This window comes from Phoenix dactylifera, chromosome 16 (assembly GCF_051530095.1).
Source record: "Phoenix dactylifera cultivar Ajwa chromosome 16, Ajwa_hap1_PhDact_Kaust_v1.1, whole genome shotgun sequence".
Classification (NCBI taxonomy): domain Eukaryota; kingdom Viridiplantae; phylum Streptophyta; class Magnoliopsida; order Arecales; family Arecaceae; genus Phoenix; species Phoenix dactylifera.
Window position 1 is genome coordinate 8,084,385 of NC_143205.1, and position 62,766 is coordinate 8,147,150.

At 43.0% G+C, this 62,766-nt stretch overlaps 1 protein-coding gene across 2 annotated transcripts; it reads right to left on the minus strand.

Moving 5' to 3' along the window:
- Nucleotides 1–539: 539 nt before the first annotated feature.
- LOC103721341 (uncharacterized) lies at nucleotides 540–39,187 on the minus strand. Of its 2 annotated transcripts, XR_016398764.1 has the most exons (10): nucleotides 38,888–39,187; nucleotides 38,506–38,650; nucleotides 19,923–20,091; nucleotides 19,588–19,843; nucleotides 9,319–9,407; nucleotides 2,053–2,235; nucleotides 1,871–1,956; nucleotides 1,708–1,792; nucleotides 1,375–1,590; nucleotides 540–566 (listed from the first exon to the last, which is right to left on the minus strand). XR_016398764.1 is itself a non-coding variant. In XM_008811509.5 (9 exons), exons 1-9 carry the CDS (start codon nucleotides 39,105–39,107, stop codon nucleotides 1,456–1,458), a joined length of 1,368 nt encoding a protein of 455 aa, XP_008809731.2. In that variant the 5' UTR covers nucleotides 39,108–39,187; the 3' UTR covers nucleotides 1,002–1,455. The 2 variants fall into 2 exon arrangements, 1 of the variants encoding a protein (XP_008809731.2); XM_008811509.5 differs by lacking the exon at nucleotides 540–566 and having other exon boundaries at nucleotides 1,002–1,590.
- Nucleotides 39,188–62,766: the final 23,579 nt, after the last annotated feature.

The window sequence follows — 62,766 nt, forward strand, 5'->3', positions numbered from 1 at the left end:
TATTATTTTATATCTTTATTATTGTATTATACTATAAATATAATATATATTACATTATATCATAATATATTAATATATTATATTAAATAATTTAATATTATGTTATATTATGAAAAATTAATTTACTCTAATAATTATATTACTATTATGCTAGCTATGCAATATCATATTACTCTATTATAATAATATTATTTTACATTACAGTAATATTATACTATATCGTGTATTATGTATCAATATATGTTATGTTTTATCATGCTCTATTGTATAATACTATGCAATGTCCTTTATGGTAATTTTGTCATACAAAAGTACTTTCTCAGTTTATTTACCAAACACATGTTAAAGTGCCACAGCATTTTAGAATTGTAGTTACCAAACAGCAAACAGCTTTTCATAAAAGCTCTACTTCAGACAGCTCTACTTCCAACAGCTCTACTGCCAACAGCTCCCCCAAACAGGGCCTTAAATGTTTAGGAAGGGTTCAGAATCATATCAAGACAAAAACCTGAACCACTTGCCCAAGTTCCTTCTTTTCCTTTCTTTTTTGTTTCCCCTCTCCAGTCCTGTGAAAAAATTGCATAATATACTCGCACATTAGGAATCAAACTGGAAATATCCCACACAGACGAGGTCCTACAACTAAGATATGTTCATGATATGACTATCATAGTTGCCCCAGTCACCATTGTAATTTCTATGAATGAAACAAAGCCACCATTGTGATTCAAGTTTCCATCAATTTAAAGAATAAAAAGAGAGATTTTACTATGTTAGAAGATTAAGATAAATCAATATCTAATAATTGATAAAATTCTTTCTACTAAAAGAACTACTTTTATAACAAAAGTATTGCTTCAGCCTTCACGTCCCCCTCATGCAGGTTATAGAAAACTACTGGGGGCAACTGCATCATAATTTGGCTTGTAATACTTGAAAAAATGCATGTTAACACTACTAGTTGAAAATTTGAAGGCATGTGGGAAAGCAATAGCAGACACTTAAAAAGTTATTTTTGTGTTTAAGGTAAATTATTTTAACCTTGCTATCATGGTCAACCAGACGTTACATGCCATTCTATACAAAACTAGATGCAGACATCCACCTGATCTGCCACTGTGAAACAAGGATAGGTGCACAGCCTGTGAAAGCCGGAGCTCATCTCATGAGTGCTCTTTCAGGTAGAGGTTTCCATCATCTTGCAACAGCCACCTAATCACCTCATTTGCAGGGCATGTTTCTTTCTGTTAGCTAGTTAGTGTTAGTTTCGGCAAGTTTAGAAACAGTTCAATATTACAATCTTAGCGATACTCTGAAGCTCATAAGGTGCCCCATGAAAGCTCAATGCTGCGAAAACCACTTAACTGAACATACCTTGCTTGGACTTCTAACAATGTGATGGGTAGTGCAGACCATCTACCTTTCCTCGTCTAATCTAATTATGTGATTATGTACTCAAGATTTATGCCAATTTGGGCACGGTTGCTTTCTCCACCATCTCAGTACATGAATGCAACCAGCAGCAGCTAACAGCCCAAGAGCAGCAAGTGCCATAATTGTGGAATCTTCAAGTTTCCAGCGATAACCACCCTACAAATAACAGAATAACTTGCCTTATCAGATCTATGAAATTTTCAATCAAGATATAATGATAATTCCACTATCTAACCCAAGGTTCCTGAAGAGGCAAGGGATAAAGGAACAAACTTGTAGCAGAACTAAAAATATTGCTGCATTTGCTGGTGCCAACGAGAAGCTTATCATGCCTCCACGCAGTTCATTTGGGACATACCTGCTCAAGTGGCAGAATGAGAATTACAAATGGATCCTTTAAAAGGAAACAAAATTAAGTACATAACCGTTGGCTCACATTGTCCTCAGTCTTGCAAGTGAAGGTAAAATGAAACCAACACAAGCATGGTAGATGCAGAACAGTATTACCAGAGCACCAACCTCCTGCTGACAGAAAATACTAAAAAAAATAAGCCTATATAGCATTAGACAGAACTTTGAACTCGGTTATATATTGGTTCCAGATTCAACTTGCAGTACCTGATAATCATAAGATACAATTAACAAAGACAAACCAGCAACAACATATGCAGTTATCAGATATTCTTCGTTACGAAGTGATGATACACCACCAAAGAACCAAGGAAAAATAGTGCTCCCAAGCATTCTGGAGCCAATGAAACATGGGTACAATCGAGACAGATGAACCTCCCTCCCATCTCCCTGAAATAAAATAGGAACTGAGTTCAATGCATAAAATCAAACCTATATGCATATGAACAGGCTAATAATTCTTCAAACGATTTCTGTTGATGCAATCTTTTTTGTTGGCCATTCCAATATTAAGCAATGAAACAACATGTCAAGCAGGCTGCAAGACAATATCATGTCACGGAAGAGATGAATTTCAACAAAATGTACAAGTGGGATGTATTTTGGTTACTCATCTTCCTATATGACTTGTTCAATTGCATGGACTTTTGGAATGTAGTTACAGTGCCTAACTTCTAAAATGGATTTTTAAAGAACACTTTGTATAGATCTGTATCACCAGATATTTTAATCCTACAAAAGTTAGCACTTGGAATGATTTAGTTATACAATCAATAATATGTTATATTCTGGGAAAAATCCTAGTGTGGGCATTTTGTTTCGGTTACTTCTGATAAATACCTTGAAGGAAGAAGTGTTAGATCTAAGTGATGCATCTTAACACTAAGTCGAGATTTCAAGAAAAAATATAGTGAAATTTAAGTATGAGCAGCCACTGGTATCGTTGCTAGCGAACATGGCTCTAGACAATTGACAGTTCTGGACAACTTCAAGTAGTTACCCATTACTTTACAAACTAGGAGTTATATCAAAACAGGCATACTTGCATCATTTCCTTCTTGAACATGTAGCACAACAAATCTGACCATGGCTCGCTAGTAAGAGTTTCTACTTAACAGAAACCAAAAGATTCAAGCAAACTTTTGAGCATGGTATGCCGCACCAGTCCGAATTGGACAATATGGAGCGTACCGTACCATACCGGTTCAGCACCGGTACCCAATACAGGTGGCATACCGATATTCGGTATGCTAAAAAAATTTCGTACCATACCGTACCAACACTTTGCTAGTATGGAACCAGTACGGGCTAACCTTGCTCTCAAGAAATGTTGGGATGCTCTCCCATAGAAGGTTTCATTTAAATTGCTATTTGTCAAGATAAAAAAGATGTCAGATACTCTTTACAGTGTGAGAATAATTTTTTGCAGCAGAAATAAAAGGTGTTAGAATGTCATCTGTTTGTTGATGCCTATCCTTTCGTACCATTTACATTTTGTCAATTAAGACCTAGATTAAGATCCAGTTGTCCGGATTTGATATCGAATCTGGTTAGGTGAAATCAAAAGACAAGGGTTTGAGTCCTAGACTCAGGCTTTCTCGCATCCAAGTTTTCTAAACTCATACATGAGTTGACTACACATTTTGCATTAAATCTTTGACCAAAGATTTAATGATCTCAAAATCAGTAAAGAGTTATTCTAATTGAAGATTCACACTATTCAAGATGTCTCCATTACAAAAAATTTATGTATTTTCTGGCCTCTAATCTATGCATCAAATGGGTAGAAAAGTAAGCAGTATTTATTGCACTAATGTGCCGAAATGCATGATGGGGTATCTGAATTGATAACCCACCTCATAGATCATGATCTACACAACTTGTAACATGGTAAATTTAAATTCATTTGGTTTGATGTTTAGATCATAATAAAACATAGTATCATAATATTAAAATCCATTTCTTTTTACACCCACTTGATGCTTAGGTTAGAGACCACTGAAATACATGAAATTTTTGTTTCTATGTATTTTTTGTAATCTGGATCATCTTCAACAGTTTGTATTTTCAATTTGGATGGTCCATTATTTATTTTGAATCACTAAAGCTTTTTCCACATACATACTGGCTTGAACTTCTAAAACAGTGATAAAATATTAAAATTTTTCATACTTTGTCTATATAAGAAGAGCGTTATACTTAACAGCAGATTCAATAGATGTAAACAGGAACATAATATTATGATCACAATTGGTTTGTGTCCAAAAGAATATGCTTGTTTCATTTCCATCTTTTGTCAAAATTAAAGATCCTGCAGGTGTAAGGCAAAATCAGAAAATGCGAATATCTGATGCACTATCTTTCATCTATGTAAAGACATTGTTATAGTTTTCCAGCATCATTTGAAGTTTTAGCCAAGAAGTTTTCATTTTGGCTATAACATCTTAAATTTTGTCCTATAATCCTTAAGTGCCTCAACTGATGTATCTAAGGTGTGTTTTTATCCAAGACAATACGATATTGTTTATCTAGGACAGACTATGAAAGTTCCAGTGGCTTGGACAAAACATATATATGTTACATTCTACTACGAGAAATCAGGTCAAGTTATATGTACCGGCAAGAAAGCAATTAAATCATGTATGTCTCAAATTGCTCCAAGAGAGGCAAGGAGATGCTTCTAGGATTGGGATGAACCAATTCCAAGAAAATGAATTAAGAAATCACATCAAATAGTTCAAGCTCCTATTCTGCTTTGAGGGACAAAGCTCACCACTGAATCAAACTAAATACCCAATATAACTTTCATATTTTGGATGTCTTTGGCTGGTGATGAATTTGTCAAGATTTTGTCTTCATAATGCTTAAAATGTTTTTACAATTATCAATTTTCTAATGGGGAGTTATATCGATAGCTTCCTACTTTAAGGAATGCAAACCAAACTAGAATTGTCTTTCGCTACAATTACCATAGTAAGTTTTATAAAGAGGCCCAACATGAATGGAACTGTCTCGAACCACCTGGTTCAGAGCATACCAAACCATACTAGCGGCGAACCGGGACAGTTCTGGCCTCCGGATTGAGAAATCGGCAGAAGGGGAGAAGGAGAAAGAGAGAGGGGGAAAGGGAGGGAAAGTGGCTAGCAGCGGTCCGAATAGGGGCGAGGGAGGGGGGAGAGAGCACTTTCGAACCTCTCCTCCGTGCATCGAAACAGGGGCGGAGCCCTTATTTCGAAAAGAAATAGGGGCTTCCGCCCCTTTTTCTATTTTTTTTGTACTTTTTAAGGGAAGTCAGTAGCTAGTGCTGACTTGACTTATTATTTTCTTCATAATAATAAGTGACTGTGTGCACAACTTAATAAGTAAAGTCGACAATGGCTACCGACTTCACTTAAAAAAAATCAAAAAAAGTATATAAAAATGGATAGAAAACCCTATTTCATTTGGAAACAGGGACCCCACTCCTGTCCGATGCACAAAAGAGAGATCTTCGAAAGCCCTCTCTCCCCTTCCCTCACCCCTATTCATGCCGCTACCCCCTCTCTCTCTCTCTCTTTTCCTACCTATCCCTCTCCCCCTCCCTTCCAATTTTTCCTGTCAGTTTATGCCGGAACAGCATGGCACAGGGGCATACCATACCGTCTTGCCAGCCAACCGACACGAATGCAGGTTCTAGTATTGCCTTGGTATATCTTATTAAAAAAATAAAATTATCTTTCTAAATGATGACAAGTATTGTTTAGTATTTCTCACAATTTTATTACACAAATATTAAGCCACATCGAGAGTAATAAGAAAAAACAAAGCTTCAATATAAATTCAGATTATGGTGGTTGGTTGATAGATAATGATAAACTTAGATCTGCAAGTCGGCACAACATCCTTTCACGAAAGAAGAAATTGAAGAAAGGTCAACAGATAGGAATATTCTTTTGCTAGAAAGGATCCATGCATAATTACTTGTTAACAAGTTCACATCCCAAAGCAATGTCACATAGGTAGGCTTTCTTATTTTCATTGAGGAAGTGGTGACCATGGTCAAAAACAACACAAAAGTGAACAAAGAATTTAAAGTTTAATTATAGCCCAGTCCTAGAGTTTATCTTGGTCACATTTTGCATGAACTTTGAAAGTGAAGAAAAGTTAGCAAGCCCAAATCATTTGTATTTAGCAAATTTGAGGCATGGAGTGGCACCTGAAGAAGTGGTAAGACATGCACCTAGTTCAATATCTTTGAAGCTGTAATACATGCTTCAGCCTTACTAAACGATGCTAGCTTCGCCAATTAATCAAACAAAAATGAGGAAACATGGTGAGTTTAACATATAACAGTTAATTGCTACCACTGGAGGTCTGGATTCACATATACTGATCTTCAAGCTAATCCATCACTGATTTTTATAACGATCTTAAAAATTCTAGTACAAAATCATATGGGTTATTTTGAGTAAATTGGGCGCTTCACTATTAGTTGCATGACAGTCTATAACATTCTGAGGCATAAGTAACTATCATCTAAGGTATATTTGGAAATATCACTGCAAAAATCCTCTTTTTTTCAATTGGAAAGCCGAGTGAATAAATTATAGTGAAAAGTAAGATACATGAATTGCGAACTTATTTATGCTCTAAATATTCCTGTTGTGAGCACATATACGGAAATGCCTCCTAACACATGAATCACAAGCTGGTCAATGATATTTGGAGTTTCTATCGTTAGCTTGGTACTTCATATTGTTAACTCCATGGTTCAAGTCAGCCTTTAGAAAGAGTATTTAGTAGTTGTCTGTTAGAACTAAATTCCAGTGTGTTTAAAATTAGCTTTGGAGATTATGCCTCTAGATAAGTTGATCAGAAATAAATCTACAAAGTTGTGGATGAAAAGAGTGGGAAGCACAAAACTAGGAGATGGCTGAAAGACGATATTAATAGCATGTAATTTCCAAGGAAGACAATGTTGAGAAATACAAATGTCTTTAAAATGTTATGAGAATTGTATATTACAAAGTTATAAAATAATTCACTAAACAACAACTCAAATCATCAAACTAGACTATGCGAAATCAATGTGGTTGATCGAAATCCTGCTGACGATGACTGATGATGATGATGGAGCTTTGGAGCTCTCATATAAATTAATAGCTCAGTAGTTCTAACCAAACACTCCAAATTTTGGGTTTTTGACATGTCGGACACTTAGATATTTGGGACACTTTACATGACCCTCCTTGACTCTTTCTATCATCAAGTCATAATATCACCACCATTACATACCTACTTTTGGCAATTCTACATGAAAGTTATTAAATCTAACATATTAATTAGCAAACCTTTTATCAAATTTGTGAACTAAAAGAGCAAAAGGTCCAACTAGTAATGTAGACATGGGCATAATACATAAGCACAAACATATGCAATAAATAGAAGAATCGCCATGTTTGATTCTTAAAAAGGTTCACATGTTGGAAACTTCTGGACACTTGACCTCCAAATCTGTGTCCAACTAACATTGCATCTCATTGATTTCTACAATGCAAATTTTAGGGCAATTGACCTCAATGTTCATGTTAGCGGGTCCAAAAATTATGATCAATGTCTATTGCAACCAAGGTTCACCGTCTCAGTGCTAAACCCCGTACCAGCAAGGATTCACAAGTCCTGGCAGAATGTCCGGTGGGACACCGGGATGGGGTACCATCAAGGTCCGCCATACCGGTACCGGTCGGCGTACCGGTGGCGGCCCGGACCGGTACGAAACTGGTGGCGTACCGGTCCGAACCGGTGGCGTACCGGTCCGAACCGGTCCCGTACCGGTTTTTCAACAGTAAACTACCGGTACCGGATTGCACGCTGATCTGGTACCGGTCCCAGGCCGGACCGGTACGTACCGGCCCGTACCGGCCGGTACGTACCGGACCATGGGTACCATCCTATATGTCAAGACCGGATTAGCACGTCTTGGACATCAACTGTCCCAAGTATCGAGATGGGGCGAAACAATAGCATGTCCTGTTCTATGGAAATAAAACCGAGACCTCGTCCCACGAGATTTAAAACCTTATTGGCATCATTTTATTACAGTGTTGTTACATGGTCTGGTACGAAACGGCGAGGCACACCAAGTGTCGATAAGGTACAAAATTGAATGCCAGTTCGGTACAATATAGTATGCCTGGTACGGTATAGTACCAACCAGTATAGTGAGCCTTGGTTGCAACCTCAGTTTTCAAATTTTATACCTTCCACTTGAAACACTCCTATTTTAGAATCTCTATCATAACTCAAGCACACAATCAAGTCTGCACTAGAATAGGCCATAACTTATTATTTTTCGCTCTTCAATACAGACAAGGAATTTGTTAAGATGGATATTCAATTAGTATAAATCAATGTCCCAACAACAAATTGTTAATAGGTTTAAAACTAGCCACCCAGCTAAAACTTGAGGCTCATGTAAGTATCTTCCATACTTTCAGTTTGAGTCCCCACTTTCCTATGTCACTAGGTATCGAGTACTTAAGAAATAAATATGAGATTTTTAGATCAAGCGACTCAAATCCTTGCAACAAATTTAAAAGAGACTAAATCCTTGACTTTCATTTGAGTTGCTAAGTTTACAAAGATTGTTGCCAGTTATAATAATTGCTGACTCTGATGGGCCTTTGCATATTTCCAAGCTATATTAAAGTCGTACACAATATGCATGAAGTCCTAAAATATAGCTCATCAACCAGAGGTGTAGGATAGCTACCTACCGTAAAGCCCTTTTGATTTTCACATTACTTTGCAACAAGGTTCGCCGTCTTAATACTGAACCCCGTACCAGTGCCACACTAGCACAATGTCGGTACGGTGTGGTATGAAATTTTTTTGAAGTACTGAGTGTCCGTACGCCACCCGTACCGGATACCAATACCGAACCGGTACGGTACGATAAGCCCTATATTGAGTAGTTTGGGCCGGTACGGCATACCTTGCTTTGCAAAATCATGATAGAATGCTGCTTGGTTGGAAGATAAACATCTTAACATATTTTAACATGCTTTAGAAATCAATGAGCTACCATCTCATGGTAACCTTACAAAGCTAAGAAGTAAGAACTTTATTTTTTTTATGTGAAAGATGTTAAAAGAACCTTATTAACTATAAGAAGAAAAAAGGCACTACATTTTAATATCTACAAAGTTCACATTGTTATTAGAAACAAAGGAAACAACTAAGGAAATAAGAGTGTCCGTTACACAAATGACATGGTCTAAGCTGATATTTTAGTAAGTTGAAATAATAAAACATTTTAAAGTGATGCTTGGTTTCACCCCAATAGTACGACATTCCAAAAAAATTGTATATTTCAGATCACTAGTCTCAAGAACGCAGCATATACCTTGTACAAAATATAAAATGAAAACCAAAGCATAGCATGAAATTTCTATATAACGTGGTAAACAGTTCTTAATAATCAAAAAGACATACCACTATGGTTGGTGCCCAAAGAATCCAAAAAACTGACATGGAAAAATGGATGCTTGATTGAGCCCATGATAGCATCCAAATCCTTTTGTCTGGGAAGCCAAAAAAAAGCAACCAGCAGCTTATAATAGAGAACAAAAGGAGATGTGAAAAGTCTTGCAATGCTTTAAAGTTTCAAGATACAGCATTTGATTGAACTTGTTGAATATTTAATCAACAGGTCAGGATATATTCTAAAAGCATGTGCATCTATTTTGGCTTACATAACCAAAACTAGGAAAATACAACCGATTAAACTTAAAAAGGTAGTAGCCCCTGGCCAAGAAAGGATGAGAGCGAGCAAGCAATGATATTCCAAGTTGCACAAAAATATAATTTTATAGCCTCAGCCAGCCACCTTTTCTTATATCACTGGGACTCCTAAACTAGAAATATTAAAAAAGAAAAAGGAAATAGTGATGAAGCCCACCCAACAAATTCTAGTTGGATCCCTCATGTTGAACTCTTTTAGGACTCCTAAATCAGAACGAAATAGACCAAATACTTTTAATTTTAAGAGCTCTTCTTGGCAATTAAAGTTTCCCAATGTTTGAATGCTAAATTGACACCAATTGGCCAGCTAATTGCAGCCCAAATTGATGCTAGAAAACTTCCAAAAACCTATGACTATATGAAAATCCTATAGCTAAAGAAAACAAAAATTGACTAACTAATGGTCTGAAAAAGGAAGAACAAAACTGTTTATATTGCTGATATTTTTTAACCAGCAAGGATCCAACAAGGAGATTGCATGGCTGCTCCTTGCAGTCCTTCAACCGTACCATCTTGCCTTGACAACAATGGTGGTGAATGGTGACAACTTTGTCATATGGAAGCCCACGGAGGGACCAAAAGTGGGTGCCATTCTTACAGTCCCTCTACTAAGTAGTAGGGTTACCACACAAACCTTGACTCTATGCCACTGAACTGAGGCAGAGGTTGGATTTGTTAAACAAGAGTTGGTGAGAAAATATTGTGCCCAATGCGGAGAACAAGTACTTTTAGGGAAAAAAACTTTACCATAGTCGTTTAGGTCATTCTCTATGACAGATCTCCCTGCCCTGTTCTAGCAAGCATATGCCATGTTGCTCTAATAGTTTATTTGTCGCCAACCAGTATTAATTTGGTGTGGCATTGCAAAGACCCTTTTGCCTGTCAAGGGTCTTGATGGCCTAAGCTATTGCAAAAAGTTGTTGGAAAAAGTGTATCTGTGTGTGTGTGTGTGTGTGTGTGATCAAAGGTAACATGATGCTTAATGCTTATACCGCTTATCTTTCCACACACACACACACACAAAAAATGAAAAAAAGAAAACCTAATGCCCAAGGTAGAGAGGAACCGAACATGTCATCCTCAATGGGGTATATGGTTATTGGTTTAAGATTTCATTCAAGGTGGTTGCAGTCAACCCCAATTTCAGGAAGCTCAATGTGAAAATCTTTGTTCCAGGTTTCAACATATAACAAGCATGAGAGTAGGCTACACTGTTTGGATGCAATAGCAGTGGCAAACTAGAGATTCATTAACAATACTGTTAATGCTGAAGTTATAAGATCATCAATACCATTTGCTCAGACATGGATAATATAGTTTTCACTGCCAATGGCAAGGGGATGGATAGACTGGAAAAATGATTTTCTCCATGCAAGAAACCTGAGATTGCACAAGGTCATGGCTACCTCATGAGGCATGTTGCTTCTTTCCTTTTGAAATCTTATTCCTCTTTCTATATGGAAATGCCCTTAGAGTTGTATTATTAGTTGAGTGGGTCTGGAAATTCTGTTACATCTGGGTTGTTGTTAGGGTCGACAGAATGGAAACATCGAGCATTAGCATGACCAACTGTTCTAATAGTTGCAGGCACTTGCATCGTATTGTATTATACATTTTCACCTTGCATCAGAAGTTAAAAGAAAAAATTAATGAGTTAAGATCTCATTTTTCAATAAAATAAAACCAATAAGAAAGAATAGAACCTATTGAAAAGGTCATCCTTCAAAGCATGATTAAGAGTATGGATCCTTTTATATGGAGCATTTGTTTGGGTGTTTACTAGCCAAAAATTCCATGTGCGGTGGTGCCAACTTCAGAAGCTCATACCCTACTTCAATTATATCCATATATACAAATCTGAAATTTTAATTTTGGATTTAGAGTTTGAATAGGAAAACAAAATGCATAACTTTTCAATTGATTGGTATTTAAGCACCCAAGATCTTAAATCAATATTTTATATCTGCAACACTTGGATGATAGCCAAAGCCAAGTCTGATGATTGACTTCAAACATTATGAAGAGAACCTTGAGCACAATGATCAATTGTTGGTGGCATGCAATAACAGTTGGAGGCAAAAACGAGGCATGTGGATAAAATGCAGTACCTTTGGAAAAGTCTGATTTAAATCTTGAATTTGCGAAGAATTTTTAGGGAGATAAAAGATGTCTTCTTTTTTCCAAATAAAGACAACAACAGCCCTTATATATGTGATGCCCAAGAGGAATAGTCAAAAATATGTCAGAAAAACAAATGCTGATTTCAGGATCCAATTCAATGATATGTTGATTCCTCTTTTCAAAATGAACCGTATGCTGATTACAACATCCAAGGATGGCAAAATGAAGCATGAGGTACCAGAGAATAACCTTTGTCCATTTCTAGAGTCCTAGGGCAGAAACCAAGAATCTTGCAACCCATGGATAGCAAATAGCACCTATGAAAGGAGAAGGTAGCAAACAATAATTTATTGAAGTATGAGATTGGGACAGCAAGCTGTAAACTCAAGAGTTCCTCTTACAATGCTAACATACTGGAAAGTTAGTCACCAGGTTTCCCTAGTTGCCCAGCACATTTGAGGCATACTAGCAGCACAAAAGAGAAAAAATTGGAGACGAGGTGAACTAGGAAGTTCCTTGATTGGATTTAGTTGATGTGGAAGTGCAACAGGTTCATTTCGGTGATGTGCGATCTCAATCACTCCATTAGCAAAAGCTGTGCATAGCATAAGATGCAAACTAAGGCTGTGGAATACGCTAGGAGACTAGTGGACGGTCAGACTGTCACCAAGTTCAAGCTCCAGCATAATGGATGAAGCCTCAGCACCATAGGATGCCTAAGCCCATCTGACACCAAAATAGAAATCATCACATGTTAAACACCTCAATAGTGCACATGTAATTATGTTTCATAGTTATAGTAGAAGAATGTATCATAAGGCCCCATTTGGCAAGAGTTGTTGGCAGGAGAGCTTTTTGAAGTAGAGCTTTTATAAAAAGCTATTTGTTGTTTGTTGTTTGGTAATTACATTTCTAAAGTGTTGTGAAACTTTAATATGTGTTTGATAAACAAACTAAGAAAGTACTTTTGGTATGACAAAATGACCATAAAGGATATTGTATAGTATTATACAACAAAGCCTAATAAAATATAATATGTATTAATATATAAATATATAATATAGTATAATATTGCTGTAATATAATATAATATTATTATAATATAGTAATATAATATTGTATACTATAGCATAATAATATAACATAATTTGATATTATATAATATAATATATCAATGTATTATGATATAATGTAATATAATATTATATTTATAATATAATACAATAATAAAAGTATAAAATATTACAATTATTATCATTATATATTAATATTATTATTTTCTGTAATTATTATATTTTATCATGGGTATTTTGGTTTAAAAAGAAAAAATTTTATAACTCAAAACAGCATTTCAACGAGGCCTAAAAGTGCTTTTCCGAGCTTCTCCCAAAAAGCTGTTTTAGCTTTCCAGTAAAACTAAAACAACTTTCCGACTTTTTTACCAAACATCCCTTTTCTATCTAAAAGTGCTTTTGAGGGGCTAGAAAGTGCTTTCTGGCCCTACACTTTTTGGCCCTCCAAAAGCTCTACCAAACATGGCTTAAGTCACCTTCCAAAGTCCACTCACCTAACAAGAATAGCTTCAGGCTAAAACCTAATACAACTTTCCGACTTTTTTACTAAACATCCCTTTTCCATCTAAAAGTGCTTTTGAGGGGCCAGAAAGTGCTTTCTAGCCCTGCACTTTTTGGCCCTCCAAAAGCTCTACCAAACGGGGCTTAAGTCACCTTCCAAAGTCCACTCACCTAACAAGAATAGCTTCAGGCTAAAACCTAATACAACTTTCCGACTTTTTTACCAAACATCCCTTTTCCATCTAAAAGTGCTTTTAAGGGGCTAGAAAGTGCTTCCTGGCCATGCACTTTTTGGCCCTCCAAAAACTCTAATAGCACCTCCATTTGAGAGCAATAATAATTCATAAACCAACTCAGCACTCTTCCACAACTTGTGCTTAAGGCATGAAACATAAAATTGGATGGATTTGTGATGATGCTAGTAGAGCTAAAAAGTACGCTCCAGGCCATTTTTTCCATTGATGAAAAGGTCCATAAAACTAAGAGAACAGCTTAAGAGATTCATGAACTGCTATAGAAGACTGTCTATAAGGCTTCAGATGAAGGAAAACTTCATCATCAATGTTAAAACTTCTACCTGGACATCCTTTATCACCATAGAAATTCATTCAAGCCTGATCAACGAATATTAAAAAAAAGGTTTTCTTTAAGTAAATGTTGAATATGATCCCTATCTTTCAAGGTATTACTAGTTCTTTGTATATAACTCATGGTTGGTGGTGGCTTCCTATAAACTACCTCATAGAGAATCATTTTAATTGACTCATGGTAGGAAGTATTATACCTCCATTCAACCGGTGGAATCCATGTAGCCTATTTTGTTGTTTGATGTTTGTGAAACAATGAAGATGTCTCCAAGCAATGATTAACATGCTCCAACATTCTAATTAAGGGTGACACAATCTTAGCTAGAAAAATTAAGAATCATAAGAGCTACTCATGTAATTGAGTTCCTTGCAGCCAACAGAATTCCTTCGAGAATGTATTTATGAAGACAGGGTCGATCACTAACTATAGAAGATGGCATTCCATGGAGATTGAATACGCTATCAATGAAAAGCTTGGCAGCAAGGTTCACTATACTGCCCCAAAACGCTCAGCTCAGTTCACTCTATCGGTTGGGAACAAGAGTCAAACTGCTCAAGACCGAGCGGCTCGAAGTGATACTAGGACGAACTGCACGATTCACACCGGTTCGGTCTCAGTTTGCCCATCACCTCCCCTGCTTCAACAATAAAGGATGAAGGTTGAGAAGGCATAGGAGGCCTTCTAAGCCCCTATAAAACCCAGCCCAATCAGTGGACCGGTTGGCCTAGCTATGGCCTAGTGATTGAGCATGGCCCAAAGGTTTGGTCCCAAAGTAATTGGAGCTCCACCCCTGTTTGAAGCCAAGTCAAAGAAGGAGGCGGACTCTACCTCCTCAAACTCTGATAGGGCGTGGAGCATTGGCTATAAAGATCCCACTCAAAGTTCACTATCTCGGTACCAAACCCCATAATGGTACCATCCTATTACTATGTCGATATGCCCCATATAGGGGCCAATTTGGTATATCGACACTCAATACGCATTCTATATCGCGTACCGGTTTGGTACTGATATAGTATGATATGGTCAGCACACACCGATATCGATCGATACAGCAAATCTTGCTCCCGTCCATCCTTCCCACAAAGCCGCAAAGCCAACCCCTCCCTTTCTCTTTCCCATGATTTTGCTACCATTCGCCGCCACTATGGCTGCAACTCAAACTACATCGGAAACGAGGCATCATCGCATGCCACCTCTCCAACATCGTTCCCTCCCACCTCACCGGCATCATCTCTCCTTCCGTCCCTACCTCGTACAACTACCGCTGGTCGAGATATTGCCATGAATCGTTGATTATCCCATGATTTAGACTCCCCGATTCTACCAACCCAATCTTTCCTATTCAATTCCAAACAACATGGCCGCTGAAATTGTTGCCACTACCCTTCGACTTTCCAGCCATGAAAGGCTGCTTGCATCACCATCTTCTCCGGTCTCCCATCTCTTCCTCTAGTTTGCATTAAAAAAAGAAGGAAAGAAGAGGAAGACCCATTCCTTCTCTTTCTCTCTCTTCTTCTCTCTTGCGCTCTCTCTCTCATCTCTCTGATGTAGGGTGAACCCCTAGGGGGTCTTGATCAACCTTGATAAAGATGTTCTGTAATACCTCAGTAGCCATGCAACATGTTGACCCCCATCCCTTGTGGCACATTGCTGGACACTATCACCATTGATCCCCATAGTACTATTGTACTTTGTCCGATTTTTGTTCTATAATTTGGCCGGTTGGATTGCCAAATTAGACTCGGGTCATTAGATGCTACTGCCTCGCCAACCCTAATACTCCACCTTTTTCTTACACTTTTCTATCATTGTCCTAATTTTTTGTCGACATCTTCTAATTGTTGGAGTTGAATTAGTGAGATAAACTAGTCTAGATAAAAAGATGTGGATATTATGATATGGTCTACAAATTATTTTGAGAAGAAATTTTTGGAATTATCTAAATTTCCCAGTGTACATGTGAGGTAAGTAATACAACTATTTTTCGAGACTTATCAGCAAATTATAAAATATTTTATGAATCAAATTATTTATGATTTATGAACTTGATGCATAGTATTTTATTATTGAATATGTTTTTTAGGAATATTATATGATTCATGATCGAACGTATTGATTTCAACATGGATCATGCTCGTCTGATTTCGATGTCGCGTGATTTTATGTATCCTTCGATTTAGAATATGAAATTGCGCGTTGTGTTAAGGCGACCGATTCAGTACAAGTCTGAATCAGTCTGAACTGGTAACGAACAGGTCTGATAGTCGATCGGTACGTCTACCGAAACTGATTCGGCGATCCTTGGGTATAACTATGGTCATAGGTCTTGACTGACGAGATGAATTCGATGTTTTGAAAGAAATTTAATTTATGAACAAAATTTGAATTTTAAGAATAATTGAATTCGCAAACATAATATTTTGATAATGCTGCATGTTTAAATTTGATTTTGAATTGATATACTTCATATGCTTATTTTCAGTATATTATTATTTATTTTAATGCCTAATTTATCTAATTAAGTGTTTCATTGCTTACTAGGTTATCTAGCTCATTATTCAATATCTTACTATTTTTACAAATCCTAAGAACTAATATGGCAAGAGGATATGCTTTGGAAGAGAGTGATTAGAAGCAGAGTATAGGTTTCATTATTTTAGATTGAAAATTTATTAAAGATTGATGTAATACTATTGGTTGGAATCAACGTTCGCCGTACCAGTACCGGACCCCGTACCGGTGCCATACAGCATAATATCGGTACGGTATGGTATGAAATTTTTTGGACGTACCGAGGGTCAGTATGCCACCCGTACCGATACCAAACCAGTATGGTACAGTACACCCGGCACCGTCCGGTTCGGTACAATACGGCATACCATGATTAAAATTTTGTGATACACTAAGTTTGGATTTTAATTATTTAAATTTGGACTTATTTAATTGGCTATTTATTCTACTACTTGCTTTATGATATCATGATGAGATTGCTTACATGCTTGCAGGGAGAGTTTCTTATGAGTATGCAGTGGTTGTCACAACCTCGGCTCGCAATTTTGGGTCGGCGGCATGACAATTATAATAGTATCAGAGGATAAGTGGATAAATCATAAGACATAGAATCAGACATAGGATGAGTGTAGGTAGGTAGACACTAGAGACATTAGCATGTAAATTTATATTGATTACAAAATAAGTTATTTGAAAAACTAAGATTCGAAGATTTCTAAATAAAGAAAAACACTATATATTCTCTACTTGATATTTTTGGTTCTTTTCATTGGAAATCATTTAGTGAATCTAGAGAATTTTAGCAGTTTAATCAAAGTGCGCAACGGAAGTGTAGTGGTGTGAATTATTTTGCAGCTGATTAGACAAGAATAACTTTAATTTGAAAGGTGTTAAGATGAAAGACTAGACTAGGATCCTCTTTTTTCTTCTTCCCACATGGATGAGTTTCGGACTCCGAAACCCATTTTTTCATAGGAACAGGATGGGATAGACAGAATGCCTCCCATTGCAGCCGGACTTAAAACCTTGACTTCAACAATATGCTAGATCTCTTCTTCTTAGAAACAAGAACATCTATATAAACAAGCATCAGGACGTTTACTTCTTAGAACAAAGCTGATGCAGTGATCATGCACTCTCTTAGAAAGCAATACTTTAGGCTCTAAAATATAACCATACTCATCCAAGAGATTTAACAGGTCTGGTGGAATTTTGTGTTGTCCTCCAAGCTAGACAAAGAGCTGACTTGTAAACGAATCCTTGGCAATCCAACTTTAAGAGTCCTCAAAGGCAAGCAGTGCCCAGTGATGATTATGTGGTGATATCCAGCAACTACTTAATGCCTAGGCATTAGGTGGCCCCTTGATAGCTAGCCTAGCACCTACAGTCTTATCCTCTAAATCATTGCAATAGGGGAGAACAGACATAATCTAGATGTGTGTTCGGAGTGAAATCAGGCCAATTTTGGAAGATCTGAGATCTGCCCCTAATTTAATATATTTTGAGCCATAATGTCTAATTAAGGGGTCCATGGAAATGTTTGTGAATGTACCTTTTTTTCTTGGTAAAAGAATGTGTTTGGTTTTCAAGCATTAGTGCTAATAAAAGAATGTGTTTTGATTCTAGAGGAGGGAAAGAAGCCTCCTAGAGGGTAGAATTTCCCTTCCTTTTAAGTGAGTTTGCAGAGTCAATTCTCAATATAGCAGGTTTGTGGAGGATTACAACACTTTTTGGTTGATCGTGGTTTAATCAAGGCAAACATCCACAGCAAAGCGCTAATTGTTGTTGCAACCAAGGCCAAGGATTTAAGCATAAAATGCTGGTCAGAGGTTGGCATGGCATGGTACCATGCCCAGAACCATACCAAGGGCCATCTAAGAAAATAGTGGTCCATAACAGTTCATATCAATCTGCACTGACCAACAGGTACTAGCATGAACTGGCACACACAATACAACAGTTCAATTATCTGGTACTGTGCTCATATGTAGCCAATACAGTATGTATAGTGCAGCTAGGTAAATGATGAAATTTAAATCTTTTGCCAAGGTTAACCCCAAAATGTGAAAAATGCCTCAGCACTATTTTCATTCACCTTACAACTTCCAGCACCCTTCTCAACATTGTCACTTGTTTATGTCCTTGAAGTTGAGCAGAGCACATAACATTGTATCTCTTCCAACATCAGTAGATACTTTTTCTTCAAGACAAAGGATACAGTGCAGATATATACAGGAAACGAACTGAAGAAAAAGATTAGACTGAGGAACTATCGAAAGAACTTAGAATAATTTGGATCTTTTTGCTTAGTTTAAGCATTCAGATCAAGTAAGTCCTAAAAGAAATCCACTTAAAACCTCCATGACTATACTTGGAACCATGGTGCGCCATATCGGTCCATACAGGTGCATACCAGGCGTACTTTACCATATTAGTACTAAACATTAAGAGAGAGGGGGGGGGGCATATTGAGTATTGGTTCACCAAACCGATCCTATATCGGGCGTATCAACACTATACCTAGATTGCAAATTGAGTATTGGTCCGCCAAACCGATCCCTATATCGGGCGTATCAACACTATACCAAGATTGCAAATTGAGTATTGGTTCGCCAAACCGATCCCTATATCGGGCGTATCAACAGTATACCAAGATTGCAAACCTCGCTTACTATATTTTCCTCAAGCCATATTTGCATGGATGACAGGACATTTTTCTTACTGTTCTTTCAAACTCTTGGTCCATGACCTTGCTATAAGTTTGATTTTTACAACATAAATGCAGTGGTACTACTAAGATAAAAAGCTTTGATAATATTACATTCAGGGTTGACCTATAAACAAATGCTAGAATGATATTGCAATACACATAATAAGCTCATTGAATCTTTCTAGTTTACAGGATGATATTAATGTGAATGTTTCGATGTTTACCTAAATATCATTGCCAATCAATATTGCCACTCATTTTGAGATATCCTCAAGCTCCTATTTACGATTTTTTTTATATAACATTATAGCTCACAGTTAATCTGAAAAGAAAACTATAAATTATTCAAGACCTCTCCCTATATCAAGTTATGCATTTCCTCAGAAGCAAACTACATTAACAAAGGAGTTGCAGCCAACAACTTGACATGTTTTCTGCATATGCCATCCTTACCATTAAGAACATGTGCAGAGAATGACTTTCTGTAACTCCCAATAATTGATTGTTGCTGACATCCATTCCATTCTTTCCTGATATAGAGAATGCTTATTATTGCCAACAGGGCAGCTGGAGCAGAGGGGGAAAAGAATCCTTTGTCAAAATCCTTGAATAATAAATTCGCTAGTCCTTGACTTCCGACAAGACATGCAGATTCAAAAAAGATCATTAGCCAGAAGGTATCACTTAGCAAATCTTGCCGGTGACCTTGCTGCAAAGTAAGAAAAGCACATTAGCTGAAAGTCCTAAATAGCAATATAAATAAGTCAGTAACAGCTTGAAGCACAAACCTTCTCATGTTCTATTACCATCCATGTTTCAAAACAGAAGGAGAACACAGATGATGCAAGCGATAGGCATACACTTGCTACCCATATACTTGGATGCCTGCTCATGCTTTTCAAGACACCCACAAGAAGATGAAGCATGCAGAATAGCACACATGCCCTTCTTGGGCCTCTACAAATATCAGTAAATTAATCATTAATTTCAACGCACTGCATAGCTAATTGTAGAGAACATGAAGTTGATTACATAAAGAATAAATAAAAATAAATAGTTAAAATTTATCTTCTGGAATGTAAATAATGACATCAAGAAGATAAATCATAATTCAGTATCAAAGTATATGGTCAACATGGCTACTAAGGAATCAAATTGTTCATGAACAGCTACAGCTCAGCTCAATAATGAGGTCACTCAACTTTGTTTAGCTAATAAACAAGCCAAGCTTGAACAGATTTTGTCAAGCTCAAATAACACTTTCATATAACAAGCTCAGCATGAGTAGCCAAGTACTCGGTTCAGCTCATTTCCACTAATGGTAAGATAACTCATACCAAAGATAGTGCACAAAGTACAATTTGTACCCAGATTGTCCTCGGCCATAATAGTACAAATTCATATTTCATAATACTGATATTTCACCGTGGCTACAGGTCATATGGTCAGACACAATGTGGCATGAAGATTGGATCTTCATTGTGCTGACCTATCTTGTTCCAACAATATAATTGAAGTATTATCCATCAAGAATCGAGAACTTCCTATAATTGAATCTCAGCCCAAAAATTTGCTCTCCAAAAATCAGTGCTATGTTCTTGGCCAAGGCAGATCGAGGCAAGAGATAGACTTGCAGTGAAACCGGAAATCCAAATTGCGGGAAGAGAAGCTAAACTAGTTAGTTCATAATTTGATCTGATATGAGTAATAAAAACCCTCTAAATCAGAATGGGATAAAAAGCAAGGAGTAGACTTCATCCAGACCCAGAAACAGGAGGCATACTCTGAAAATAAGGATGTGAAGCTGGGAGGAAAAAACTAGGCTAACTTTTGAATGTGCACCATGGCAATGATGGGCTATGGAATGTGAAGTTAGGAATGTTTGAGAGTTCTTTTGATTGGATTGTGCCAAAGACACTTAAAGCACATGGAATAAGATATCATGAACCACCTAAGTGGGGAAGCATTTCTATCAGTTATTGCTAACCGGTTTCCTTCGAAGTGTTCTAGAAAGAGTAACTAGGAATCAAGAATCAAATGAACTCTACAATGCAGATGAAGACCATCACAGAACTAGCCTATTCTGCAAATCTGTATCGCCTGCAAGAATAGATGAATACCTAAGATTTCAGAGGGGAAAATGTAAAACACAATCTATCTGTTGTAACTAAAGATTTTCACATCACATGCCCAACTTCAATAGCTTATATGTTTTACCTAGGGTGTTGCATCTACTCCACGCTCTCACTCTCATACTTGTTTTTTAATTACTCCATTTCATCTCAATTAGAAAGAAACATGCCCATCTTCACATCCTTGTCCCAGAGGGAGAAAGATTCATATTCTCAAAGACCTTAGACGTTTCTAGTGACTGTCTACATGCATTATGCAGAATTCTCTCATTCCTCAAATCCATGTATCATGTTTTTTCTTTTATAATTAACAACATAGGAGGATTTAAACTATTCAATAGCACAAAATTTTATTGTATACCCATAATTCCCAGGCATTTCCGTACACTAAATTTCAAAGTTTGCTTCCCGACTCATCCACCCAAATGCAATGTCGTGCATGTTCCCAACTACAGTTAGTAATTGCAAACCATCAACAAAATTTACAAAGAAATATAGAGATCAGTTAGGAGCACTCTATATGTGTCCTTTCTTACACCAGACACAACAATCCAAGTGCTTGTGACTCTGTATCCGCATTACTAGCTCTTGGTGCACTTGAACGCAAGTTAGATCCTGCCACCTTTAATTATTTTGCTGGAATTGAGAACTAATCGGATGCCAGGACAGCAAAAAGGTCAGAGCACTTAAATTTATGGAATAAAAACTATCAATACATTGAAAACTTTGCCCACACCTCAAAACTTTACTGTTGCAACCATCAGTTAATGCCAGAAATTGGTAATGAATTGATGATATTCATTGGCTATTGTTAACTTGGATTATGAACCAAGTAACAGTTATAATGTCTGGATATTCTTTTCTCAAACTTGTCAAGGCTCAAAAAGAATGTAGGACCATCAAACATACTCAGAGGGAATTACGCCCCTGCAGACTAATCAGCTACTGATATCAAGAGATGTGATGTTTAATGACAAATTTGCCCTAGGCACTCCAAAACTATAATGGAAAAGATGCAATAGAGATTCATTAGAATGTGACCAACCCTGTGCCAGCCTGTATACAAATTTAAGCTAATTAACAAACCAATTCTGAGCCTAGAAAAGCAAGACCTTGTCCATGTGAAGCTGGATTGGATAACTCAAGGCAGTCTTTCAGCCTATCCCAAACTATGCACTAGCAATCAACTTACATCACACATCTCCCCAAAGCAATCAACTCTAGAATCAGATATATAGCCTGTTGCTGGAAACTGGACCTGAGGTCGGCCGTCGGCTGAGAAGGAGGAGCTCCGGTAAGGATCGTTGGGCTGCGGGTGGCAGCGGTCCGTCGGCGGGCGGCGTCCTCCAGGAGACCTGCAAGAAGAAGCCGGTGGCCGGAGGTTTCCGGCGCCGGCCCTCCGATGCTTAAGTCAGAGGAAGAATATGAGCAGGAACAAATTATCCAGAGTTTCAGTGTCCGGCCCCCTTTATGGTAGAGGGGTTCCCCTTTTATAGTGGGGTGCTGGGTTACCTATGATGCGACAGGACCAGATTGCCGTATGGTTGAGCACGTCGCATGAATTAGTACATGATCATGTGAATTAATGCTTTGCCGTAGAGGTTGAGGTCGGGGTCAGGGAGTTGTCGCGGCTGACCAAACGCGGCCGAGCTGACTTACCGTGGAGGATTGGAGATCCGCAAACAGCGGGAGCAATGCGCTTTAATTGTTGAGTAAGCCGGAGGTCTGCGGAGACCATGCGCATTAATTGTTGAGTAAGCCGGAGGTCTGCGGAGACCATGCGCATTAATTGTTGCGTAAGCCGGAGGTCTGCAGGGACCATGTGCATTAATCGTTGCGTAAGCTGGAGGTCTGCAGAGACCATGCGTATTAATCGTTGCGTAAGCCGCCTAAAGCATGGCTCCAAACTGGGCCGTAAGAGGATGTGACAGTAGCGGGCAGTTGGTGAGGTCTGACTTCTAGGGATCGGATGCCTTCCGAGGTCGGACGCTTTCCAGGTCGGGCGTTCCGAGGTTGAGAGTCCAGGGTTGGGCGCCTGGTCTGGCGCCAGGTCGTCCGGTGTCGGGCGTCTGGTCTGGCGCCAGGTCGTCCGGTGTCGGGCGCTAGGTCGATTGTCCGAGGTCGGGCGCCAGGTCGGTTGTCCGAGGTCGGACGTTTGAGGTCGGGTACCCCCAACTTTCGAGTCCGAGCTGCTAGCGAGCTGGGACGTGGGAAGTAATTGCTTTTATTGCAGTGGCGGGGGTTACGGAGGTTTAAGTTACGCCGGCGCTCCGCGCGCCTCGGGGCGCTTTTAATGAGGGGAGTGGAGGCGACGCCCTTTCGTCCTTCGAGGTTGTTTCGAGTAGCGGGCTCATGATGGAGCTTCGAGACCCGATGGGACGGCGCCTTGATCCCGTATCCGAGGCGTCCATCCAGAATAAATGCGCTGCTTCGGTTCTCGAGGCTGACACGTGGCGCAATCCAGACGAGAGGCGGGTTTTAGCCCTGCCGATCTGAGCCGTTGGGAGGATCTATATAAACCCTCGACTTCGCCCTAGAAAAGTCTCGCTTGTTTGATTCCGCCGTTGTCTTCTCTCTTCCCTTCTCTCCCGACTGCGAGTGAGCCTTTCCGGCGACGTCCAGAGGCGATTTCCGACGATTCTCAGGGACATGTCCGGCGATCCTATCGTAGGTCGTTTTCCCACGTTGGCTCGGAGGCTTTTTCCTTTTCTTTAGATACTTGTCTCCTTCTTCTTCTTCGTGTTCATTTTTTTGCTCCTTTCTTCTTTTCTTCTTCCTTTTTGGGATGGGTCTCGGTCCCGGTGAGGTTGGGTCCACTCTGACTGAGGAGGAACTGGAGTTGGTCCGTTTCCGGTTCTTCTTCCGGCCCGGGTTTCATCTCGAACTCGCAGGGTCGGAGGATCGGATGACAAGACCTCCGCCAGGCCGGGTCGGAGTGTACGTCGATGCACTCTGGGCCGGCCTGCGGTTCCTTTTGCATGAGTTCGTAAATGACTTGCTGGTGGAGTACCAACTCATCCCAGCACAGCTCACTCCGAACTCGTGGAGGACTATTGTCGGGTTCGCGTCCCTCTGCCTTGCGCATGAGATCCCGACCTCAGTAAGTGTATTCCGCCGGTGATTTATGTTAAAAACGAACCCGGCGGATGTAGAGTGGTTGTACTTCGCCTGGAGGAGCGGCTTGTCGCTCTTCCAAGGTGCCCCTTCCTCTATTCATAAGTGGAAGGGAAAATTTTTCTTCCTTTCTTCCGAGCTCTCGTGGGGGTTCGATCCAAGGTGGGGGCGTCCCGGGCTAAAGGCCTTGAACAGACTTAGCGGTCTGTCGGTGGAGGAGCAGAGGGCCTTTGACGCTCTGCGGAGTCTCGGGAGGGACATCCTTCTGAACGAGTTCTTGACCGAGGAAGCTCTGGTGCACGTTGGCCTGAGCTCGGCGCGCCCCGAGGGTAAGGGCAGTTGTACTGCTCCTTCATTTTTCAGTTCTCGCCCCATCTGTTTCTTTCTTTTGCTCTTTTGACGTTAGTCCAATACTTAACAAAAATTTTCCTTTCTTTGTTTCAGATATCCCTCACATGCCGACCAGCAACGCGTCCCTCTTCGCCCGGCTGAAGAGGAGGTCGGAAGAGACCGGCGGGGCTGTACCCAAGCCCCGCAAGAAGGCCAGGTTGGCCGCCAGTTCTGCCCCTGCCGAGGCGAGGGGCTCGGGGGCTGGGGCCTCAGGGTCTTCCCGGGGCAGAGCCCCAGTTCTCGAGCGCGCGAGCTCGGGCTCCGGGGCGTCGGGCTCGGCTTCTCCGACCCGCCCCGCTCCCATTTCCCAGCAAGCGAGCCGGCCAGTTATTCGCCTGCGGCGCTCGGAGCCTGAGCCGAGCAGGGGCCCCGGAGTTCCGGGCTCGTCCCGTCCTGTTGCCACGGGCTCAGGCGGGGCGAGTTCCTCAGGGGCCGGAGGGCGCTCTGAAGGGGGATCGGCCGAGCCAAAGTCCCCGATCCCGGAGGGCAGCTCGGCCTTCCGGGATGGCGATGTCGCGTGGGCTGTATTTCGCCACGCGATGCTCCCAGCTGACCGGGCTGAGTTCGGAGCTCTCGGCCTCGAAGAGATTGTCGACCAGACGTATTGTAACACTGCTCGGGTAAGATGCCTTCTTATCTTGGTCTTAGTCGTCAGTATTTCCTTCATGCTTGCTTATTGCTACTTTTCCTGCAGCATATACACGAAGTAGACACTCTGGTGTTCATTGCCTCGGAATGCCAGAATGAGTCTCGGCGATTCCAAAAACAATTGGAGACGGCCGAGAAGAGGCTTGCTAAGGCAGAGGCCGCGCTGGCGGAAGCTGTAGCGCGGAGGGAGGCCACAGAGGCGGGTCGGCAAGCAATTGTCGACGAGCTCGAAGAGGAGAGAGCCGCACACTCCTTGACGAGATCAGCACTGCGCGCCTCCGAAGCGCGTTTGGCCGAGGCCCGTTCTGAAGCCGCATGCCACAAGTACGAGGGCGGGGTTCTCCGCCTAAAGGTTGAGCAGCTCGAGGCCCGGGAGAAGAAGGCACTCGAGCGAGCGGAGAATGCCGTGGAGTTCTTCAAGGAGTCGAAAGAGTTCCGCGACATGCTGGAGGAGGAAACTGTTGACGAGTTCCTCCGGGGCTTCGAGAACTTCCGAAGGCAGATGCTTCGATTTTGCCCCCAGCTCGACCTTTCGGGGATCCGTCCGAGGATGGGCCTGAGCGGTGAGACCGAGGACGAGGTCCCCGCAATTATTGCGGCCGAGGAGGAGCTCGCCGAGATCGAGGCCGGTATGGCCGACCAGGCGACATCAGAGGCTCCCCCCGAGGAGGTCGCCAAGGAGGCTCACGGGGCCACTGACGAGGCCCCGATCGAGGTCGCCGCGGAGGCTCAAGGGGCCACTGACGAGGCCCCGACCGAGGTCGCCGCGGAGGGTTTGAAGCCAGCGCCCGCGGAAGGCCCTCAGGTTATCGCTATAGACGACTTTGAGGGTGATGCCAGTGCAGCCGCCACTCCCTAGGACTTAGTCTCTCCTTTTATTTTTCTTCTTGTTGTAAACCCTCGGCCTTCAAACTTGTCGTTCGGTCGGCCCTCAATTTTGTACTTCAGCCTTCGGGCTTTTTATTAATGAAAGGATATTTTTGCCAGTTCGTACTTGCTTTCCTTTCCTCTGACTGATTTATCCAAGTGTCCGAGCTCGGCTAGGCTCATAGACTTAAGTTTGGATTATGCTCGCTACATTATCAAGCTTAGGTCCGATAAAAATGACTTTTTGGCGCCGGGCTCAGATCTTAGGAAATTTCACTTAGTCTTTGGGCTCGGTCAGGATCGTAGACTTGAGTTCTATGTACTCGAGTTCCAATTACGCTTGCTAGGGGGGCTCCGGGCTCAGACTCTAGGAAAGTTCACCAAGTCTTTGAGCTCGGATTTGAAGTTTGCAGGGCCGCTGAGCCTGGCTCCTGAATTTCGAAGACACCAGGCTCGGGCCTCAGGCCCCAAAGGGGTTTTGCTAGACCTCCAGATTCATCTTCTGGGGTATTTGGCCAAGTTTTTGAGCTCGACTTTTTCGGGCGTAGGTTTATAAAAAATGCTAGGGTCGGTCCCTAAGGAGATCGTGAACCAAGGTCGAGTTGTCGTCAGGGCCTTCATAGTTGTTGGCCTCGGGCTTGGTCGAGGTTCTGGCGAATAGAGTCGGAACCTATGGTGAGTGCCTTGGCCCTCTCGAGCTTGACCAGTGCGTCCGCGGTCGAGGTCGTTACTGCAAACTAACGTCGACTTCTCGATGTTTGGGGCTTGGCCGAGCCCTTATTTAGAAGGATTTGTATGAATTAACATGGAGATCATCGATGGAGAGAGCGTGCACGAGGTTGGCGGGACCTCGGCCTTGGATTTACTCAGAGGGGCATCCCGACCTTGGTCGGGGGGAGGCCCCAAGCTCAATCGGGATCTTGCCGGTAGTACGTAAATAGACAAATGTAATGGAGCAGGTGTCAAGTGGGATGTACCTCTTGCACCTCCGAGACCGAGCGCTCCATGTTGAAGCAGGTCGCTTTGTTTCTTGGTCGACTTTCGGAGGCGTCCTTTAGCTTGGAGTCCGTTTCGGGAACGCCGACGAACCGGGAGATATTGCCGCTGTTGGAGTTTTTCGCGGGTGTTGTTTTGTTGTCGCTGTCAAATGTCCCGGAGGCCCGCAAAGGCATTGTCCCCGATTTTCTGAGGTTGAGGGAGCTTGGGCTCGCTGTCAGCCTGGTGGTACTTTTCGAGGTCGAGGGAGTTTGGAACTCTACGATCGACACACGGGGCATCCCGACCTTGGTCGAGGTATCGAACGCGAGGTCGAAGGAGCTTGGGCTCGCTGTCGACCTGGTGACGCCTCCCGAAGTCGAGGGAATTTGGGACTCTACGGTCGACACACGGGGCATCCCGACCTTGGTCGAGGTATCGAGCACGAGGTCGAGGAAGCTTGGGCTCGCTGTCGACCTGGTGACGCTTTCCGAGGTCGAGGGAGTTTGGGACTCTACGGTCGACACACGGGGCATCCCAACCTTGGTCGAGGTATCGAGCACGAGGTCGAGGAAGCTTGGGCTCGCTGTCGACCTGGTGACGCTTCCCGAGGTCGAAGGAGTTTGGGACTCTACGGTCGACACACGGGGCATCCCGACTTTAGTCGAAGTCTCGAGCGCGAGGTCGAGGGAGCTTGAGCTCGCTGTCGACCTGGTGACGCTTTCCGAGGTCGAGGAAGTTTGGGACTCTACGGTCGACACACAAGGCATCCCGACCTTGGTCGAGGTATCGAGCACGAGGTCGAGGGAGCTTGGGCTCGCTGTCGACCTGATGACGCTTCCCGAGGTCGAGGAAGTTTGGAACTCTACGGTCGACACACGAAGCATCCCGACTTTAGTCGAGGTCTTTGAGGGAGAACGAGGCCGAGCTCGACGTTGACGTAGCATGGCGTTAACCCCTCAACTGGGCCATCCGAGCTTGGTCGGGCATCCGAATTTAGTCGGATTTCCTGGAGTCCACAAATGTTTTATCGTCAGGAAAAGTGTAGAGTAATCAAAAGGGAACTATGAATAGATTAGCACAGAGAGGAGCGCGAAAGTCGTGTTTCCGGGTGTTGGAGACCCCTAGGGGTCCTATTGGTAGTACATTCGGAGATTCTCGGAGTTCCAGCTCCGTGGGATGGGGGTCCCTTCGAGAGACTCCAGCTTGTACGCTCCGGGCCGTTGTACTCGAGCGATCCGGTACGGTCCTTCCCAGTTTGGGGCGAGCTTTCCTTGTTAGGTGGGCTGAGAAGCTTCGGCTCTCCTGAGGACGAGGTCCCTTACTTTGAAAAGCTTGGGCTTGACTCTGGAGTTGTAGTACTAGACTGTTTTCTGCTGGTACCTTGCCATGCGGACTCGGGCAACCTCTCGTATTTCTTCAACGAGGTCCAAGTTATGAGCCGAGAAGAGTTGGAGCCGGCGTCGTAGTGCTCCACTCTCGAGGAGGGGAGGCCAATTTCCAGCGGGATAACAGCCTCCATCCCATATGCCAGGTTGAAGAGGGTCTCGCCAGTGGGTAATCAGAACGTAGTCCGGTAAGCCCAGAGAACGTTGTACAAATCCTCGACCCACTGTCCTTTGGACCGATCGAGCCTGCCTTGAGCCCCTGCAGAATTGTGCGATTTGTTACCTCAGTTTCTCTATTTGTTTGGGGATGGGCGACCGAGGTGAAACGGTGGTCGATGCCGAGCTCGGAGCAGAACTCTCTGAAACGGATGTTGTCAAACTGGCGGCCGTTGTCAGATATAAGGATGTGGGAGAGCCCGAATCTGCAGATTATTGACTTCCAAATGAAGTCCCGCATCTTCTGCTCGGTGATCCGAGCTACAGGCTCAGCTTCGACCCATTTGGTGAAATAGTCGATGGAGACGACCAGAAACTTTCTTTGCCCAGTGGCTAGGGGAAAGGGCCCCAGGATATCAATCCCCCATTGGGCGAATGGCCAAGGGGCGATAATTGAGGTCAGCGGGGTCGAGGGTCGGTGCTGGATATTGGCATTCCACTGGCACCGGTCGCATCTTCGGACAAAGTCCGTTGCGTCTTTTTGGAGAGTGGGCCAAAAGTATCCTTGGGGCAAAATTTTATGAGCCAGTGCTCGGCCTCCCAGATGATTCCCGCATATCCCTTCATAGACCTCTCGCATAGCATAGTCTGCTTCTGATGGACGAGGCATCTGAGGAGAGGAGAAGTGAAGAATTTTCGGTAGAGCTTGCCTTCATATAATATAAATCGGAAGGCTAGACGCCTGATTCGGCGAGCCTCGAGCCCATCATCGGGGAGGGTTTCATTTTGTAGGTAACCGACGAGCTCGTCCATCCAGCTCGGCTCGGTGTCTACGCACATGGCCGGCTCAGGCTCTTCTATGCTGGGTGTTTGGAGATATTCAAGCGCCGTCGCCTTGGGGAGCTCGCTCATGCAGGAGGTCGCCAGCTTCGACAGCTGATCAGCTCTGAGATTTTCGGTCCTAGGGATATGGTGAATATTGAAGGAGCCTAGGGCGGATGTGAGGTCTCGCACCTTTTGGAGATATTTCTGCATCGACGGCTCTTTTGCTTCAAAGTCTCCCAAAATCTGGCTCACGACCAGTTGGGAGTCACTGAAGACCTTTAGGTTCCCGGCTTTCAGCTCCTTTGCCAATTTGAGCCCAGCAATGAGCGCTTCATACTCCGCCTCGTTGTTTGAGGCCGGAAACTCAAGGCGTAGGGCCTGCTCTGCCACCACCCCGTCTGGGCTTGTAAGGATAAGACCGGCCCCACTACCCCCCGAGGTCGAGGAGCTGTCCACATATAGGACCCATGGCTGCCCCGAGGTCTCCTTTGTTGGCGTGGATGGGTGCTCGGGGTCGTCCGGCAAAGTGCACTCCACAATGAAATCGGCAAGTGTCTGAGCTTTGATTGCCGGCCTCGGACGGTATTCGAGGTCGAACTCCCCGAGCTCGACTGCCCATTTGGCGATCCTCCCATCGCGGTCCGACCTCTGCAAGATTTGTTTGATAGGCTGGTCGGTCAGTATGGCCACAGTATGGGCCTGGAAATAGGGTCGGAGTCTCCGAGCCGAGGTGATCAAGGCGAAGATTGTTTTCTCCAACTTAGAATATCGGGTCTCAGCATCCCTGAGAACCCGGCTGGTATGGTAGATAGGCTTTTGGAGCCTGTCCTCCTCCCGGACCAAGACTAAGCTTACTGCAATCGGAGAGACGGCCAGGTACAGGTAAAGAACTTCGCCTTGCTGAGGTTTGGTGAGTAGCGGAGGGGAGGCGAGAAGGCGCCTGAGCTCCTCAAAAGCTTGCTGGCATTCCTCCGACCATAAAAAATCTTTCGGTCGCTTGAGGATTTTGAAGAAGGGGAGGCACCGCTCGGCCGATCTGGAGACAAATCTTCCCAAAGCCGCGACCCGCCCAATAAGTCGCTGTACCTCTTTGACCGTCTTTGGTGGCACCATGTCTTGCAGTGCTTGGATCTTCTCGGGATTGGCTTCAACTCCGCGCTGGGTCACTACGAAGCCCAGGAATTTGTCCGAGGTGACTCCGAACGCGCACTTTGCGGGATTAAGCTTTATTTGGTACTTTCTGAGCTTGGAGAAGGCTTCATTAAGGTCAGCCACATGGTGCTCTGCCGTCCGGCTCTTCACCAGCATGTCGTCCACATAGACCTCCATATTTCGGCCTATCTGGTCTTTGAAGATTTGGCTGACCAGCCTTTGGTATGTAGCTCCCGCATTCTTCAACCCGAATGGCATCACCTTGTAACAATAAGTGCCCTTGTCGGTGATGAAAGCCGTCCTCTCCTCATCTTCGGGCGGCATTCGGATCTGATTATACCCCGAGAAGGCATCCATGAAGGTTAGCAGTTGATGCCCTGAGGTGGAATCCACGAGCTGCTCGATACTGGGGAGGGGGAAGCTATCCTTCGGGCAGGCCTTGTTCAGGTCAGTGTAGTCCACGCACATATGCCACTTTCCATTGGCTTTCTTCACGAGGACCACGTTGGCGAGCCAGTCCGGATAGGAGACCTCCCGGATGAAGCCGGCCTCGAGGAGTCTGTCCACTTCCTCGGCCGCTGCTCGCTGTCGTTCCGGGGCGGAGCCCCGCTTCTTTTGCCTCACGGGTCTGCTGGTTGGTTTCACCTGGAGCCGGTGGACCATGACCTCGGGGTCGATTCCTGGCATGTCAGCGGGCGACCAGGCAAAGACGTCCATGGGCTCGAAGGAATTCGATCAGACGCTCTGTTTCGCAGGAACTTAAGCCGGAGCCGACCTGTACGGTTAGTCCCGGAGAACTTTCTAGTAAAGGGATTTGCGTAAGAAGCTCACCAGGCTCTACCCGTTTCTTCCAAGGGTCGTCCCGTACATCCAAGGTTTCGATGGGCAGCATGCGGTCTGTTGCTTGGGTCGACGCCTCGGCCAGTAGCTCCCGCCGGCTTGGTGCTTCGGCCGATCGCTTTGCTTTGTAGGCCGCCATGTAGCACCGCTTGGCCACCATTTGATCTCCGCGGACCTCGCCGACTCCTTGGTTGGTAGGGAACCGCAGGAGCAGGTGGTAGGTTGAGACTATAGCTCGAAGGGCATTTAGCCCTGGTCATCCGAGGATAGCATTGTAGGCCGAAGACAGGCGGACCACGAGAAAGTCCGTCCTCAGAGTACTTTCTCGGGGGGCGAGACCAACCGTGACTAGAAGGCTGACCTCGCCTTCAACCGGGACTGAGTCCCCGGTGAATCCGACCAACGGGGCATTTATTTTCCGAAGCTGGCTTTCCGCTAAACCCATTTTTTGGTAGGCTTGATAATACAAAATATTCGCCGAGCTTCCATTATCAACTAAGACCCGCTTTACGTGAAACTTATTTACAACCATGAATATGACCACAGCGTCATCGTGAGGAGTCTCAACTCCTAAATCCTCCTCCGAGAATGAGATAGCTTCGGAGGTGCGCGGGCGCTTTGGAGAGGTCCTTCCCTCGGCTAAGTCTTCAGCCGGGCTTCCTCCTCCAATGACATTGATGATGCCGGCGATGGGCCTGTTATCATTTGGATTTTCGGACGGCACGGCGTCTTCCCCTAGCCTCCTTTCTTCACGTCGGTTCCTTATAAATCGATTGAGTACCCCGCGGCGGATAAGCGCCTCGATCTCGTCTTGGAGCTGGAAACAATCCTCCGTGTCGTGCCCGTGGTCTCGGTGGAAGCGGCAATACTTCCTAGGGTTGCGCGGGATTCCTATATCCCGCATCGGAGGCGGAGGTCGGAAAAAGTTCCGACCTTCAATCTCCATCAGAATCTCGGTCCGGGGTGCGTTAATGGGTGAGTAGTTCTCGTACTTCCCCGAATGCATCCGAGGTCGTAGCGGGGACCTCGGCCGAGGTGGGGACCTTGGTCGAAGCTGTCCCTGCTGTCGAGGCGGACTCCTCAGTCGAGGGAGATTCTTCTCACGGCGGGGGGATCAGCTTCTCTGGCGGTCGCGCTCCTCGCGGCGCTTCTTCTGCTTCTTTGAAGCCAGCTCGGTCGCACCCCGCCTGGAGGTGAGCTTCCTCAGCCTTCGCATATTTCCGGGCTCGGGCCAGCATTTCGGTGAAGTCGGCGGGGAAGCTCTTTTCAATGGAAAGAAAAATCTGTAGGAGCGAGCCCCAGTCTTTAGTGCCGACATGGCTATCGACTAGTCGAGCTCGCGGACCTCCCATGTTGCGGCGGTGAAGCGGTCGAGATACTCCCTGAGAGATTCCCCCTCCTTCTGCTTGATATCCAGGAGGGAGTCCGATGTTCGCCGCTGGCGCCGGCTGGCAGCGAAGTTAGTGGTGAACTGTCTGCCGAGCTGCTCGAAAGAGGATATCGTGCTCGGCTTTAGTCCAGAAAACCAAAGCCGAGCTGTCCCTCGGAGAGTCGCTGGGAAGGCCTTGCAGAGCACGGCCTCCGAGGACCCTTGCAGTACCATGAGAGCTCGGTAACTCTCCAAATGGTCGAGGGGGTCGGTTGTTCCGTTGTAGGGCTCCACTTGGGGCATCTTGAACCTCGGTGGGACCGGCTCGTCCTCGATCTGGCGGGAGAAGAGGGACTTGGTGGTGAATTTAAAGTCTCCTTCGCGCCTCGCCTTCCTGCTGTGAAGCACCTCAATCTGGCGCTCGAGGTTCTCGACTTTCCTGTCGAACTCCCCAGCCTGGGGGGTTGCCACGGTAGTCTGTTCCGGCTCGTGGCGGTCCGGGGACGACTCAGCCTCCGAAAGTTGCGGCCTTCGGTCTATGCTTCTCCCTGGCAACTCCCTCCGGGGAGAGGCTCGGGCCGAGTCTTGGCGATAGCACTGCTCTTCATTATTGGCCCTCAAGGACACGGAGATTCTGGCTCTGGGGCACTGGTCCGTTCGGAGGGAGCGCTGGCTGGACCTGGGCCTGCGGGGGCGGCACAGGTAGGGCTCCCTCGCGCTGCAAGCCTTGGACGGCTGCGGCCAGGGCTTGGACCTGCTGCACCAGGGTGTTGAACTGTTCCGGGTGAACTTGAGGAACTGGATCAGCCGGAGACGGTGAATTCTGGACAGAGTGTCCAGGACTTGGCGGGAGACGCCGGAAGGTGTTAGAAGCTCCTTTACTTCTCAACTTCATGGCTGCAACTCGGGCCCTTCCTCTAGCGCCAACTGTTGCTGGAAACTGGACCCGGAGGCGGCCTTCGGCTCAGAAGGAGGGGCTCCGGTAAGGATCGTTGGGCTGCGGGTGGCAGCGGTCCGTCGGCGGGCGGCGTCCTTCGGGAGACCTGCAAGAAGAAGCCGGGGGTTTCCGGCGCCGGCCCTCCGATACTTAAGTCAGAGGGAGAATATGAGCAGGAACAATTTATCCAGAGTTTCAGTGTCCCGCCCCCTTTATGGTAGAGGGGTTCTCCTTTTATAGTGAGGTGCTGCGTTACCTGTGATGCGACAGGACCAGGTTGCCATATGGTTGAGCACGTCGCATGAATTAGTACATGATCATGTGAATTAATGCTTTGCCGTAGAGGTTGAGGTCGGGGTCAGGGAGTTGTCGCGGCTGACCAAACGCGGCCGAGCTGACTTACCGTGGAGGATTGGAGATCCGCAGACAGCGGGAGCAATGCGCTTTAATTGTTGAGTAAGCCAGAGGTCTGCGGAGATCATGCGCATTAATTGTTGAGTAAGCCGGAGGTCTGCGGAGACCATGCACATTAATTGTTGCGTAAGCCGGAGGTCTGCGGGGACCATGCGCATTAATCGTTGCGTAAGCTGGAGGTCTGCAGAGACCATGTGTATTAATCGTTGCATAAGCCGCCTAAGGCGTGGCTCCGAACTGGGCCGTAAGAGGATGTGACAGTAGCGGGCAGTTGGTGAGGTCTGACTTCTAGGGATCTGATGCCTTCCGAGGTCGGACGCTTTCCAGGTCGGGCGTTCCGAGGTTGAGAGTCCAGGGTTGGGCACCTGGTCTGGCGCCAGGTCGTCCGGTGTCGGGCACCAGGTCGGTTGTCCGAGGTCGGGCGCCAGGTCGGTTGTCCGAGGTCGGACGTTTGAGGTCGGGTACTTTCGATCAGGTATTTTGGGGTGACCTGTATTTCCCTCAACATAGCCCATAATTTTTCTGGAAAGATGTGAAAAAAAAGGCATTCACCTACTAAACTGGCAAGTTATTACAAGGGGAGAAAACATGGAACTTGCAGTTAGAGATGCAGAACTTATTTTGCTGGCTCTACTACGAGGGAAAGAGGTAAGGTTTTATGGAATAATAATGAACTTTTGGACCGGATAGTTCAAGAAATATACACTGACAATGCTGGTTAATGGACTATGCCACCTAGCAGATAACTTTCTCCTGTTTGGAAAATGGGAATCAATCTTTCAAACATTCCTCAAGGTTCATCAGCAGATAGGTGGAGTATTGAGAATGGATACAAGACCAAAAGTTATAAAGATAAATTGTTTCATGGCCCCCCTTTAAATCATCGAGTATTCCTATTGACATGAAAAAAGTGTCACAGTACACAAAGGTATATCAACCACTTGACTCTTACAAAGCAGTGGAAGTTCAAATGCTAAAAGAGTTATTTCCAGATAATATAAAAGAGGAAATCATCATCCAATAGGTGCGTTGGCACCATTTCAAAGAGAAGAAGATTTGGCCCTCCACTCCTCATGGACATATAAATGTCAAAACGGCATATCATTACTTCAAGGGAACTGAAGCATTCATCAACCACCTAGCTGGATGAAGATATACCTTTCTCCAGCCCACCTATTGGAAAAGTTATTTATGTCTAACTTTATGCATGGAACACTTCCCACACTTTCTTTTCTTCAGACTCGTCTATATAGTTATACATCGAATTGAACGAGAACATATGCTCTATTATTCTTCAGATGCCTGACAAACTTGGACAAATATAACACCACCTGCAACTCCTAAATGAAGAGATTAATGGAAAGAATATATGAACCTGGTCAACTAGGACCAATCTTGGAAAGGTACAGCCCAACAATTCTGTTGGGCTGCTATTGCAAATGCTTGCTGGATCCTTGGAAAAAGATATGTTCACACATATACACTCATTAGCAAAATAACTAAAAAAAGAAGTCCATAATCTTTGGAACTGTCTCAAGAGGACTTGCACTCCATGCAGCTGTAGGTGGCATGTGATGCTGTGACAAGCATTCAGAAGGAGATTTCAGAATGAGCCAGTCAATCATTTAGCAATAAAAGTTGTGCCAAGAGATGGAATAATACCATGAAGATGTTTCATCAACATTCATGGCCTCTCAAATCCCAAATACGAAATGATTATACTGTAAAACATATACAATTGTACTGCAATGCCTAAGGGCCTTTTCTTCCCCCATCCCTACCCAAATGAAGGAAAAAAGAGGGGGAGCAGCAATTGACAAACCACAAGAGATAAGTGAATTCATTCACAAGACTCGAGATAATTAACCTCATCATCTCTGTTTATTGATAAAGATTGTGCCTACTATCATAGAATGCTTCAAGACATAGAAGGGAGAGGATGATTACAAGATATATTAAAATAAATATTAGCAATCTCCAATACACAATTTTCTTCATAAGTAAGACAACCATGGAGACAATTTATACATGGACAAAAGTGATAGAAAAATTTCAAGAGAAGAGAATGAACCACCATGTGAATGATATTAGCTTGAACAAAGTAGTATGATATTAGCTTAATACCTAGAAAAGTAATCTGGTTTGCGATATAAAGGAAAGATGGACATGGATATTTATAAGGATTCATAGGATGGGCAACATTTTGATTGCTGAGTAAATATCTAGTAAAATAAAAATGGCAAAATGAAATTGAGTGACCTGTCAAGAATGTCTTGACATAAAGGAATACCTTTACGATTCTTAACAATACCTAAATCAATATGTGCTACAACAGAGGATGAGAATGCTATGATAAATGTAATTAAACTAAGAATAAGGTTAGAAATGGTATATTTTGGAGAGCATAGTAGTTGCACAATTTGCAACCGAAATAAACAGAAAGAATTGAGATGGTATGGCCACAAGCAACAATATTCCTAGGAGACCTTAGGAAGAAAGTCACTCAGATTTCTTCAAAAGAACTAAGAAATGCTTGATAGAAAGGATTTCGGGAGGCAATGGGAAGATCTAATTAAAAAAGATTAATAAAAAAAATTGGAAATGATGGTTCAGAGGAGGAATGCAAACCTTAGTATGAATAACAAGCGAGAAATCTTTTAAAAAAATGGATAGATGGGTAAATATCCAGATCTGAATAAAGGGAGACAGATCAGTAAAGTCTGCCAAACTGTTTAAAAACATGGACAAACCTCATTACCTTCAACAATGTTTTCGGTAAATATGCAGCATGACAGTTGGGGCAGGATATGCATGAGATTGCACCATGTAGCACTTAATTAGCAAAAGTTCCAAAGTATTCCACCTTCATCGAATATGTCATCGTTATTTAATCAAAATTTATTCCCAATTGGCCCATAAAAAGTTTTCTTATTCTCAACCATCGCCAGGTATTACAAGACTTTTAGCATCCACGAGAGCACCCCACCATCTAAATTTGAGAATATAAAATATTTAGAGAAATTAACTATCAAGAAAGTAATTTTATACCAGCTTCAAAGTGAGAAGTCTTGCAATAAAGTTTACTCTTGGATCATAATTGATTAAAGAAAACATCAGACTAAGATTCATCGTCTCAGTACCGGACCCTGTACACCGCCACACTAGCACAATGTCAGTATGGTACAGTACCGAATTTTTTTGGCATACCGAATGTCGGCACACCACCTATACCAGATACCGGTACGGTATACCCCATACTGTCCGATTCAAGCCGGTACAACGTACCATGCATCATATAGTATGTAAAAAATTATGGTCCTAATTTTCCAAATGAGATGGAGGAGTTACTATTAAACATCCAGAGGCTACAACAAAACAAAGATATTTTAGTGTATTTTGAAGAGAGTAATTCACAAAAAAAAAAAGAAAAAAAAAAAGATCTCCAGCTTGAGTATCCAGATTTCTCAAGAATGCGGAGATCATGTTAATATTAGTCTCAGTTCATCTCAAAGATGAAATGATCTTGCACTAAAGTGGAGACAAAATAAAAACTGTAAGATTTTAAAAACTCGCTGAAGAAACCCAGATAAGTTGTCGAGTTACTAATTTGCTTAATCAATGGTTGGATGATTAATAAAAGTCTTTCAGAACCAGAGCCCAACTGAAGAATATGAACTGATAGGATCGGGTGAAGCTTACAAGAGAGTTTCCCAATTCAATTCAATTAAACCATTTCGGATATAATGGAATGAGATCAGAAACACTTTTTCATCATAACCTTATTCAACTTTGGATCATTTACCACTAAAAACAAAGTGATTTTGGATATCAAAAATCTTTTTCTTTTCTTTTTGTTTCTGATTGTGGATATCAAAAAAACTTTTTTTTTTCTTTTTCTTTTTTCAGGAAAAAGGAGGACAAGAGCCCACCTTGATTTCGGATGATATCAGAAATCAGGAACGCATCAATTTTCTGAAATCATCGACTCATCAACTTCCTGAGTATCACGATTTCATCATGAATTTTAGCTTATGAGGATATTCAAGAACAATAATCGGTGATACAGCAATAAACTCTCTACCCAAGTGGAACATTTTGGAATACTGTCATAATACCACTAAAAATAATTTAAAAAAATAAAAAAAAAGAGGAAAATAGACTTACATGACATCAGAAAGAATGCCTGAGAAGGAGCCAAGAAAGAGAGCAGCAGCAGCTCCAGCCGCGAGACACATCGCCATTTGCTCCCTACTAATTCCATAATGTGCATACTCATACTCCCCAAACACCGATTCCAGCCCTTCCATTACTGGAAAAAGAAAGCGAAACGGAATCCATAAATACCAGAAAACAGCTACAAATCCGAAAACAACCCAAAATCCAAACTTTAATCAAAATATCAGAATAAAATCCATAATCCATAGAACAAGAAGCAGAGCGCCAACAAAGTTAAAACCAACACCCATATCTCAACCCGCAGATCCTAAAACAAAAAACTAAAATTCGGCCAACAAGAAATGACATTCGATAAATCGGATCCAGAAACCTGAGGCGAGGGAGTAGAGAAGCAAGAAACTCCTCTGGAACCGCAGGAACGGCGCTGCAGGCCCGAGATCGAGTAGCGAAGAGGCGGCGGCGCCTCTGGCAGCGGCGCTGCCCCTCGAGTAGTATGGGAGAAGGGAGATGGAAGCGAAGCAGGACGCGAAGAGGAACACGTACGACATCGGCTTCGGCTCCCATATCTCCCTCTCGATCACCACCCCCATCGCCTCCCTCCCACCCTCTCTCTCTCTCTCGCCTTTGCTTTTCCCTTCTCATTCAAGAAACGAGACAAAAAAATTTGTTTCCCACGGTCGCGTGATCGGGCTTGACGGTGACCTCACCCCGTCTCCCGCGCTAGGCCCATCACGACACAACGCCGATCGGACGGCCACCATTGCTCTGATTTCCGTAATCTTCTCCATCCCGGTTGACTCTCGCTTAATGCCAACCAGTGACATGATCCCGGTTCCGTCTCCGAACATCCAACCTTCATCTAAAGCCGTCCAATTGTTGGTCGAGGGTGGAGGATGTTTAGCTTAATGAGGACGCCTGAGAGGTACACGATAATTAAGGTCATTAAGGAGCCTTATAATTTATTAAAGGTTTTGAGTAAAACCCATTAGTCTGGTGCCACTATTGATGGTGCTTGATGCCACTCGGTCTGCGTCAAAGACATGTGGTTGGGTCAGCGTCAAAGACATGTGGTTGGGTCAGCGTCAATATAATTGGATACATTAATGCCGTGGGGGGCTCGGAAACCCATCACATTGGATGAGGTGCGTCTGGGAAACTAATTCACGGTTCACCTATTTGAGGTGTATTTTGTGGCTACAAAGGGCTTAGACGTTGTCCATGGGAATTTTAGCAGGGGTGCTAGTATTTTGCTCAGAATACTTCATTTGTTTAACTAGATGGAAAATATTGCAACATAAATAAATAAATTATGTTGCAGTTAAGATTATAGATGGAAAATAAAGAAGGGAGAATGTAAAGAATGTCAGGATTCATGTTTTAGGGCTTGCCTGAAAAAATTGTAACAAAGAAATAAAGAAAATAGCAAAACTCTTTCTAGAACTCCTTGTATATAGAATATAGATTCTAAAAACAGAATTATATATGCAAGACAATTAAAGCAAGATAATAGAAAATAGTTCATGCAAATTTGAAAACTGGCATAAGTAGAGGCATATGCATTCGTTGCCCTAGAAACTTCTAATCACTCTCTTGTACAAGTAGAGCAGCAATCACAATAATGACTTTGGCATTTGAAGACTATTTAGCTAAAGGTAAAAGCTCAGACTAGGATTCAAATAGAGTATAAATGGCCAAGGTTTTACTAGGAGATACGCATCCCACGCAAAACTATACCCTATGGATTTGGCATGTGTTGCCGCTGAGAACTAGCTTGACTTGGACACCAAACGGGGGACGATGCAAGAAGGCTTGGCATTGAGCTGCTCAGGCTGTATAAAGCCGTTGTTCTTTCAAAGCTGCTTCGGAATTGATGATTGCATCTGGTGTCTTGGTTCATGGCCGAGATTCAACCTGAAATAGCAAAAACAAAAAAATCCTCTTGCCAAAAGAGTGTCCAAAAAGGGACCCTCTCATACCTAAGTTAGAGCAACACTTGGGAAGCAAAGAAGGTTCTTTGGGAGTAATAGTATAATAGTTTGTTAAGGCACCAAAGTACTTACCTGGAAAGTCCCCCTAAGAGTAGATTGTATAGGCGAAGGCTAATGCATGTTGCCCAAAAATTCGGGCATATCGTTCGGCTGTGTTTGGCAAACCTTACAATGTTTGAGAATTAAACGCGAGCATTTCACACACATATCATGCCCCACAAGTCTTATTGGTGTGATTTTGGAAATCACCCAGGACCATGGCCGAGATGTTGCCACCTGTGGAGGATTTTGAAATTTGAAGAGCTGCCCCACATGCTTCTAGGTTTGCCACCTGGCAAATTCAGATTGGCGGTTCAAAGGCTTCATGGAGAGTTTTGGTTGCCCAGCCTTTTGTATGAGCTATGGTCGGCTCCAAGGAACATCACTTGTCCCCCACTTTCATAATTGAGCCAAGCGTGCTGGCTCAGGTGGTGGAAGTACTTTCATCAATAAGGTCGAATAGCGGATTGACCTTTATATCGTCTACCTTCGTCTCGCATGAGAAATCAAATTCGGAGGGATCAAAACTAGCCAACGAACTGAACTGTTGAGTGTGAGGCTATATATATAGTCTGTGGAGTAATTGAGTATTCCCTAATTGATTTTGATGAGCACAAAGCATCTTGAGTATATCTTATGTTGTTCTAATGAATTCAATCTATTGTTTCAGGCAAATATGTGTGAATTTCTGTTTAAGTACCTCGAGCTTTGGTTCAAAATATTTTGACTAAGTATTTGACTCAATTTGAACCAAAGTCTGCATCACGAGTCGACTCCGGCATTTTGCGAGTCGACTCCGGGACACTTAAAGTTTCTGGCACAAGCTTGAGTCGACTTCGGGACTATCCGAGTCGACTCCGACTGAGAACAGACAGAAAGACAGAACGATGGTTTTCAGATCCTGTCCGTGAGTCGACTCCTGAAGGTTTCGAGCCGACTCCGATGCTTGGCGAGTCGACTCCCGATAGTCCCGAGTCGACTCCAAAGGGTAACAGACAGAAAGACAGAACGATTGATTTTAGACCTTGTTACCGAGTCGACTCCAAAAAGTTGCGAGTCGACTCCGATTCTTGGCGAGTCGACTCCCAGTATGTCCGAGTTGACTCCTAGAGAAAAGCAGTCTGAAAAGGCAGAGAATCAGCTTTCAGAGATCCTATGAATGAGTCGACTCCAAGTGTTGCAGAGTTGACCCCCAAGATAGTCGAGTCGACTCCAGTAAGGTCCGAGTCGACTCCAAGGCAGAAATGTTCAAAAGACAGAGAATCGATTTTTCGGTCTCTAAGAACGAGTCATCTTCCGAAAATATCGAGTCACCTCTCAAGTCAGCCAAGTCGACTCCAAGTAAACCCGAGTCGACTCGAGAAAGAAAAACAGAAAGTTGAGTTTCTGAAACCCTGAGAACGAGCTGACCCCTAAGTGCCTGAGTCGTCTCCAGTTGTTGGCGAGTCGACTCCAGTTTGGTCCAAGTCGACCCCAGGACGAGGCATGCACTTTGATTCAAATCTGGAACAGCGAACGAGTCGTCTCCAGTAAAGCGCGAGTCGACTCCAGTAACAGCCAAGTCGACTTCAGATCGCACGAATCGACTCCGATCCCAACGGATACATTGTCAGGATGTGCAGACGGGACAGAACGGCTCCAAATCTCTCTCTAACGGCTAGTTTTCGAAAGAAACCACTTAAATAGCCAGAGTGAACAGTAGTAGACAACAAGAGAGCTATTCCATCTGAGCATTAAAGCATTTCAACTACCAAGAGCTTCCGTAAAGTGAATCGAAGAAAAAGAAGGAAAAAGTGCATTCATCTCAAAGCAAAAAGTGCTTCCTTCGCATTCAAGGCTCTACTACTGTCCTCCATCCTTCGGCACATTCAAGAGGAGACTCAGAAATCGAGAAGCCCTCACTTCCTCATCTAAAATATGTTTGAGAGCTTCTAACTCAACTTTATTTATATTGTCTCACACTTGCTTTTTAGAAGCTTTCTTTGAGAACTTTTAAACTCTTGTTTTTCCTACTTGATTCAATCAGGGGATTGAATCAAGGGTTGTAAGGTTTGTTGATAAGCCAAAGATAAAACCAACGGTGTAAGGTGTAGTTTGTGAACCGGAGAAAACCAACTGGGTTTGATTGTGAACCCAGAAAAACAATCAGGTGGTTCTAGTCGGTAAGCCTGTCAAAACCGACCGAGTTCGTTGTGACCTCGTGAAAACAATAAGTTGGATTGTGAGCTTATAAAACAACCGGCTATAATCCTAGAAATTATAGTGAACTTCCAAGTGCGGCTTGGGGAGTAGATGTAGAAGCAAGAGTTGGCTCCGAACCACTATAAATGTTTCTGTGTTTGTATTGCACCTTGTCTCTTTCACTCTCTTCACTCATTGTATCTAGTAATCTAACTAATTTACTTGCAATATATTTAGTTAATCACTCACCTTTTTTTAATTGAGCAATAATTAATTAAAATCCAATTCACCCCCCTCTTGGATTGTCTTCTTGGGCAACAAGTGGTATCAGAGCAGGTGCTTTCATATCGATTGGTGTTCCAATCCTTAAAAAGAGTAAAAGATTAAGATGACAATTCCTTTTGGATCTTCCCTTAGTGAGGAGCAATCCACCAATAGGCCTCCCTTGTTCAATAAAGCTAACTACACCTATTGGAAGGCTAGAATGAGGATTATGATATTTGGAGCATCATAGTTAATGGGCCGTATATTTCTTCTATCTATGTTAATAACATTGTTATATCCAAGCTTAAAAAAGATTGGGATGATAATGATAGAAGGAAGACATAACTAAATGCCAAAGCAATGAATGTTCTTTATTGTGCCTTGAACCCTAATGAATTCAATAGAATTTCTACCTGTAACTCTGCAAAAGAGATATGGGATAGATTTGAAATGACCCACGAGGACACAAATCAAGTCAAGGAATCTAAAATCAACATGCTAGTTCATAAATATGAACTATTTAAAATGGAATCTAATGAAACCATCTCTTGCATGTTCACCAGATTTACTGATATTGTCAACGACTTAAAAAGCCTTGGCAAAAGTTATACTAACAGTGATCTTGTCAGAAAAATTCTTCGTTCTTTATCAAGATCATGGGAAGCCAAGGTCACGGCAATCCAAAAAGCAAAAGACTTGAACAAGCTGCCACTCGAGGAGCTCCTTGGATCTCTAATGACGTATGAGCTCACAATAAAACAACACAGCGAAGAAGAATCCTCCCATAAAAAAAAGGTAATTGCCCTTAAGTCTACCTCTTCTAACAAAGATCTTGAAAGTGCATCCTAGGTTCTTCGGTGTTTAGCATGCTGAATTTTTTTTTAAAAAAAAAACCATGGAGCAGAATTTTCCTTCCTCTTATCGCATATATTTCATTTGAAATTCGAATTTAAATGATTCAGAGGTTTACACGCCAACTACGAAAGTTATTTGATGTATGAAATTATTTAATATATTGCTTAATGTTTAAATTCAAATTCAAACAACAAACAATGTCACCATGTGTCAAGCAATGGGTCCATGCACCATGCAATAATTTTGGTTTATTTAAAATTCATGAAATCCAATTCCATGTCACCACTAATTGCCACATCATCTGAGCCTAATCCTCTTGGGTTGCACCTAATCAAATTTGGTCAAACCTGGATTAAAACAAAGCAATTTGGTTGAACCCAATCTAATCATGTCAGACCCTGATTGAGCTCAAATTGAATTCAATTCAATTTTTGGCTCATCCAAACTCAATAAATTGAATTAATTACTTTGTGTTGGACCTAATCCAATTAGGTCAATCCTCAATTAAGAACAAATTAATTTAAAATTAATTTGATCAGCTTAAGTCCTTTTGGTTCTGACCTAATCCAATCAAGTCAAAATCCTGATTGAGCCCAAAGTTGAATCCAATTCAATTTGGCTCATCCTTAGCAAAATTACTCAATCAAATTGAGTTTATTAGTAATTTAATTACTAATTAATCATCCAATAATTACTTTAATTATTTTAAAAGATAATTTGCTAATCAAATTGACCAAATTATCTCCAAATGATTCTTAATCATTCATCAGCTTTCTTGATCAATCAGGAATCTTCTATGCATGTGACCTCATAGATTCGAACCTAAGCCGGTAGTATAGGAACGACTTCCTGCACTAATCGATGTGACCATCTAGCAATGGTACCCGACATCCGGATAGGCCGAATATATGCGAAGCAAATATTCTGGAACCCTGGACTATGGTTACTGTATAATTCAATCCCTTTGACTCCTAATGCCAGGATGACTTAGAGCTCACTGTCAACCCTATAATTAGTACATCCATTATGTGATTAACTTTAGATATCCCGTGACCCCTCACTGGGATTACCCTGGCCAAGGTTTTGCTAAATTAATCACAAGACATTATCTCCTATTTTCAGGTGGGGTCAATTCCATCTTGACTTACAACTGACTACGCAAGTACTTGACTGCACCCAGTGACCTTCCGTCACTGAATTAGAAATTTAGGTAGTCCGGTACCAAAGTACAGTGAGTTGCTTGCTAGTCACAGGTTGCGGTCTCAGGTCAGAGGGCCAAACTATACCCATATCCACTCAGAACATCTCTCGACAGTAGAGCATTCCGGAATTGGTCATATTCGGTAAAATGTACTCCTACACTTCACCTGTGTGGCATACCAGTGTCTCCACACTCCTTGGTTAAGAGGACAACTAACGTATATGTCATACAATGACCTAATCTCGATAATGTTGTCGTCCTAGTAACAATATATTATTTGGTCACGAACAAGTTTAAGGACTCAAAGATAAATCCTCCTTTATCATAACATAAGTCCTAAGGACTTCATCATATAAGAGTTCATTTGAAGATGAAATGATGAATAATGCCAAATAATACTTTATTAATTTATCAATTCATTTACAAAATTCAATCATCAATATACTGACGATTGATATTTAGGATACAATTCCTAACACTTCCTACCTATCCCGAGTTAGTCCGGGAATTCTATGGCACCGTCATACGGGGTGGTGGTGGTATTCAAGGGAGGATAACCAACATCCCTATCTGCATTTTGGAGGACCTCATTGCATGAGTCTTCCACCTCTCTCAAGAGGGGATAGCTCCCACTCACCCCACCGATAGGTCTGAGGCCCTTACGGCCATCCTAGGGAGAGTACCCTAATCGCCCATTGAGGAGATTTTTGCAAATCAGCTCTCCGCTGAAATGCGCCTCCTACTTAGTATCATCTCTCGCACCCTCTTTCCCAAAATCGGTAGATTTGATTTCATTTTCGAAAAAGACTTAGCCTTAATGTTCAATATTCTACATGAAGTCCCTCTTAACTTTCCAAAACTCATTTACAGTTATATTAGTGAACCCGTAGATAAACCTAGATTGAGTCTCCCCTATGGTATGCTCTTCACATTGATCTTTAGGGAGTTAGAGGTTCCTATCCCTGAGGGGGAACCCTCTCGTTCACTCCGTTTCACTGACCATATGGGCGAGGGGACTCTTTACCGAATGGGTTTCCACAAGATTGAGGGTGTTTGGGTTAGAAAAGGTTCCTCTACCATACCATCTGACCTCACTGCTCCTCACTCTCCCACCTCTGACCATGACCAGGACATCTCCGCAGATCCTCCCACCTTTCCATCCACTGCTGGCCCTTCATCCACTGCCGGCCCTTCGTCCTATGCTGGACCTTCATCCACAGTGCCACCACCTCAGCAGCATCTAGAGGTCAGAATTAGTCCTGAGCAGCTTAGAGCCTTGAGGGATGACATTGTGAGGGAACTCAGAGGTACCACCAGTACACCCTCCACTGACTTGACCCCCTCCACTCTAGCAGTGTCAGTCATGGTTGCTGAAGTCAAATAGGAGTTGTCCAGTCAGAGAAGTCTAATTCAGGGTCAGTATATGAGATTCTCCGAAATTCAGAAAGCTACCAAACAAATGCAAGACTCGGTGAGGTCCGAGCTACTAAGCCTGAATCAAGGAGCAGAAAGGGTTGAAAATGCAGTGATAGATAAGCTTGATACAATCAACGAAAGCGTAACCCAACTGACCCAAACTCAAGCTAGAACTACTTCAGAAATAATTGCGCAACTGGAGAATGTCTCTGAAGGAGTTAGTTTGCTTTTGCAGTGTCAGCGCAGAAATATTGGAGCTTCATCTTCTTCTTCTAGACGTCCTTAGACTTATATTTTGTTTTATTATCATTTAAAGCCTTTTTGGACTTTCAATCATTGTACTCAAATTTTGTAATACTCACAATGAATTGAAGTCTTTTTCTAAAAACTTGTATACATTGTGCTTTCTATGTTATGAGTATTGTGTTATGAGCATTGTCTACATTGATTCTTTGATACTTCACCTTTTTGCTATGATGACAAAAAGAGGAAGAAAATATGATACATTGTATGTAAAGAAAATCACTAAACAAGAAAAGGAATCACTAAACAAGAAAATTTTTTAAGCAAAATGTGATTTGTTCTTAGTGGATTCGATACCTCGAGGCTCATTATTCCTCCGATTGGGGCTCCTCAGGGAGTAATCTCCAGAATCTATTCAAGAGATATTCGGAGATTAGTTGCAATCATATTCAAGAACAAATCGTCAGATTTTTCCTTCTATAATTAAGAACTAAAGCTCAAGTTTAAAACATTAAAAGAAAATTCAGAAAACTTGAACAAAGTTCAAACAAAATTGAATGTACATGTTGAGGGGGAGAATCTGAAATTCTAAGAAAACAGATTAATTAAAAGAATATAAGCCAAACAATTGACTGTATGATTTGAAGGCTTATATAATTCCAAATGAAAGGGGGAGCTTTAATTTCAAAGTATACTGACTCATGCCTTTCAATTTTGGATACACTAAATGACTAGATATTTGAATTCATTTCAAAACTTTACCTATGAATCATTCCTTGAATAGGTAATTGACTTTACAAATCCTCAATGTTTTGTCATCATCAAAAAGGAGGAGATTGTGGAGTAATTGAGTATTCCATAATTGATTTTGATGAGCACAAAGCATCTTGAGTATATCTTATGTTGTTCTAATGAATTCAATCTAGTATTTCAGGCAAATATGTGTGAATTTCTGTTTAAGTGCCTCGAGCTTTGGTTCAAAATATTTTGGCAAAGTATTTGACTCAATTTGAACCAAAATTTGCATCACGAGTCGACTCCGACATTTTGCGAGTCGATTCCGGGACACTTAAAGTTTTTGGCACAAGCTCGAGTCGACTCCGAGACTATCCGAGTCGACTCCGGGACCATCCGAGTCGACTTCGATTGAGAACAGATAGAAAGACAAAACGATAGTTTTCAGACCCTATCCACGAGTCGACTTCTGAAGGTTTCGAGTCGACTCCGATGCCTGACGAGTCAACTTCAGATGGTTCCGAGTCGACTCCAAAGGGTAATAGACAGAAAGATAGAACGATAGATTTTAGATCCTGTTACCGAGTCGACTCCAAAAAGTTGCGAGTCGACTCCCAGTATGTTCGAGTCGACTCCCAGAGGAAAGCAGTCTGAAAAGGCAGAGAATTAGCTTTCGGAGACCCTGTGAACGAGTCGACTCCAAGTGTTGCAAAGTCGACCCCCAAGATAGTCGAGTCGACTCCAGTAAGGTCCGAGTCGACTCCAAGGCAGAAATGTTCAAAAGACAGAGAATTGATTTTTCGGTCTCTGAGAACGAGTCGTCTCCCGAAAATATCGAGTCGCCTCTTAAGTCAGCCGAGTCGACTCCAAGTAAACCCGAGTCGACTCGAGGAAGAAAAACAGAAAGTTGAGTTTCTGGAACTCTGAGAACGAGCCGACCCCTAAGTGCCCGAGTTGTCCCCAGCTGTTAGCGAGTCGACTCCAGTTTGGTCCAAGTCGACCCCAGGACGAGGCATGCACTTTAATTCAAATCTGGAACAGCGGGCGAGTCGTCTCCAGTAAAGCGCGAGTCGACTTCAGTAACAGCCGAGTCGACTCCAGATCGCACGAGTCGACTCCGATCCCAACGGATACATTATTAGAATGTGCAGACGGGACAGAACGGCTCCAAATCTCTCTCTAACGGCTAGTTTTCGAAAGGAACCACTTAAATAGCCAGAGTGAACAGTAGTAGACAACAAGAGAGCTATTCCATCTGAGCATTAAAGCATTTCAACTACCAAGAGCTTCCGTAGAGTGCATCCAAGAAAAAGAAGGAAGAAGTGCATTCAACTCAAACCAAAAAGTGCTTCCTTCGCATTCAAGGCTCTACTACTGTCCTCCATCCTTCGGCACATTCAAGAGGAGACTCAGAAATCAAGAAGCCCCTACTTCCTCATCTAAAATCTGTTTGAGGGTTTCTAACTCAACTTTGTTTATATTGTCTCACACTTGCTTTTTAGAAGCTTTTTTTGAGAACTTTTAAACTCTTGTTTTTCCTACTTGATTCAATCAGGGGATTGAATCAAGGGTTGTAAGGTTTGTTGGTGAGCCAAAGATAAAACCAACGGTGTAAGGTTGTAGTTGGTGAACCGAAAAAAACCAGCTGGGTTTAATTGTGAACCCAGAAAAACAATCGGGTGGTTCTAGTCGGTGAGCTTGTCAAAACCGACCGAGTTCGTTGTGACCTCGTGAAAATAACAAGTTGGGTTGTGAGCTTGTAAAACAACCAGCTGTAATCCTAGGAATTATAGTGAACTCCCAAGTGCGGTTTGGGGAGTGGACGTAGGAGCAAGAGTTGGCTCCGAACCACTATAAATCTTTCTATGTTTGTATTGCACCTTGTCTCTTTCACTCTCTTCACTCATTGCATCTAGTGATCTAACTAATTCACTTGCAATATATTTAGTTAATCACTCACCTTATTTTTAATTGAGCAATAATTAATTAAAATCTAATTCACTCGCCCTCCCTCTTGGGTTATCTCCTTGGGCAACATAGTCTAAAAAAAGGAATAAGCAAGTTATCGAAGGAAGCAGCCAAGTCACACTATTCCATAGCCAAGGTTTTCTATGAAACCGAGTGAATGTCGTTGCTACTTTCCTATAGTCGTCTTTTCAGTACTAGTGCGAAGATTCTTTAGATATTGCATTTACGAGAGGTGCAGCTGTCCTTGCCGCTTTCGAAGCATCATGATTAAGGCGAGGATGCCAGCACACTGATTAAATGCTTAGAGTCCAACGATGATCCAAGGGATTATCTGAGGGCAAATACTCAATCAACACATGGTCAAAGTAGGTGACATTCCATATCGGCATAAACCACTAAGCTTCTTTATATAGAGCGAACAATTGCCACAAAACCCTTCTGCCTCATTCCTTCCTGCTACGAAATTTCTCCATCATTTGCTAGGGATTTCTTCAAGTTCTCGGTGGGTAGTTCATGTACTTTCGACACGTTTGCGTCTCCTTCCTTTCTCCCATCCTCTTTTATTTTTCTTTTGTTTGTTGCTTATGAATTCACCCAGGAGGCTGGTCTACTGATGCCGAAGGGGTAGGTCAGTGTTTCCTTGATTGGGCATATGTGGCCTTGAGGGGAACTCACCTTGAGGTACTTTTGGCTCCAAATACTGAAGAAAGTACTCAAGAGAAGTCTGACCTTAACTAGATTCAGGCCATATTTTCTATTTCTCAAAACTTCACCTTAGAGTTGCTTGGTCCTTTGGATCGAGTGACTTCACCAAGGAGAAATTAGGTGGCCTTGTATAAGGAATCTTTGAAGGCAAGGCTAAGACTCCCAATTCTTCTAGTCATCGCCGAGTTGTTGGCTCAATAATAACTCATCCTGGCTCAGCTTGTCCCAATGCTTGGAGGATGATAGTCAGTTTCTTTTGTTTTGTATGGCTTCAAGGGATCATCGCTATCGTGGGGATATTTTGAGCCTTTTTTCAGAAGAAGGCTCACCCTCAGAATAAAGGGTAGTAGTATCTTTTCTATAAGAAGGGTTACAATGTTCTTTCTCTAGTCCTTCATCCATCCACAATTGCAAGGGCCAAGATTGAGCCTTTTCTTTGGGCTTCCCAATGCGGTAGAGGACACCCGAGAAGCGAGTGTTGAGTCTTTTCTCCATTTTGTCAAATAAAGAGCAAAAATCGGTGGACATCCTTCGACAGATGAGGATCCCAACTTTGATCGAGTTGCTCCGATAGTTGGCTTTGGTAAATGCTGGCTTGAGCCCTACTTCCACTGTTGGTATACTTTCTTGCCCCATTTTGCTTCTTATTTATGTTGCTCCACTGATTGACTTAGTCATTCTTCATGTTTACAGTGATGAAGTTCAAAATGAACAAACTATTTAGCTCTTCAAGAAAGAGAAGGTCTATAGAAGCTAGCCTCTCCTCAAGAAGGAGGAATAAGGTGGCAGCAAGCTCAACCGTTGTCAAGGCCCGCTGCTAGGGCTGAGGAGAGGCCCACTGGGGAAGAATCACCTAAGGTGGAGGTGATTGTTGTTCCTCCTATTTCTGTCTGTCCACCTGCTCTGGAGGTCATCTAGGAAGCAATCACAGACGATGCCTTTGGGCCTTTTTCAATGGTCGCTCTTGCGGCCATTCCAACTTTTGTGATAGTTCCAAAAGTTGTTCCTACTCTTTTGGTTATGTCGAATGTAGCCCCATCTTCAATGGCCCACCTTAGAGGGCCCCACACTTCTAGACCTACCTCAAATGCTGCCGCATCTCCGGTGGTGACATCCAAACTAGCTTTACCCCGATCACCGAGGCCGCTCATGCATCTTCATCTCGGCTTGCCCCATAGAACGCTAAGCTGGGGGTCTTCCAGTCAAATTGGTCAGTGAGGACCTCCAATTCAGTGCTTCACCAGGGTAACCCTCAAGTCATGTGGGACAAGGTCCAAGATTTATGCTTTTCAATGATGAAGAGAAATTTTGGAGTGGGGGAGATAGGGCAAAAAAGAAGGAATATAAGATTTACAGCACCCAAAAAAAATAGAATATAAGAGTTACAGCACAATATAAACAATATTAAAGAGAAGAAGCTCTCAAACAGATTTTATGTTGAAGTAGGATGTGGTTTCTTCTCTTCTGGATCCTCTCTTGAATATGCTGGTGGTTGAGGATCAGTTAATCGAGCCTTGAATGTGAGGAGTACTTCTAAATTTGATGTTGGGACAATTACTCCTCTTTTGCTTTGAGAAAGGCTCTAATCCTTTTTGGTGGATGTAAACTTGAATGCTCTTCAATGGATGCTTTATTCTTGTCTTCTTTCTTCTTTTAAACACTTTTTAGAGCCTTCCTTTTTGAAAACTAGCCGTTACAAAAGATAAAAGAGCCGTTTTGACTCAACTATGCAACCTGACAATATGACCGTTGAGATTGGAGTCAACTCGCGCGACTTGGAGACGGCTCGACTATGGCTGGAGTCGACTCGTATTCTTCAGGTGACGACTCGCTCACTGTATCTTTTAAAAGTACTTATCAGGCTATTTTCCAAGAATCGGCTCGCGACATTCTGGAATCGACTCACCAAAAGCGGAAGACGGCTCACGTCCTTCAAGTATCGGCTCGATCTTAGTGTGCCAGAAACTAATCTTTCTGCCTTTTCTTATCGGAGTCGACTTGCGTCATCTGGATATTAGAAGTATGCCCTAGAAGCCAATCTGGCTAACACATTATTAATTCTGGGACATAATTTTGTACTTAACTTTATTATTATTAATTAATAAATGGGCATTCTTTTCATTCATATTGTTTATGTGTCTATGAATCGTCCAAGGAATTAATAAGATGATGATACATATTCTCAAGAGTTGAGAATTTGAGCCATGTATCATTGGTGATTATTTTCTAAATGCTCCTGATCAATGGATCATCACGAGGACAGTGATCGATCTGATCACTGCACACATCGCTTTCCTTATGGATGGACGAGACTCAAGTCCACAGTGTAGGGACACTGAAGTGATAGTGCAGGTGCTTGTTAGAGAACAAGGGTACTTGAGCATGACCAAGACAAGAAGTCACTTAGATGTCTATCCACTCGTCAGTGACTTGCTTGATGTTGCAGTAGTGTGACTGATCCTTTGACCTGCAGTGCTTCGGCTACTCACAGTGAGGTTATTGTAGTTTGACTGCACATACACATGGTCTCTAGTCATATGGATCCTTGTTGTGTAGATTGGCTGCAGTAGGTTCACTGTAGGAGTAGGGTATGCACTTACATGGAATCTATCGACCTTGATAGATGAGGAGTGATCCTATGTAATTTATTAGACAGAGTTTTAAGACCTTGGCCAGGGCAGAATATATAGTGGAAAAGAGTTTTCTACTCTCGAACTTAAGTCGAATAAATCTAGACATATGACAGACAACGAGGTTTGACGAGTTATCCATGACCTCCGGTCTGTAGGGATCCACGATAGAAGGACTGTATCACACGATAACTGCACCTAGAGATTCATCATTTCATTCTGCTGGGTGGCCACTACATGCTGCTAGGTGTCACTGGTGGATGGTGGGACTCATAGGGATTCTCTCAATGATCGATAAACCCTAATGAGTTGAGTTGGAATCGTTCCAACCCATTGAAAGGAGTTTTCAATGATATTGTGATAGAGATCACAATATATCTCACTACCAGTCAGAATAGAACCTATGGGGTCACACATCCAATGGTTGAATAGTGATTATGAATCACGAGTAATCAATTCGATTGATAATCAGTTAAAGAAGGAACACTGGGAATTAATTAATTGGACTTAAAATACGAATCCTACTTGGAGTAGGATTCCTAGAGTCCTAATTGGATTAGGACTGGGAATCCTACTTGGACTAGGACTGGGAGTCCTACTTGGAGTAAGATTCCTACAATCCTAATTAGATTAGAATTTTGAATTCAATTTGGATTCCTACTTAGAATAGGATTCCTAAGAAGTCCTAATTGGATTAGGACTTCGGATTCAAAGTAGAGTCCTAATTGGATTATGACTAAAATTAAATAAGTCCTAATTGGATTAGGATTTCTTAAGTCCTAATTAATTATTAATCTAATGAATTATGATGACTCCTAATTTGATTAGGATTGAAAGGTTCAATTGAGTCATGATTCAATCAAATCCTAATTGGATTAGGATTTGAAGGGAAAACAAATAGGTGCACCTAATCCTCTTTGGAAGAGGACTAGACCACTTTGCATTAGACCCCACGCCCCACTTGATTGGATCAAGTAGGGCATGCGTGATGAGGAGAACCTCCTCCTTGGCCGAAATCAAAGAGAAGTGAAGAGGGGCGTGCGCCCCTCTTCTTAGCTCCAAAAGGAAAAACATAAAGCTCCTAAAATGTAGGAGCTTCATGTGTCTTTATAAGGAGGTAAAGGAACAAACCCTAGGTGATTTCTTTTCCCCCTCCTTTCAGCCATGAGCCACCCTTTTCTCTTGGGTTTTGAGCCGCCATCAGCAAAGGAAAAAGAAGAGGAGCCGTGCGCCTCCTCTTGGCCTTCACCCTTGGTTCCAACGCAGGAAAATCAAAAGGCTGCAACTAGCCTTTTGATTCTTCTCCCTGGAGTCTTCCTCTTCTTCATCCTCCCTCTGACATTCAAGAGTTGATTGAGAAGGAGGTGATCAGCCATCAAAACAAATCTCTGCAAGGGAGCTAGCACCCCGGGGAGATTAGAGTGTTTGGATTGGTCCTCTGCTTCGTGTGGATACCCGTAGATGCCGGACGCGTGTGCGGCTTCAAGCGAACCTTCTTCCAAAACCACGAACTTCAGTTTGCGGTGATCATCTACCCGCACAAGGTGAAGATCTGGTCTTCCTAATTGTTTAAAAAGTTTTAATCCTAATCCATCTACGAATGATTTTTGAAATAACGTTCATGAGATGAACGTATGACCCCGTGCATGCCTCTTCCGCTGCATCTGAAAAATTTTTAATTTTCTGCGGCATGGGCGGGTTCCCAACACTGGAGTCGGCTTACCAAAAGTTGGAGGCAGCTCGCGATCTTTAGGTGGTGACTTGATCTCAGTCCCATAGAAAAACAATCTTCTATTTTACTTTTTGAAGTCGACTCGATATCAGTTGAGTTGAGAAATAGATCTTCTATCTTTTTGTTGGAGTCGACTCTGTATCAGGCGGAGTCGACTCGGTATCAGCTAGGTTTGAAATGAGTCTTCTGTCTTTTCTCCGAGGTCGACTCGATATTAGGCGGAGTTGACTCGGGCTCTGTACTCGGTAATTATGCTCTCTACCAATCTTTCAGGTGTCGACTCGCCAACCTGGGTGTCGACTCGAGGTCGTGCCGGATAACAACTTTTGTGCCAGAGTCGACTCGAGAAATCTTGGAGTTGACTCGAGTGCAAGGCAAGACTAAAAAGGTTCCAAATATTATAAAAACTGATCTTAAGAATCCTGAACCATTTTCTAAGCCATCCTAATGTATATAACAATATATTCCCGAAACACTCACTTGAATTCGTTAGTATAATATGAAATATACTCAACTGTTTTGGGCTCATCAAAATCAAATAAGAGAACAACAATCATTCAATAGGGCCATCCCAATTTGGTGAGAGCTTGCCATGTTCAGCTGGTTGCGAGACTTCAACCCTCCTAAGTACCTAATCTCCAGGCTGGAAGAATTTAGTTTTTATCCGAGAATTATAATATTGGGCAACTTGCTACTGGTAGGTGGCCATGCAAATCCGAGGCCATTCCTTAGTTTCTTCAAGAAGGTCAAGTCTGCTTGATAGATATTCTGGATTCATTTGTTCTTCCATTGGAGTTAGATGTGTGGTTTGTTACGCCCAAAGGATGTTGTGGAGCTCATCTATTTGGAGTCCTCTTGCTCCATCCAACCGCATCTTCATAACCTATAGAATAGTTTTGTTGGTCATTTCGGCTTATCTGTTTGACTAGGGGTGCTTGACTAAGGTGAGACGGTGCTCTATCTGTAAATCGGTGTAGAATTCTCCAAAGTTGGTGTGGTCAAATTCCTCCCATTGTCATGACAATGGATCGGAGAAGCCCTAAGCATCATAGGATATATCTCCACATAAAATCTTGGGCCTTCTTCTTAGTGATTCAGGGTAAGGGCTCAGCTTCGATCCACTTAGTGAAGTAATCGATAACTACTATTAAGAACATCCTTTCCCTAGTTGCTTGAGGAAATGGCCTGAGGATACCATCTCTCATTGGGTGAACAACTATGGCGTGCTAACCGGCATAAGTGATATGGCCGACTATCACTAATGCTTGCGTGTCTTGGCATTGGTTGCACTTTCTCACAATGTTGGCAGCATCCTTCTATATGCTTAGTGATGTAGCACAAGTGCAGGGAAAGAGAAGAAGGAGGAAGAACGAGGAAGGGAGAAGGAAGAAGAGGTTATAGAGATGCAGGAAGAAGAGAAGGGGAGGAGGAATGATAGTCAGTTTTAAAGACCACGCAATAGCATGTATCTGGTAGGATAGTAATTTCGGATATCGATCCACAGGGATTGGGGTACAGTTGTTTTCTTAAAAATATTTAAAAAGAAGAGTTTGTAAAGACTATTGAACTAAATAATTTAATAGAAAATACAATTAAAATGATATCAATTGAGAGAACCTAGGGCAAGAAATTCACCACTAACATAGGAACAAAGATTAATTGTATTTTAATTTATTCTTGGATTAACATGCAAATTGGCTACAAGCCTAATAAGTATTCAAATAAAATTTCACCAAAGTAATTTAGGAGAATCCATCTTCAGTTAGCATGAAATGTCTATCCTAAGCTAATGTGGCAGGACACTACATCTTCCCTAAGCATGGATGGTCTTATATTAACTTAGTGATCATGAAGAACAGTTGTATAAACTTCATATTTAAAATCACAGAAATTAAACATGAGATAAAAAAGAATATCTATTAAAAATAATAAGTTCATACAACTCCAAGAATTTAAAATTAAATACATAAAATCCGTGTCTCTTTGTTAGGGCTGCATCCAGCCCTAGTGAAGAGCTTAGCCTTCCATACAGACGCGAACAGCTGCACTGCAGGGTACTTCATAACGATTGGCTCTCCCTCCTTCCTCCCATCGTCTCTCTCTCCCTCTTCAAGTAGCATATTCCAAAGAGTTGCCGAAGAAAAGTGGATCCCCAAGGGAAGTTGATTCCTCTGTTTCACACCTGGATTTTTATAGGCTGCCAGCTCCCTCTCTCTTCTCCTCTGTGGCTGATCCAAATGGGAGGATAAGGTCGTGGAAGCTTGATCTGATCTGATTTGATCCAAATGGGATCTGGAGCCGATCGCGTTGAAGAAGTTGGCTTCGGCTTTGGATGCAGAGGATGGTGTGGGTGCTGGAATGTTGCTCACGGCTGAGAGGGGATAAGAATGAATCGCAGAGAGGACGCATGAGGTTGCTGGGAGCTGGAATTCCGTTCGTGGCTGGGATAATGATCCATGAAGCTGGGGAGAAGTGTGGACAGTGGATGGAATCCGAAGGAGGTTGGCTTGATTCGGCTGGGAAGATATGCGGAGGGAACACTAAATACACGATCGGGATGATGGAGAGGATAAACTCTATTTTGTTGCTGGCTTGGAAGAGGGAAGACACGCAGAGAACGCAGAGAGTACCCGGTTTGGGATGTAGCTGGGATTTGCTTTGGGATACGGATGAACGTGATACAGGGGAGAGAATTTGTGAGATTTCTCATGTGGATGGTTGAATCAAGCATATCTGAATGCGAACGGGATGAATGGAATTCGGATAAGGAATACCCGAATATGCTGGGAGGAATCTGGGAGAAGAGAAGATTGGATTCGGCTGGGAGTTTGGTTGGATTTGTAAACGGGATAAGATTTGTTCCGCTGGGAACAGAGGAGCTGGGATGCAATCCGTGGAGATGAAGAGAAGATTACGAACGGGATAAGGAGCTGGGAGCTGATCCATATGCTGGCCACGGGATCCTCGGATGCGGAGGGCATGAAGCTGGATCACTGAAAAAGCTGGGACCTTGATACTTGGTTCCGAAACAGAGGAAGATGATCTGGTCTTTGTTCCACGCGCTGAGAAGGGAACTTGGGGATTCGGTTGGGAAGATATGATGAGCCAGGGGGACAAGGAAACTTGATACGTGGAATACGTGGAAGGCCCTGTTCTTTGGATTCGAATGAAGCGCACACGGGAGGTTGGTTGTTGAGCCGGGAGCAAGCGGAAGAAGCTGGGAAGAACTCACGGACGGCTGGGAGGAAATACCGGGAGAATCGGGAAGATAAGGATCTCTGCTTTGTTCTAAAGCTGGGGTCAATCCGGAGAGCGTGATGCGGGGGAGGAATCCGTCGCGGGTGAGGATGGATCACAACAGGATGAAGGGAGTTCTTTGGACGGGCTCTGTTCGTTGGACACAGGTGATCCCATGCGAATGTAGAGCAAGGGAGATAATTCGTGGATTTGATTTGGCTTGGTTGGGAAGATGGGAATTGAACTGTTTGAAGCAGGGGAATTAATCCTATTCGGCTGGAAAGAGGCCAATGACTAGAATTCTCTGAGATCTATGCAACTATAGATGAATAGATGATATACTTTGAGATCTGAGAAATAAATGATTGAAAAGTGTGGGAAGAGAATTAGGTGAACTTGTGAAGAGACGGGAATTAATGGAAAGCACTGGATTTTGGAGGAGAATTCTTGGAGTCGCCTCTAGAGGATGTGGAATTATGAAATGATGCAGTGTAGGTTTAGGCTTTATCTTATTGAGCTTGACTCGACCTGCATACATTAGGCTCAATCAATAATCAAAATCGAATTAAAATGCATTGATGAAGGTGAACATATTTTCTCATGTTTAAATTTAAAGTACATATATAAAAATACTAATAAGTGCTATGTAAAATAGATTTATTTATACATTATTTAGCACTTATCAAGGAAGAAGAAGAACAAGAAGGAGGCAAGAATTTTTTCATTCAATCATCAATTGCCTCATACATGAGAGCGGTGGTCTTTATATAGACCTTACATATTGACCCAATTACATAAACCCAATTGACTAGTCTAATAACAAAACAACTGACCCAATTGACTTGACTTAAACAAAAGCAAATAATGCAATAAAAGAAAATGACTCGGACCCAAATGGACCCAATCTAGGTCTGACTCAATCCGGAGGCTCAAGATCATCTGGATGAAGGGCTCTGATGTCCCCATCAACTTCTTCCGGGTGAGAAAAACTCGATCCCGTCGAGTACAGGTCTGGCCGGCTGTCATACTGTTCCAAGAGATCGGGGTCAAGGCACTGCAACTGTGCTCTGGAAATCCACGTCACATCAGACTTTGGTCAACCTTTCCACCGAACAAGATAACATTGGTAACCACCGTTCCTGGTTGATATAACATGCTCATCCAATATATGTTCTATTTGTTCTCTGCGTGCATGAAATTTGGGAGGTGGTGGCTCAACAATAGGTAATAGGTCAGGGTGTTCAACATGGGCAGGTATATCAATAAAAGGATCAGAAGGCATGAATGTTGTCCTTTTGTATGGGACTAAATCTTCAATATTAAATGTTGAACTAATCCCATAGTCATCAGGAAGATCCATAACATATGTATTCGAGCTGATTTTCTTTAAGACTTCGAACGATTCCGCACTACAAGTTTGCAATTTCTTAAATATTTTCGAAGAAAATCGTTCCAGCCTAATTCTTATCATGACGTAATCTCTATCACTTAACTCTTTATAACGTCTGTGTAAATCAGCAAGGGATTTATATTTTAAGTTATTAAAGTGAATACAATTGCTGATTTCTTGATGCAATGAATGTGGATGTGATGCAAATGATGGTGCAGCTCAAAGACTATATACTGATGAGATATGAAAAATAGGTCTATGGGTTGCCTAGGTTTGTAATCATGCACCACTTCAAATGAATTCATGCCTATGGACTTATTAATCGAACTATTATATGCAAACTCAAATATCGGTAATATTAAATTTCAGGTCCTAGCATATGCATTCGGATTGAGCCTATGTTGTGGAAGGTTGGACAGAGAAGCTCCGGGAACTAGATCAATTACATGTTGGATATCACGCATCAGAGGAAGTACATCTAGAAGATTATCAGGGACTATAGAATGAAACTCCTCTAAAAGGGGAACTGCTACAGAGGAATGTTCAAGGTTGGACTCCGCATTGGTATCTTTAGCCACAAGTGCCAACTCAGGTGACTGGCTCTCAATATCTTTCACTACCTCTTCCACAGTAGTGTTGTGAAGTGGCTTGGTTGTACTTAGGTCAATAGTCTCTCTTCGAAAATCATTTTGGACAAAGTCTAATTCTGTGGGTTCGTCCTCAAAGTCTTCTACATAGTCTTCTATATTTGGTTCATAGACTTCTTCGACATATTCGGCCTCTTGGTCCCTAACTTCTGGTTCAGTAATTGGGTAGGTCTTAGTGAAACATTGGGGCGCTATGTGGCCGAATTGTTGACACCTAGAGTATTGGGTTTGGTGCCTAGGAGAGTGGGGAAGGACTACAGGTGGTGCGACTAAACTGATTTTAGGTTGGGCTGTAACAGGGGTTGGCAGTTTAGGGGTCCTAGAATTTTGCATGAGCTCACGGATCTCTTGTTTGAATTTCTTGTATCCAGCCCGCATGGCATCAATCTGTTCTATGAGAGACCTCAAAATGTCGGAATTCATGGTAGCTACAGAAATTTTAGGTTGATTGAAATAGTACTCCCTATCACTACAGGTTGGCATGCAATGATGATACTAGGTGATGATGTGAAATGCAATGTCACTAATGAAACCTAATAAATATGATGTAAGACCAAATTTGATGCAGGACAACCTACTAATGCAATCTATTATGATTTCAGAGATCAGCAAGTTTTCACAAGAATAACTTAAAGTTTAAATGTTGCTGATTTGTACTTCGGTTATTCAGAATTAAGGATTAAGATTATTCAATTTAAGAAATTAGATTGCAATCAAGTAATACAGTTGTTCTGATCCTAAATTAATCTGATCGAATAATGTTGAGAAACATCCTGTTACTAGGGTGTGCTAATTTAATATCTAGATTTTAAAGACGAATAGGATGGGTTTGAAAGTAGAGGTTTTATATTCTAAATTTTGACAGCAAAAGTAAGTTTCAAAAATATGGCTACATGCAAGAGAACTAGAACATAATTGAATGAAGAAGTCCAAGAAAAGTGGAAACCTATCACCTGTCGTGAAGCAGGCGACCAGAATCGTCTGCTCGTGGGCTAGGGTGATGGTCAGGGGCGCAGCTGCAGCTGATGGGCTCTCCAATTGCCGAAGATAGAACCTAAGCACAGCATCTCCAAAGAGATCTGGCGATCCTGATGAGTCGGTAAAAGTGGAGGAGAGCGGGCCTACTGGGGTTTGGGCCACAGCAAGAAAGATCAGTCATGTGGGCTTGGGCCTATGGAGTGATGGTTGGGCTCTGAAGAATGGGGCGGGCCTGTTGATTGATCCTTGAGGGACTGTGAGCCTGGGGTCGGTTCTGTGGAGTGGAGGAGGACTGTGAACAGGTTTCGACCGAAACCCTAGGGAGCTACACCTTAGGAGGGGAACAGAGAGGAGGGAGATGAGGGGGAGATGCGAGGGCTCGGGATGAGTTACAGCCGAGCTGAGGGAAGGGAGGGAAGGCGGAAGGGGAAATGGCTCGTGGGAGGGCTCGGAGAGGGCCCTCGGAGGGATTACTGTGGCGGTTGAGGGGTGGAGGCGGGGTGGTGTGGCTCGGCGGAAGGAGGAGCAGCGGGCGGTGCTGAAGAAGACGAGGCGGAGCGTGGCGGGCGGCGGCGTCGACTGGGACATCCGTGAAAGCGATTGCGGAGGCGCAGACGGTGCGGCTCGGCTAGGAGCTCGGGGCGGGGCGGCACCAGCGGACGCGGCGGAGGTCTCGGCGGCGACGGGAGGCGGAAGGCGGCTCGGGCTCTGGGCCTCTGGCGGCACGGCGAGCGGACTCGGGCGGCGCAGCCACAGAAAGTGGGAAGAAGATGACAGAGATAAGGTTTTTTTTTCTTTTTTTCTTTTTTTTTTTAGGCGGCACGTGCGGTCACGTGCGTCTTCTTTCTTTCTTCTTCTTTTTCTTTTTTACCTTTTTTTTTGTTTTCCTCCAGAACGGATTCGGGCTAGTGGGGCGGGCTAACGGGTTTGGATCTTACCCGTTAAGCCGGCCGTCTTCAATCTCCGATGGATTCGTTGGGGATGCGCCGGATTTTGTGGCGGTGGTTGCGAGGCGGGGCGGAGATCGCGGTGGCGACTCTAGGGTTCGCAGCGACGGGCGGCGGCCGGTTACGGATACCCGCGGGGCAGTGATCTCCTCCAAGGATCAGACACGGCTAGCTGGTGACCAACGCGAGGAGCTCGGGCGCGGCGGCGCTTTCGTGGGATTGCGACGATCTCCAGCGATGAACTAAAGTTGCGGCGGCGGTGTTGGCGGCAGGGTGTGGCAGAGAGGAGGCAGCCGGCGAGGGTGGGCGTGGGTGTGGTGACGGGTGGTGGGGAGACCACCGAAGGTTTTTTTTTTTTTTTTTTGCTTGAGGGCTGAGAGAGGGGGAAGAGGCAACAGAGGGTTTTTCCTTTTTTTTCTGTTGGATCTCGTTTTGGAAGAAGAAGCCGAGAGAAGAAAGTGCCCAACGCTGTCTTCACGTGAAGGCAGCCCATGGGAAAACTAAGGCCCTGATGATCTGGATCGGGGCTTTGGCGGCAGGGGCAAAGTCGTAGCTCTGATACCAAGGTGATGTAGCACAAGTGCAGGGAAAGAAAAGAAGGAGGAAGAACAAGGGAGGGAGAAGGAAGAGGAGGTTATAGAGACGCAGGAAGAAGAGAAGGGGAGGAGGAAGAAGAAGAAGAACAAGAAGGAGGCAAGGGTTTTTTCATTCAATCATCAATTGCCTCATACATGAGAGGGGTGGTCTTTATATAGACCTTACACATTGACCCAATTACATAAACCCAATTGACTAGTCTAATAACAAAACAACTGACCCAATTGACTTGACTAAAACAAAAGCAAATAATGCAATAAAAGAAAATGACTCGGACCCAAATAGACCCAATCCAAGTCTGACTCAATCCGGGGGCTCAGGATCATCTGGATGAAGGGCTCTGATGCCCCATTACTTAGCCAGTAGTAGCCTTACTGTAAAACCTTGTAGGCCCGTGCTTTGCCTCCTAGATGGTTTATGCAGATTTTGTCATGAAATACTCAGAGCACATACTTGGCTTCAGACGGTTGGAGATACCTGAGGAGGGAAAAAGTAA

Bases quoted from the DNA above. Each gene is read 5' to 3' on its own strand.
- LOC103721341 (XM_008811509.5), bottom strand. From the start codon at position 39,107: ATGGGGGTGGTGATCGAGAGGGAGATATGGGAGCCGAAGCCGATGTCG. The intron at 9,408-19,587 runs GTAAGGATGGCA...TTGGCTTCCCAG, and splicing joins CTCTGCACATGTTCTTAATG to ACAAAAGGATTTGGATGCTA. The intron at 2,236-9,318 runs GTATGTCTTTTT...ATTTTATTTCAG, and splicing joins TTTGGGCACCAACCATAGTG to GGAGATGGGAGGGAGGTTCA.